Source organism: Candoia aspera, chromosome 1 (assembly GCF_035149785.1).
Source record: "Candoia aspera isolate rCanAsp1 chromosome 1, rCanAsp1.hap2, whole genome shotgun sequence".
Lineage (NCBI taxonomy): Eukaryota > Metazoa > Chordata > Lepidosauria > Squamata > Boidae > Candoia > Candoia aspera.
The window spans coordinates 309,465,707-309,537,795 of NC_086153.1; positions in this window are offsets into that span (position 1 = coordinate 309,465,707).

The window sequence follows — 72,089 nt, forward strand, 5'->3', positions numbered from 1 at the left end:
GATAGCCTAGCCCCATGCTCAGTAAGGTGCATCTTTGAAGCAACCACAACATCAGTGTGGTTGCCTCTGCTTAAATTCTTAGCACTGCCTTAAATGGTGAATTTAAGGAAAAATCAGCATTTGAAGGCCACTATCATATGCTTTAAAGAAGCATTAAGGAATTTCTAGTTCTACCCTTTGGAGCAAGACAGAACACATTAACATTTGTTTGGATCCATCATTGAGGTTAATTATTGCCTTCGTCCTCTAGTTGTAAGTTTTCTGATGTATTGGTGTACTTATAAATGGAGACTACATGTTGTTCTACATGTGGTCCAATAAGAGTATCCTGCAATTTAGTGCCTTCCAGATATATTGGATGACATTTATTATTAGTCCAAGCCATGCTGCTCTAGGAGTTATAACATATATGGTGTCTGTTGTGTTTTTATGGTTCTTAATTCTGTAAGCTGCCTAGAGTCACCATGTGTGAGTTGGGCAGCCTTATAAATCTGTTTAATAAGTAAATAAATAAATGGAGAGCACCCAGTTGCATAAGACTGTGTCAGTTCCAGCATGGGAGTTCTGTTGTTCTTAAAGCTGGTTCTCTTTGGCTTAATGAAACTAACAACAGATCTTCTAGTGGTTGATAATTGAACCAGTTGTTATGCTAAACCAGATGTGGTTGCCAACTGCAAAGAATGGATATAATAGGAAAGTTCTGAAACTGCTTTGATGGTGATAACTTTGCAATTATTAAAATTTATGACAGTTAATATAGCTTTGCCAACTTCATACTGGAAAAAATGTTGTTTAACAGCCAAATGAATCCTAATTCCAGGGTAGTATTCTTAATTTTCACCAGGGACTTTGGTAATAAACTGATCACCTTCCCCTGCACCCCCTTTCCTTTTAAACTAGTGAACTGTGACAGAATTATTTTGCAACTGAACAACTCTGCAAATTATTCTCATTTCCACTCTGGTGTCCCCCCTCCTTCCATTTAACTAGTGTTAAGTATAAGACACTTTAGCAAAGTAAGCTTTGTGTAGTCACAAAAACTAGATTAATGCACATGGGTAATTTCTGGCATTAGTTAAATGCCTGTAGTGCTGAAATTCATGAAAGTAGGATTGATGAGTTCAGCCATTAGGTGCTGAAGTGTAGAGCTGTGAGAGACGACTTGTTTCTTGTTTAAATTGAAATCATTTCAACTCATTTCCTTCTTCGTTGGACAGAAGCGTGTTTTTCAATAGGGAAGAAATCTTGAGGGAATCCATTGACCTAGCCAGTCATATAATGCACAAAGTTAATGGGCAAAAATGATATTCATCTGCAGTTTATAATAGCATTTTTCTCCCCCCCCACCCTCACCAACTCTCTGAACCTTATAAAAGCAAGCATATTATAAGAGCAGCCATGAGGCTGTTAGACACACGACCTTTTAACAATTATCAGCTCTGTGGCAAAATAAAATTAAATTAAAAAAACGGACAGAAATTTTGATGCTGAGATAATAAATTATAAATTATGGAAGTCAGAGGCACCAAGCAACTTGTAAGCAACTGTCCTGTCTCTTAGCAACAGCCAGGGAAAAGCTGCTTGTTGATACGACGAGAGCAGACAGGATTGTTTTGCAGTGATTACCACCAAGGAACCAGGAACAATATTTTAACATCTGCCGCAGGGCACTTCTGCACCTAGCCATGCATCTCTCCAGTGGCCCACAAAGCTTGGGCTAGATGCCAGAAGGCTTGTGAGGCCTACCTTTCCACCACAGCAGGCTGAAGGAAACAAAAAGGACTCCAGAGAAAAGATTAAAGAGACAAAGTTCAGGTGTGATATCCACTTTTGTTGAGGTTCTGTTCCTTCCATAAACTGGACATGCTCTCTGGTTGCATGGCTCCTATTTTCTTTAAGACAGCTATGATGCAGCCTCTTTTACAACAGAAAGGTCCTGATGCAGCTGATTCAAACATCTGCAGTGCCTGTGTTATCATATAATGAATGGCAAAGTGCACTATGTCCAGACAGAAATTGTGCTGACTTGGCTGCCTTGGTACTGTTTCTCCCTGTTATGCAATGTTATACTAACACCAGAGTCCTTGAAATTAATCATGGATTCATGATAGTAGACCTTCTGTTGAGTTCCAAATCAGGTCCCCAAGAGGATTGCAGGCCTTAAATCTGACTTGCTAACAAGCAGGTTAGTGATGAACTTATTTCTGCTAAGAACTAAAAAGCAAACAACATAAACAAAACACACAAAGAAGTGTCCCCCTGTAGTTAACAGAGTTTGAGTTGCCTAAGGATTATTGTCTTGGAGAGGGATAGTGATATAGAATTTAAAGTTCTTCTGCACTACTATCAGTTTATTATTACCATAACTTTGCATTGGTGTTAAGTGGAAGAATAGTTTATAATGCTAGTACAATGATGTTTTGGCCATCAAATAAGATTTTTTTCCTATCTATAGGTAAGTGGATAAGGAGGTAAATAAATGAGTAGATAAAGATAGTTGGAATGGATAAAAAAAATATTTCTTTCTTAGCTTCATATTCTTACTTTCATTCAGAAACACAAGATGGTGTGCATAGCTCTCCCTTCTCCCATTTTCCCCTACAAAAAGAACCCATTGAAGTAAGTGGATGTTGAGAGTAACTAACCCTAACCCAAAGCAAGCCAGTGGGTTTCCATGGCTGAGTATGGACTTGAAGCTGTGTTTTTCCAATATCAGTATAATACTTCAGCCAGTACATGGTGTTTTTATTCACTAGAAGCTAACAACAATTTACTTGTCTAGGTACATTCTCGCTGTGTTATTCCCCTATCTTTCTCTTCACTGAGATAGCAGCAATGGTTGTGAATCCAACAAATTAGGATATAGAACGGCATTTTTTATGGCAGCCCCATCATAAGCAAACTCCTTCCCTACAAATTTTGTGAAAGCAGATTTCAGAGTATGTTGGATAGCTAAGCATAGTTTTACTGTCATTTTCAAACTTTTAAAAATGGAGTCAATAAAGAGATTGTTCATTGAATGATTTCCTAACTCTGGCTGTAAATGGTTAAACTTAAATAAAATAAGTTTAATACATTTAATAGGATGCAAATTTTCACCATTCTTACACTTCCAACTAAAAGATGATACAAATAGTGAATTGCTTGAGCTTCATTGCAAAATAGAGTCCCTCTAAGCCCTCGCTGAAGTGAGGAAAGGGTCCCAGCTACAATTCACGTTGAATCTAAGAATGTATGCATGTGTTTATACAATTGAAAGGCATGATTTGCTCATCTCTGTCTACTACTAATTTTTAGCAAGTAAAGTTAGCCATCACAGAATGTTGCCTTGGAAAGAAAAGATACCACAACCATAACATAAATCTCCATTCTTCATGCCAATTTCTATGCACCTAAAACTGCTATGTGTAAAAGAGAGGCTCAAGTACCTCATCCCAATGTTTTTTAGGGAAGACAAAATACACAATAGGTTGATTAACTCCCCTCCCCCTCAAATGAGGACAAACATGCCCAATCATCACAGGTTACTGAATGAGGGGGGGATGAAAAATCGGATAGAAGGGCAGCTATTTTGAACGAAATGAAATATTTTGTAGGATTATGTTCCAAGTCACATTCATGAGATGGGTGGCTATATAAATTTGATAAATAGATAAAATAAATAAATCATGCTTATTTTATTCCAATAGCAAACTTAATATAATTGAGTGCTTCTGTTTATGCCACCAAAGTTGTATTATCCATATCTAGGATGGAAAGGTATCAGCAAGGTCCAAGGAAACCCAGGTTTTACAGTAATATGAACAATACTGAGATGAAGAAAAGTTTCTAAGAGGGCTGGAAAGTCAAAAGAGACCAGTAACAACCCATAATGTGCTTTCTCTGACTCAATATGGTATAGTACAGCAAAAAAAGGAAAAAGGAAGGGGAAATAATATGGAATATCTTGGAAGACTGCTACTTAGATTCCATATTGCCACATTTTATTACAGATCCCACTAGTATTCAAGAATATCGGAACACAGAGACATACACACACAGAGAGAAAGAGAGAGGGAGAGACAGAGACAGAGAAATCAGATAGGTGTATATAGCAAACAGTAGATAGAATCACCGGGAGCAAGGAGCAGGTTTAGCCCCATGCTTCATGATGCACTCCTCTGTTTTCTCCTCACTTATTACTATGGAAAAAGAAAAACAGTGTTGGTATGGGCAGAAAATTCTTTTTCTCTACCACAGACTAGGGATATACATGAAAGCACAGCAATCAAACTTTTTGTTCTAGGCTTAGAACAAAACAACCAACTGGAAACATTCCATTCGATATTTGTGTTCTGACAGAACCAGACCAAACCAAACTAAACCAGACCCATAAGAATCAATGGGAATTCAAAACAAGCCCCTTTCTCCCTTGCTTTTCATCCTAGATAAATCAATAATCTTTACTGAGTGCAATCTATGATCCAAACTACAGAAAAAATAGCCAAGTAGATGATTTTTTAAGCTTAGAATACCAGGATCCAGTGGTCAAGACTGTAACATGAACTAGAGATAGTCATGGGGTTCAGCAAGTCAGGTTCATCCATTATAATTCCACCTTGAGAAAAGAAGTTTGCTTTTTCAAGACTGCTGCATGTGGCCTTTCCTTAGCTCAGCTAGTGGTTGCTGAAGTACTGCAGTTATCTTTCCTAAATGCTGAACTCCAGGCTTTGTTCTTCTATTCTGCAGTAGAACTGTCTAGAGTTCATAAACCGGAGTTTAGGATTGGGAAACTGAGCTCTGCATCCTCCAACTTGAACTTGAAGTCTCCATAAGGCTTGTATTTTCACTTTGAAACATCTCCTCCTGCAAAAAGGAGGAGATATCTGTGTGATCCTGATGATGAAGCTTATCTGCACAGATGCAGAACTGAGCCTAGCAAAAAGCAACAGGAATGGATTTAACATAGCCCATAAACAACAATAAAAAACACCTACAATACACTTCTCTGACCTGAGATTTCTTCTTAATGCATATTTTTGCATTTGACAATCTGCCTGCAAAGCTCAACAAACCAAGCAAAATAGTTTTAATATGTTATAACCTGTAAGCTCAATATCGAAGCAACATCAACTGTAAAGCATGTGCCGTACAAACATTTAAACATCCCTAGATCAAAGAGTTTAAAGACAACAGTAAATTTCCCTATTAGGCAGGGAGCAGTATGTATTAAAGTGCCTCTCTCATACCATCATTCTTATTTTTCCTCCCCTTAACTAGCCCCAGCCAATGGCAGATGGAATCTAATCCATTCCCCAAGTTTCCCTTGGAAAGGAATTGGAAAAATTAAAAACAAACAACTTATCCTGGCAAGTTGGGACATTAAATGTGCTACAACTCTATACCATTCATCCAATGTAAAACTTGATAACATGGGTTGTTTAGTTCTGTGCTCAGAATATTTTACACCCCTCTGTTGTAAACTTCCCTTTCCCTTTCCTGGTTTATTATAGAAAAGCCTTCTCTATCTTGGGCTTTCCTCCATTTAAAAACTGGAAGCTACTGAGAAGTCTAGGATCCACTGGGGCAGCCCTGCCATGCAGCAAGAGAGATACCTTGCTTTAGGTGGTGCACAAAGTACAAGAATGTATTAAATGAAAAACTGTTAGGGTCATGATGTGGGAAATCTTTTGAAAAGTATTATTTCTCACCAGGAGGGGACTATTTGGATATCAGGCCAGGTTATAAAATATTAGGACCAGTACTGCCCTCCACATCACATTCATGCAATGAATCCTGTTTTCTCCAATTTCCTCTGGGTGTTATTGGTACCATTGGCCATGCTGGTTGTGAATTCTAGAAACTGTAGTCCTCATCCATCTGGCAAACAGAGCGCCTGGAAATTTATACATCTCCAAATAGCAATACTATGCCATTTTTTTCTCTTTCAAAGCAATTTAGTCCACTATTATCTTCTTTGAAACCAATGAACCAATAGGTTTACAAAGTGGAGAAGATCTGTGCCCCAATGATAGGTACGGTATTTTCCCCCCATCAGAACGATAGTTTAGTGCCCTGAGTGCAATCACTGGACTGCAGCTTGTGAAGGATCAGTGCTGAGCAAATAATTCTGGGGTTCTTCTTGCTCCTTGGAAAGGACTAAGAGTTCACCAGGCAAAAGAGGCTTTTCCCTGTGACTTTACTTGTGGGGGACTGAATCACAAGACCTGCATGCTGTACTTTCTCCTTCTGAGAGAGAGTTTTAATATAATACCTCCAGGCTTTGTTGTCCCAGAATGCAGTGCAACACCCTGGCAGTAGTTCAGCTGAAGACTAAACATTTGGCTCACTGACAGCAGAGCTGCCAAGAGTTGGCAACAGGAGACTCACAGGGAAGCAGCAGGCTGCTAAACCCTTTCACATTTTTAATTAGATCCACACACCCATGTCTTTGAGCTATCATAAATATACAGATGACACAGAGAGCATTATTTAGGGAGTAAAACACATGAGTGTGTGTATGCGTGCATGCACACACACATACACACACATGAATGAATGAAAACAGCATGTGGCGTCTCTTACCTCTTTAAAAATAATTTACCTACAGTAAGGTGGGGAAGAAGGGGTTGCCAATGACATTTTGCACTGATCAGCCTCTGTGACTCTGATACATTTATCCTGCATGCTCTGTATGTAGGTCTTTGAAATAATTGACACTTAGACTTAGTTGCAGTAGCATCACCAGGAGAGGGCATTATCAGCATCAAGACTTATATGTAATTTCCTAGCACAATGATAGATCCAAGGTTTAAGTATTCTTGACTGTATGTCTTGCAACAGTGATATTGCTGTTAATCCTTCTTATTTCCTTTCCCATTTTCTCCTGTCCTGACATAATATAATGAAGGGAATGTAAGGAATCATATTTTTTCTTTGCATTTAGAATTGGTACTTACGCACCTCCTTCCTTCCTTCCCTCCTTCCCTCCTTCCTTCCTTCCTTCCTTCCTTCCCTCCTTCCCTCCTTCCTTCTCCGTCTTTTATCCAGGGTTTACCTATTTTCTGCTTTAAAAATAAATGCGTACAATCTTTCAGGTTCCAAATATCCTGTGCAAGATATTAGTGCAAAACTAATGGAATACAGCATTATTCTATTTAACAGAAATTCCAATCAAAACATATCCTGAGAATGTTAAGTAGACAATTAATTTCATTCCTGTATTTTTAATCCATACGGATTTTATACAATTATAAAACTGCTACTGAAATTTCTCATCAAATTAAATTTGAATTTGTGTGTTGTTGTTTTTTTTCCTCCCAATTCTGCATGGTAATCCACTGTAAGTGCAGTGAGTTTTGTCTAAACTGAACTGTGAATACAGGGATTCTTGCTCAGGCTAAACATCTCAGTTATTCAAAAGAGCATCAAAAAGACTTGCAAAACTTTCTCATATTCCCAGATTTTGAAGCAAATTTGGGAATGCAAATCTTATAAATTTCAAAGATTGCCAAATATGTTTGATAAGACTCAGCAACAACAACAACCTTGCAAACCTACTGTGTATCTTCTTAGTGCTGACCTGAGAATAAACCCTACTGGGCTCAGTAGGACTTACTTCTGGATAAACATGCATGGAATTAATTGTAGGTGGATTTTATTGAGATAGCAAGGAAAGTTCACATACGCTGGGGTGAGCAATCAATTCACAAACCCTAGGGATCAGCAATCATACGCAGCCATCCTGTGTATATCAGTATACTGCAAATACCTCATAACCAGTGAAAAGTGAGTCAGAGTATATTGGTTTGCAAAATAGTTTCTAGAATAGAGATCCTAGCTTACATAGAATGCGTGAATTTGCTTGAGGAAAATTTGCACCTGTGGCACATTCATCAAAGGTGCCAAAACTGACCAGTGCTATCCTTATTATTTATTCTTGGCAATTGCTGCATGTGCCATGGATATGATTAAGGCTGGTAGCTTAGATTACATCTTACTAAAAATATTCTTTGAAAGCTTGATTATCTAAAACCATGATGGGCAGCAGAAATCAATGTCTGTGGGCAATCCTGATGACGACCATGCCATATAGAAGATTATGACTTGGTTATAACATGAAATGAATGGATTGGGAAGAACAGGATAGAAAGTATTGGAAAAGTGATTGGGCTATTTGAAGTCCCAAAAATAAAGGAAGATGGTGACCTATTGGTAAATATCAGCTTAGAAAAAGATTGCTTTGTTTCAGATATATTGTTTAAACATAAGTCTATTTATATATACACATAGAAAAGAAATTAATATAAATATAAAAATATAAGCATGGTTGACTTAATTCTTTATTATGAAAAACGGATAATTTGTGAAGGATTGAAGGGTGATAAGTGATTCTGAATGTGGGACAGACTTTAGGTCAAAATGGATCTTGTGGAAAAAATGGACATGGGAGAAAAAGAAAGAGGTGAAAGAAACAAGAAAGAAAGTAGAATGACAATAGGAGAAAAAGTACCACTCCTATATCAAAAAGTATTAGGACACAGATTAATTTCCTATTTCAGAATAAATGGAAAGTAAACATAAGGAAAGAAGTTGTGTAAGCTGCTGAGAAAAGAGTGATAACAATTATGTTACATAATGATTGCTGCAAAAATGAGATAAGTATATTATGTAATGTATATAGAGATGAAATTAGAACTGACAATGAAGATATAAAAGTGGATAGGATCAACCCTCAACAGTAAAGCAACAAGCAGTCAAGAAGTATGCTGCAGACTAGCACTTGGTAGAGCAGGTAGGTAGGCCTTGGAAAAAATATTCAAATGCCATGATGTGTCTATACCTACAAAGATCAGAACAAGGCATGCAATGATATCCCCTGTGACAATCTATGGAAGTGAAAGTTGGACTTTGGAGAACCAGGAAGAGTATTGACACATTTGAACTTTGGATGTTGGAGAAGACTCCTGAGATTACCGTGGACAGTCAAGAAAACAAACAAATGGATTATCGAACAAATCAACCTGGAGGCACAAATAACCAGGCTCAAATTATCCTACTTTGGACACATTATGCAAAGACCTAGCCTCTAGAGAATGCAGTAATGCTGGGAAAGGTGGAAGGAAAAAGAAGAAGAGGATGACTAGCAACAAGGTGCATAGACTCAGTAACAGTGGTGATGAGTGCACCTTTGGAAGACCTGAAAGACCAGATTAGGGATAGATCACATTGAAGAAAATCTATCTCTGCGGTTGTTAGGAATCGAAAATGACTTGATTGCACATAATCAATTAAATAGAGATAAAATAGATTTGCAGAGGATAGAGTCAAAGACAGCAAAGAACAAATAAGATTAAAAGAAAAAATGGAAAATATTTTGATGGAAATTAAAAACAAATACTTTTGGAAGTAGGTGAAGATGGCTACGCAAGAAGCCTCCAGCAGAACAAATGGAATGCTGGAAATGAATTGATGAAATTATTTGGGATGAACTTAAGTGAGAGAATGCTGAAAAGAGTACTTTAGGGATTTGTATGGGAATGGATAGTGGTGTTGAAGAGTGAAATTAAAATAAAAGCTATAGTTGTTAAAGTCCAAGAAAATATTGATGAAAGGAAGTCATACATGCTGTTGCAAAATGAGGCTGGTGGAATAGATGGTATGTATACCTGAAGAAATTTTAAAGTATTGATGAAATGTGCTTATAGAATGGCTTTCCACCTTCCATATGTGTAAAGACAACATGCGTGCCTGACCGTTTGGATAATGCTGTTATCCTTCTTCTTTACAAAGAGAAAGGTAGCAACAATGAATGCAAAAACTACTGGAAGATCATTTTCTTAACTGTGCCTGGGAAGATATTTGACAGAATTTTGATTGAAAGGATATAAGGGATGACAATGTACAAAATTTTAGATTGCAGTATGGTTTTATTCAGACTAGATTTTTGTTATTCACCAAGACATTGAGAAATGTATGAAAGTGAGAAAAAAAGTTTTAAAAAATTTTAAAGTGAATATGTTTGAATTATGTAATGTTTTGTGTGAATATGGAATCAAAGGTTGGTTGCTGAATGCAATAAGAGTGGTATAGGATGGAATATACCACGCATGAGAATAAATGGTCTGCTTTGTGAATGATATGTGTTGTTTAATGTACTTATAGATAAATGTATAAGGAAAGTTTATGGTGATAGTAAACATGTGTTCACTGAAGATACAAACATATGTGTAAGTTTATATGCAAATGAAGATGTGTTGTTAGTGGAGAACCCAAATTATTTGCAGTGGATGCTAGAGAGATTGTGTGATGCAATAAGTAGCATGGATCTGAAAATTAATATATCAAAGACCAAGGTAGTTGTATTTAACAGGGAAAATGAGATGAATGACTGCATGTTGTACATAATGGCAAAAAAACTAGAGCAAGTAGATGAATTTGTTTACTTCGGTAGAATGTTTACTATGGGTGGGAAAATGGATGGAGAAAATTTAAGATATGTAAATACTGTTAGAAAGTTAGTAGTAGTATGTAATCTGTTGTGAAGAATGAATGTTTGTCAAGAAAAAAGAGTCTTTGTTATATGAAAGTAAGAATTAGGCACATTAAGAGAAACATAAAAGTAAGTTGAATGCAATCTGAATGGGGCACTTAAGAAATGAGTGAGGTAAAATCAGAAAATATTGTACCAAGAATAAATATGTGCTGAATGAATACAAAATGAGTGACCATTACCCCCAAAAATACATTGAGGTATTTGGTCCTATAGAGAGAATGAATTATGGTTAAATTGGAATGAATGAATGAATGAATGAAGAATAAATGGGCTGAGATGAAGGGGAAGACTGAGAAAATCACAATTAGATGGAGTTGATGAGGTCACCAAAAAGAAAGAAGTGAGAAGCTTAAAGAAAAGGCAGCATTTCAAGTGGTATATTGATGTGGTGGAAGGAAGAATAATTTGCAATAATAGAAAGCTGTGGAGAGGTATGGATAATGCTGTTGGTGTCACCTAGATGTAATTATATTTCTTTTTCTTTTTATTGTTTAATGCCTTGCATTTTATTTTATTTTATTTTATTTTATTTTATTTTATTTTATTTTATTATTTGTCTTACTAGTTCTGTTTTTTTTTTCTATGCTTTCCCTAACATTGCTTACTTCAGAAGGGAACAGCCTGATGGGCTTATATGTATGAACAATCAATAAGCTTACTATGTCTATTTTAATGTAAGGAAAGAAATAAAAATAAAGACAAAAACAAAATTTCTAGTAATGTCCAGTGATGTCACCAAATCACCATCACACATCATGTCTGTAGGAATTAATGTAATAGTTTTTCATAGTAACTGCAAATAAGCTGTGATCTTTGTCAGAATCCTCGGCTTAGCAATTAGATGTGACTGAAATAAATTTGCTGAATTTTAATATTATTTATTTATTAGAATTATATCCTGCCATTAGCTTTTACAATCAGATTCATACAACACAAATAAACAATATAGGTAACCTTAAATAATACAGTACTGACTAATAATACTGTACAGCAAAACACATCTTTTAATACATTGTGCAGATGATATTTATGGTCTCCTGTTACAAATAGTCAGAATTAAAAGGCATACAGACAATGCACATTGAACAACTCCTGAGTCAGGCTCTTCAGACCAGGGAATATGAACCTTAACTAAAGGGTGCTTATATATCCAAAAATAGCCTTTCCCAGTCTCAAAATGCATGCCCATAGACCATATATCAATAACGTGCCCATAGAACATGTACCAAATTGCAACCCTCTCTCCTTTATCAGACACAATCAAGTTGTAGTAAAGTTTGTAATCTATTTAAAAATAATAATGGTGATGAAGAAAGAGGAAACATGAAAGCATAGATACATAGAATGTATAGATGCAAGTTAGTAGAAAGGATTGATAAATAATTAAAATAAATGGTGAAATTACTTTTAACTGGATAAAATACAAGATAACTTGCCTACTTTTGAAAAAAAAAACCATATAAAACTAAAAGTTCACATTCAGCAGAGAAGTGGAACTTGGAAAGAGATTAGAAGGAATTACGTGTTAAAGATGGATCCCAAACTTAATCAGGATATCTTCAGAGTATGACTCTTCACCACGAAAAGATGTGGGCATCGATCATGAGGACCTTAGCCATCAGGCCTTTGGGCTGCCAATGCAAGGGACAAAAAGTTTTACAGATCTTCAAATCAAACTACAGATAAGAGAAGCAGATAAAACTGAAACAAGTAAAACCACAAGGAATAAGGGGCCACAACATTTTTACAGGAAAGCGAAAAGCAGACAACTGCTGACTCTGCTGGAGAAAAGGAAGAGGCATAGAGGCACCTAAGAGAAATAGCAGGGCATTAAATCTGAAATAGGAGCCCGTGCAAAGCAGTCACAGAGCTGTATTGATCTGTGCTGCAACGGGCTCTGTGGGAGACTGGACACCTTTGCTATCATTTCCCACTTGCACCTACCCATGGCACAAACATATCTGGCAAGATACTCTTCTGTCTTCAGCTTGTTCCCAACCTATGAAAGCTGTGTGTGTGTGTGTGTGTGTGTGTGTGTGTGTGTGTGTATTTATGTGAATTCCCTGGAAAGGAAGGAAGGAAGGAAGGAAGGAAGGAAGGAAGGAAGGAAGGAAGGAGGGAGGGAGGGAGGGAGGGAGGGAAGGAAGGAAGGAAGGAAGGAAGGAAGGAAGGAAGGAAGGAAGGAAGGAAGGAAGGAAGGAAGGAAGGATTCTTTTTAGCTTAGTCTCACACTGTCCCAGGGCATCTCTCTACTATCTCTCATCTATTAGGCTTTGTCACCCATTACTTAGGGGGAAATTCAGGTGACTGGCAATGACTGGGGGCAAAAGCAGCCAAGGCACAGGAAGGCCTAACAATGGGGAGAGTGAATTTCATATCATTTCAGTTTTCTTCTGACTCAGGGATGAGAGAATAGCACTTCAGTGCAGTGGTGGGGAAAGGCCCATGGGAGAAGCCAAAGCCAAGGCAAGCAAAGAGAGATAAAATAGTATAGTGTAAAGGGAGCAAGTACTATTTAGTTAATTGTTTAGACATCAGCTGAATCTGAAAAGAGGCACAACAAAGACATGGAGGGTGAGAAAAGCAAAGGGAAGTGCCATTACATGAACAGGAGGATAGTCATATAAGAGCAGATGTAGCTCTTAGTTCTACAGCATTGTTGTTGTTGTTGTTGTTGTTGTTGTTATGAAGACATGGCTCTGTCACTGGGCTTGGGGGTCCAGAATTGGTTGGGAGCTCTTAGAATGGCTGTGTTGAGTTGATGTAGAATGAATTCTGCTGCTGATTGTGGTTTTCTGTTTTTTAAATTGATTATTGACAGTTTTTATATGACGGTATATTGGTTTTTAACTTGTTTTATTGGATTGTTTTTAACCTTTTGTGAGCTACCCAGAGTCACTTAGATGAGATGGGCAGCCATACAAATTGAATAAATAATAATAATAACAACAACAACAACAACAAACAAAAACAACCATCTATTAGCTGAAGGGTTGCTTGAGGAATGTAATCTTTGTGAATTCCAATATGAACTGTTGTAATCTGTGTCTCCTGAATTAATCTGTTAGTTGGAATTTACCCACAAGCTTTTATATGTCCTGAGAGTTGTAATGTAGCATTTAAAAATCATAAAATAACTTTTAAAATACGTAATTTTGAGAGAAAAGCTATCTAGAAAGAACATGTTTAAGAGAAGTAGATGTGCAGATTAAAAAACAATTCATTCCAGTAACTAAACAGAAAAGATAAATATTGGTGGTCCCTTTTCCATCTTTCCACTGTATGCCTTGGCTATTTCTAGGGAAGGGCAGAATGGAACTTTCTTTGTTTAACCTCCATGGAATTCTTCAGAATAATCTAGGAAAGGCTTGTTCAACAGGTGCCCTCCAGATGTCTTGAGTATACAACTTCCAGAATCTGGGGAATGAGGAAAGGAAGATGACTTGAAACAATCAGCATGTATCTCCCAGTGAGAAATTACATTTTGTTTGCCATAGAGGAATTAATACTATTAATATGTTGCAGGAGGCAGACAATCATCTTGGGGAAATTTTCTCAACCAGGAGTTCAATCGGTAGCCGTTGGGGAGCCATTGTTTCTCATCCATATTTCCCAGTCTATAAAATGAGGAAAAACCTACCTCACAAAGCCTTGTAAATCCTCCTCTCTATAATAAAACCACTAAATGTGTTAAGTACTATGAAGAATAGATCAATACTGTATATTTGTTGTCTTGTCAATATATTATTTGCAAATGTGTGTGTGATATACAGTGCATACTAAAAGGGTCCTGCAGCATTTGATAAGGCCATAGCAACATCAGTTTAGTCCCCAGAAATCCAAACATCCGCTGATTGTGAGCATACTACTTTGCAAACTCTTCCATAAAATCCAATTATTTTCAGATCTCATAACCTATGGTATTTATGACTTTCAGGTAGCATGGGTTTAGGCTGTAATTTGCAAACCCCATGACAAACAATTGAAAACAGAATTGACGTATTAAAACCGCTACTGTCATCATGACTGAGCAAAGGACACTTTCGATAGTGTTCAGACTGCTGGTTTAAAAACAAAGCCATTGTGAATCAACATGGCCTCCAGCCTTTATGATCAAGAACATGGATAATCTGGATCCTTTTTTCTCTCTCTCTCTCTCGAATGGAACTTATTACCAAACAAAAGCACCCTTTTTCTGGAATTCAACTTCTTCAGCAGTCTTTATTTAATACTCCTGAACTGCCTCCATTCATCAAGCATTGCAATTAGAGGAAGAGCAAAAAAGGCTAACTTATTACATCAATAGTATAACAGTCAGTATAAATGTAAAAGAAAAATACAGCTATCATGTGAACACAAAACACAGCTTACTATTACTACTATTACTACTAATAGTAGTAGTCATCATCAACATCATCACCATCATTTTTGTGTACAACACTTTTATAGAAGTTCTTGCATTTTGAAACGTGTTGTACCATTTGGTCTTTGGCATCAAAGTGCCATCCAGAAGGTTTTCAAGGTATCTCAGAAATAGGACCATCAGTTGCAGCTGTCATCAAGAAGATGAAGACACCCCTATGTTTTTAAGGAAATAAACTCTTACAGTATAAGTTCTAACTTTTCAGTTCGGCTTGTTGCTGTTCCCATCTGACCCTGTCAACAGTATCTTGCAGAAAATGTTTCCTATGAGATCAGTTCATTTGAAATCTCTTGTGTCAGCAACCAAATAGTGACCTACAGGACAGCCCAAGATATAGGGTCAGATATAAAATATAAATGTTCTTTGATATTGTTTGTTTGGAAACTAATACAGATAATAATTCATATCACCCTTATAATTAAGCCCTTGCAGTTCTTCCACCCCCAAAAAGCATCTGTAGCATTATCATGAACCTGCAGCAAAAAGAGAATAGCGCAAAGCAGGTTTGTACTAGGGGCCTCAGGCTGAGGTTTTCTTCTTGCATTTTTTTTCTAATTTTAAAGAAAATTCAACAAGGAAATGCAATACTTGAAAAGCTGGGGGAAAATAAAGGATCACATGCAATCCTGCCTGTGAACACAAATTTTATAAATAGGCACTCTGGCAAACATCAAAGAAATTGCTGCCGAGAGAAACTAACTGATCATGTATATTTTACATTGCCCATTTATTCTGAACAGAGCTAGCCACATATTGCCAGTTAACTCTGAAAGAGCAAGTAAATGCTGCCCATTTGGGATGCTAGACGATTCTTTTCTTTTATCCATATGGTTTTCTCTCTCAGTGCATTAATTAAACATGGACACATTTTAAATCATGAGTTTAGAGAATCTGAAGAAGAAGAAGAAGAAAAAAACCCACCACCCTTGGTCACCTAATCCAATGAAACTGGAGATGAAATAATCTTAAACCAACATCTGGAGGCACAGAAGTCATGGATGCTAATGAGGAAATATCAGATAATAACTGTTATTGGTCTCTGTTCTGCTTCCTCGGTATATGCTGACTTTCAACATTTATGGAGATATTTTCTTCCTGAAAAAAAAAAAAACCCTCTGGGAAGTTTGAAAGTTCATACCCTTTTGCCAAGAGAAGCCTATTCAATAAAATACCTTTATCTATGTAGTTCTTTTTAATCTCTAGAACCATTACAGCTACACACATTCTAAAATAGGGAGGACCGGTTTCTATACCCTGAGGAGTCATTCCTTCCTCAGACAGTGGCCTAGAAGTCAGAAGGGTATTTAGCCATATAATCTTACAGGATCTACTTTTATAATAAAGGTGGTGTCATCAAGCAAGAAAACTTTATAGTTCCGTAGCAAATACAGTCAGAAAGATGAGACATTACTGTGAGTAGGTCCATTGGTACGTCTTTTGGAAGTCTGAGAATCATATAGCTGCTAAAATTAGACGTATTGGGTTCTTAAAAGTTATATATATTTGTAAAGTTTTAAATTATAAATTATAATTTTTTCAGCAAAGGATCGTTACCTTGTCGTGGTGCTGGAGCTTGAGCATATCAATGACGCCATGAGCTACACTGTGAAGGGCCACCCAAGACAGGAAGGTCATGACAGAGATGTCAGACTAAATGCGATCCCTGGGGAAGGTAATGGCAACCCACCCCAGTATTCTTGTCATGAAAACTACATGAATCATTACAACCAGAGGTACGTTGGTATACCATCGGAAGTTGAGACTCCCAAGTCGGAAGATGGTCAAAATGCTCCTGGAGAGGAACAGAGGATGAGTTCAACTAGACCCAGATGTGATAACGCAGCTAGCTCAAAGCCGAAAGGATGGCTAGCGGCCGATGGTGCTGGTGGTGAACGTCAAATTCGATGTTCTAAGGATCAACATACCATTGGAACCCGGAATGTAAGATCTATGAGCCAGGGCAAATTGGAGGTGGTTATTGGTGAGATGTCAAGACTAAAGATAGACATTTTGGGTGTCAGTGAACTGAAATGGACTGGAATGCACTTCATATCAGATGACCACCAGATCTACTACTGTGGGCAAGAGGACCACAGAAGAAATGGAGTAGCCTTCATAATTAATAGTAAAGTGGCTCAAGCAGTGCTTGGATACAATCCAAAAAATGATAGAATTATCTCAATTCGAATTCAGGGCAAGCCATCTAACATCACAGTGATCCAAATATATGCCCCAACCACAAATACTGAAGAAGCTGAAGTAGAGCAGTTCTATGAGGATCTGCAGCACCTACTGGACAATACACCTAAAAGAGATGTTATTTTCATCACAGGAGACTGGAATGCTAAGGTGGGCTGACTGTAATTCAGATCATGAACTTCTTCTTGCACAATTTAGGATCAGACTAAAGAGATTAGGGAAGACCTACAGATCAGTTAGATATGAGCTCACTAATATTCCTAAGGAATATGCAGTGGAGGTAAAGAATAGATTTAAGGGACTGGATTTAGTAGATAGGGTCCCAGAAGAACTATGGACAGAAGTTTGCACCATTGTTCAGGAGGCAGCAACAAAATACATCCCAAAGAAAGAGAAAACCAAGAAGGCAAAATGGCTGTCTGCTGAGACACTAGAAGTAGCCCAAGAAAGAAGGAAAGCAAAAGGCAACAGTGATAGGGGGAGATATGCCCAATTAAATGCAAAATTCCAGAGGTTAGCCGGAAGAGATAAGGAATTATTTTTAAGCAAGCAATGCGTGGAAGTGGAAGAAGACATTAGAATAGGAAGGACAAGAGACCTCTTCCAGAAAATTAGAAACATTGGAGGTAAATTCCAGGCAAAAATGGATATGATCAAAAACAAAGATGGCAAGGACCTAACAGAAGAAGAAGAGATCAAGAAAAGGTGGCAAGAATATACGGAAGACCTGTATAGGAAGGATAACAATATTGGGGATAGCTTTGACGGTGTGGTCAGGGAGCTAGAGCCAGACATCCTGAAGAGTGAGGTTGAATGGGCCTTAAGAAGCGTTGCTAATAAAAAGGCAACAGGAGATGACGGCATCCCAGCTGAACTGTTCAAAATCTTGTGAGATGATGCTGTCAAGGTAATGCATGCTATATGCCAGCAAATTTGGAAAACACAAGAATGGCCATCAGATTGGAAAAAATCAACTTCTATCCCCATACCAAAAAAGGGAAACACTAAAGAATGTTCAAACTATCGAACAGTGGCACTTATTTCACATGCCAGTAAGGTAATGCTCAAGATCCTGCAAGGTAGACTTCGGCAATTCATGGAGCGAGAACTGCCAGATGTACAAGCTGGGTTTAGAAAAGGCAGGGGAACTAGGAACCAAATTGCCAATATCCGCTGGATAATGGAAAAAGCCAGGGAGTTTCAGAAAAACATCTATTTCTGTTTTATTGACTATTCTAAAGCCTTTGACTGTGTGGACCATAACAAATTGTGGCAAGTTCTTAGTGGTATGGGGATACCAAGTCATCTTGTATGCCTCCTGAGGAATCTGTATAACAACCAAGTAGCAACGGTAAGAACAAACCACAGAACAACAGACTGGTATAAGATTCGGAAAGGATTATAGCAGGGTTGTATACTCTCACCCTACCTATTCAACTTGTATGGAGAACACATCATGCGACGTGCTGGGCTTAAGGAATCCAAGGCTGGGGTTAAAATCACTGGAAGAAACATTAACTATCTCAGATATGCAGATGGTACCACTTTGATGGCTCAAAGCGAAGAGGAACTGAGGAGCCTTTTGATGAAGGTGAAAGAAGAAAGTGCAAAAGCTGGGTTGCAGCTACACCTCAAAAAAACCAAGATTATGGCAACCAACTTGATTGATAACTGGCAAATAGAGAGAGAAAATGTAGAGGAAGTGAAAGACTTTGTATTTCTAGGTGCGAAGATTACTGCAGATGCTGACTGCAGTCAGGAAATCAGAAGACGCTTAATTCTTGGGAGAAGAGCAATGACAAATCTCGATAAAATAGTTAAGAGCAGAGACATCACACTGACAACAAAGACCCGCATAGTTAAAGCAATGGTGCTCCCCGTAGTAACATATTGCTGCGAATGCTGGACCATAAGGAAGGCTGAGAGAAGGAAGATCGATGCTTTGGAACTGTGGTGTTGGAGGAAAATTCTGAGAGTGCCTTGGACTGCAGGAAGATCAAACCAGTCCATACTCCAGGAAATAAAGCCAGACTGCTCACTTGAGGGAATGATATTAAAGGCAAAACTGAAATACTTTGGCCACATCATGAGAAGACAGGACACCCTGGAGAAGATGCTGATGCTAAGGAGAGTGGAAGGCATAAGGAACAGGGGCTGACCAAGGGCAAGATAGATAGATGATATTCTAGAGGTGACAGACTTGTCCTTGGGGAAGCTGGAGTTGTTGACGACTGTCAGGAAGCTCTGGCCTGGGCTGGTCCATGAAGTCATGAAGAGTCAGAAGCGACTGAACGAATAAACAACAACAACAAATTATAAATTATTTGGGAGTGTTTTCTGGGCCAAAAAGCAACACTGTGTTTATCAAGAGATAAACATATCTTAAGTAGAGTCAGAAAAAAACAAGCTTTGCATGCAAAACAAGAGGAACCCTTGGTTTACATCTGGTCCCAGCCAGAGCAGTTCACAGGGTGACTTTGGGCAGCCACATTCTCTCAGTCTAACCTATTTCATGAGATTCTTATTTGGGTACACATGGAGGAAGGAGTGCTACAAAACCATCCAGAGGTCCTGAAGGAATGATAGCAAATTAATTTAAGAAAAAAAAAGTTATATTCAGTACCTACTACCTCCAGACAGACCCAGTGACAGCGAAAGCAGAGTACTATCTGCAAGCCAGCATAAACATATATATCAGGAGTGTACTTTGCATATATATGAGAAATGTCTGTGGCTGCCACATCAGCAAACCCCTGGTATAGATGTGGCAAGTCCATTCTAACTTAGTATAAATCTATTTTCAGTGTTTCCATGACCTAACAGGAGAGGTGGAAACAGATCTAGGGACAGTAGGACCACAATCAAGACTGGCTTGGAAAAATATTATCTTAAATTCATCCTTCATATCTCATGAGACTACCACTCCCATACAGAAATACTCCTGTACAGTACTGAAATACTGTAACAAGTATGTCAGATATTAAACAGCACAGTGATAAACTGAGGCAGTGAAAAAAAAAAAAAAAGGCCAAAGCCATAAAAAAATAAGAATGCTGACAGATTCTCTCAAAAATTGTCACAGCAGTTCTGAACAGCTAGTTCCCTCCTGTAAAACTCTTGCACAGAAAGCAGTAATTGTTTCAGGCAGAAATTTCTTCATTGAAACAAACAGGTAGCCATAAAAATCTGCTTCTAATTAGTACATGACTGTTTCTCATTATTTAATACACAGAAATAAGGAGCTAATTTCAACTGAGAGGAAAACAGTGTATTAATGTGGTTAATCTCTTCCTAGAAGGAAACACTCTCAGGTATAAATAAGCAAGTAACATCTCATGTCTTGGCCATCATTTGACACACAGAAAAACAGTAAGCATCTAATTATTGCTAAGGAAATATGGTTCACATATGTATGAGACCCACATTCTTAGAAAAAAATCATAGCATTTATAAAATCTTGATATAAATCATGAGAATTTTCCGCAGCCTAGGGCATACCATAAAAGGGTGAGAGCTCTACAAGATCTAGAAATCTGAGAATCTAAAGAAATTAGACCTAATTTTTCTTTTTCTTTTCCTTTTTAAATATATTGGACCACAATATTTTGTTACATTTATATGAAAAAAAAAAAGAATTGAATAGCATACATGCGATAACTGGAGAAATGGGACCTGATTTTTTTTTCTTCTTTTCTTTTTTTTTTTTAATAAATTACACCACAATATTTTATTAAATTTATCTGAAAAACATCATTTAAATAGCCTGCATGTGGTAACAGGCAGTTTGAAAACATTGGAATTTCAGACAGCTGAAGTGTATTTTAAGAACATTTGGTAGCAAATATAGCTGGATTCATAACATTGCACAATCAAAGATTTGGAACAGGTTATTTAGGCCACTGAGGGCAACTTCCTGCTCACAGAGGAATCCAGATTAAAGCATCTCCAGCAGAAGGCTGTCTAGCCTCAGCTTTAACACATCCCAGGGGGAGGATCCTATCACCTCTCTTGGTAATTGGTTGCATTGTCAGACTGGTCCTGCTGTTGGAACAGTCTCCTCCTCCTCCTCTCACTCCTCTTCCTCCATTGGACTCTGCTTTCCTGGGATTTAAATCCACTGGTCCATGTCATCTACTCAGCAACAATGAAGAACAGTCCATACCTTCTTTGTGACAACCTTTCTAGAATGCAGACAATGATATCCCACTCTTCTCAAGGCTATTACATCCAGCTTCTTCAATCTCTCTTCATGAGACATAGCTTCTAGTACCCTGATCATCCTTATTGTTCTTCTCTGAACCCATTCTACTTTGTCTGAATCCTTCTGAAAGTGTGATATTCCAGGATTGGAGGTGAGGTGCTTGAGGTGAAGCCCGACCTCAGGCTATATAAAATAAAGTGGGATAATTATTTTCTGTCATGTGGAAACTATATTTCAGCTAACGGAGACTAAAGTCGCATTTGTCTTTTTTGCCACCATATTCCACTGTTAATTCATATTCAGTTTGTCATCAGCTAGTATTCCAAGATATTTTTCAGAAATATTATTACAAAGTCATGTAATAATTACGCCAATGTAACTTGTGCATTTGACTTTTGCTTCCTATGTGAAGAAATTTGGATTTGTTAAACTGCATTTATCTTTCTTAAATTCCATTCTGTTATCTTCTGGCCAAAACAAAATTGTTTTGAATTTTATTTCTGACTTTTAGTATATTGACTATCAACCCATTTTTGTGTTATTTGCAAATTTGATAGCATTTCTCCACCTATTCACCAAGTCATGAATAAATATGTTAAACAGTACATGTTCCAAAGCTGAATTTTACAATATCCCACTTGATACCTCTTTCCAATTTGATGAGGAACAACTGATGAACACTGTTAAGAGATGCTGTTCAAAGACATTTTCTTAAGTAGCACTTAAGAGCTGAGGTTCATGAACTCTTCTGCCTGAGATCACTTATGGGGGTTCCTTTTCTTTTTGAATGTCTTTCATATTGTGAAAATGAGGTTAAAATATTTTTAAATTAAAAAAAAACTTACTTTAATTGTTATAACCAGATATCCCGTTCATTGTCCCCAAATATAATATCTAACATTTTCTTCCTATGAAACTGAGAATAAAATCTTATGACATTTCCTCTGGGAGAGGAAGTCTTTACCAATAAACGTAATTCTGTCTCCCTTTCCTTGTTGTTCTTTCCAAAGAAGTTAAAGGAATCTGCAATATATATTGCAACATAGAAGGCAGGGCTGGCAACTTCACCAAAGCAATTTGCGCAGATGCCCCAGGGCCCTGGCACTGCTATGGGGCCCACAGGCATCCATATGCTTGAGTTCTGCTACAGTTTCTTTTGTCAGGATGAATGTGGACTTCAATATAACTCACGAAGCCAAATGCAATAGCAAAATAAATTACCAGCATACTATGAGTCTCTGATGCCATTCCAGAATTTGAACCCTATTGGCAACAAAGATTGGCACTGTTGAAGGCTTATTACTCCTTGCCCACAAATTGCTGGATCTTGGCCTTAAAGGGAGGCGGGGGGGGGGAGGTGGATACATGGCAACACACATAGTAATGGAATAATAACAATAGATGCTGTTTTTTTTTTCCAACTGGTACTTTGCATCCAACATTTTAAGACTTTTCTTATGCTCTGAGCTGCAATTCCAAGCCAACTTATCATGACACAGTCATTCTGGATATAGCTGATGGACCATATTTTGCCTAAACTTCCTTGAAGTGGCCTAGGTGCTGAACAGAGGAATATGCACTGCAGTGGTAGGATAAACCAGTGAAATGTGTTCTCCATGAGTAAAGTAGCAGGACATCATAAAATACAATAATGTTTTATGGCTCAAATACATTTGAAAGACACTTTTGAATGTACTGGAATGGGGGAATAGCTTCAGGCTTAGTGTACAGTGGCTACGATGTGTGGGCTCCGTTTTTACATTTTTGTATGACCCTGAACTCTGTGTGTTTCTGAGCCATGCAAGAAAGAGCAGTAACAAAGGTAGTCTCAGGCCATGAAAGATAATTTCAAAAGGGATCTTAATATACTATTTTATCTTGATGTGGGCATATAGAACTTCAGAAATTAATTTAATTCTAATCTTTGCTTGGATAGCAATTTTTCCCCCTAAGGATCTATTAAAAAATAAATCAGTAGAAAAATTATCAGATTGGTGCAAATGAATAGGCTAAGGCTTTTAAAAGTCCAGCTGCTTACATTAGTGCATTATTTCTCTTCCTAAAGCTTTCTGAAAAGATAGATCTTGGGAGAAGAGCGAGTGATAAAATGTACATTCTGATGGGACAACACAAACTTCTTAGGTACATTGCAACACAAATATGAATGGGCAAAGCTTATCTTATAGCTTCACCATACATTTTTAGTTATTTTGGTGTCATTGTAGTTAGGGACAGATGTCTGTTCCTGGAAGAAACAAGCTATGTGAAGGGAAGGGGGAAGGGAGAAGGGGGAAGGGGAAAGGGAAGGGGAAGGGGAAGGGGAAGGGGAAGGGGAAGGGGAAGGGGAAGGGGAAGGGGAAGGGGAAGGGGAAGGGGAAAGGAAGATGGTTTTCTGCAAAGGGTTCCATACTGAAGTAGCCCTGTGAGTTCTCAATTAATGTTGTTTCAGTTAAGGAGGTGTTTTTTCCTCTGTAAAGCAGCCAATAAACTGTTGGGGTTAGTCTGTAAGGAAGTAAAGTGCTCTAACTGAAACAGACAAGGGTACTTGTGGCAACATGAGAGGAAAAGATTATTTTCAAAACACATCAGGAAAAAGGATCTGGAGGTTGAATTTGCAATGGAAGGGAAGTGCATAAAAGCTGACCTTGTGTTTCTGCCCTCAAAAGAATTGTTGCTGTCTTGTTCTAGACAGCTCGTATAAGTCTTAAGTCACCTTCCATGTGGCCACTTGGCTTTGCCTTCCAAGATACAAGTAGCATTTTCATGGGACATCACAACACCCAGCATCTGTCGTCACCTTCCCTCTTTAAGCCGCCCAGTGGTTTTGCCAGCTGACCAGCGGGAGAACATTAAAAATGGCAGCTAGCTGGTCCTCTTCCCCCTTCCTTGTTCTTTTCTTGTCATGATTTCTTTTCCTAGTAAGGGTAAAAAAGTAAAAGAAAAAGCAAACAGTATATGGGGAGGGGAGGGAGTGCCCCTTGTTACAGCTGAAGAAGACAAGGATGGAATAAGGCAAGATATTATAGTGCCTTGGTTGCAGAAATGGGCAAAATCCTTGCACCAGGAGTCCAGATGTGGTGGGAATTACAGAGCTATCTGCTCCACAGCTGTAGAGACATGTTGCAGAAATGCTTTGCTGCATTTCCTCTAGAGCAGGGGTTTTTCCAACTTTGCCAGTTTAAAAAAAACAAACAAACCCAAACCTCTGCTGCCTGCCTCACAGACACACACATCAAACTGGCCAGGCAAATAATTATGGGAGACATTTTAAAAATATCTATGTAATACTTTTCTTTAATATTTAGTCCAAACATTTTATTGGAACGAGGGTAAAACAGACTAAAATCTCTGTTTTTTTTTAAAAAAGAAAACTATTTAAAAATTGGTATATATTTAAAAAGGAAATAAATATTTCAAAAACGTCATGACAAAGTCTGAAAGGGTCTTAAAGGCTCATGACCAAAATGTTTAATTTGTTAACAGTTATATTTATAACAGTATTTAAAGAGCATAGTTAGACCACTATCTGTCAGAAATCATTAAGTGCCTTCTTGCATGGTCAGTCCTACCTTGAACAGAAAGTTATATGGCCCTCAATCTCTTCTAATGATAAAACAAGTCCCAATATTTAAGTCCTTATTAAAATGAGTAAGTTTGTTAATTGAGGAAGGTAGAGAACTTAAGCAGTATTCCAAATACTACTCATTCTCTCATAATAATAATAATAATAATAATAATAATAATAATAATAATAATCACCACCACCACCACCACCACCACCACCATCACCTAAGGATGGCCCTCCTCCCTCTGGTGGGAGGAGATGGGCAGTGACAAACCTGTTAAATAAATAAATAAATAAATAACCAATCATTTTTAGTCCTCTGAAAATGTTTTTCTGGTTTTTCAGAGACTCAATAGTATATCTAAGACTATTTACTAGCTATATGAAATGGCTGATAGAAATCATCTGGACCCTTGGTTCATCCACATATTAATGATTAGCTCATGTTTAAATTAAAAAAAAAAAAACCAGGAATAGGAGTCATAGAGGCTTGTTTCCTCAATATACACATTGATGTGATTTTCTCTAATATAATATTGGGTTTGTCCTCATTTCCCATAATATATGGTTTTTGTGTGTTACACCCTACAACAGAAAATCCAGCTCAAAAAGTATGAACTATTTAAGTTCACATTAAAATACAACCCAAATAACATTTTCTGCAGCTTTACTAAGTTCCTTTTTTCCTACTACTTTTTAATGCAGTATCATTTTTATTGTATTGTATCAAGCAGAAAACAACAGCCTAATCAAGGTACTATCAAGGAGAAAACCACACCCCCACAGACACTGGCAGGGCAAGCTACTGTATATAAACAGGGAGCAAACCCCACCCTCACTTGCACTGATGATGTTACCTGGTCGGGTAATGAAACGTTGGCAAGCAAGCAGCCAAGCTCAGAGAGCACCAAGGACTCCACAGTTCAACCCTGAGCTATTTATGTTCTCTTCTGTTGGAATTGTATTGTGTTGCCATATGAATTTGTCCTTTTCCATTCTTGTTTTTACAAGAGAAGCAAGGATGCATTTTAAATATATAAGTAGGAGGGAAGGAAATGAGGTTTGGGAGAAGCCAAACCCTTTACAAAGCAATCAAATCTGATTTACAATGGTAGGAATGTCTTGACATATTTTCTGCATTCTGGCCACAATAAGGTACCTTCAAGATCATCAGTACTTTTATTCTTCTTGAAAAGCACAGAAAAGTTCACATGTGAACAGACATTTCCTGTTTTCCAGGGTTTGTTTGTTTTTTTGAAGCCACAATGAAGGTGACAAAGAAGAGAGAGAAAGAGAAGGCAAATAAATACCATCAGAAGCTGCAGATTACATCCGTTTAAATAAAATAGATAATATGTGTGCCCTGAGAACTGACCTTTACCATACAAAAGAAGGTTATGTTTTAGACCTTATTTCCTTGCTGTGCTTATTTGTATTGAGAGTAATATAGTTAATGTGCAGTGGAGGGGGAAAAAAAACCATGAGTAGTTTTGGTATTTATTCTATTTCTCTTTCCAGAAAATGTTCTGAAATGCCACAGTGATAGTGAAGGTGGTTGAGGTTACTGTTCCCTTTGGAAAACAGGAGAGTTCTCTAAGTCAAAGCAAGCATTTTATCCCATAAAAAGTTGTTGGCTTTTCATACTGCCATTTATTTCACGTTGCAGCACAATTTGCAATGCTTTTTCAGCATAAATATGTGGCATGAATTGACAGGCAAGAATTATTTCAACTTTTTTTTAAAGCTTGTTTTATTCTTGCCTCATTTGCCCTAAGCCAAATTTAAATTAATTAGTATTTATATAGTGCTTCCCTTGAACATTAACAGACTACCCTACTTTGTCTCAGTATAACTTCCTTGTAAAGTACAGCTGTTTTATATTCCCATATTACAGATGGGAAAGTTGAGGCTGAAGCTGAAGCTGATCCCTCCCTCTCTCCCTCCTTCTTAATTGTTTGACATTCATGCCCTTAGCTATTATTTTATAAATAGTTCACTCTAGATTTCAAGGGGTGTTTGACAAGGTGCTCTGTTTTAGATTCCTGCTCATGGATTTATCTGACATCAACTGGCAGTTTCTAGCTGCCATTTTAACTGTTCAATATTGCTGCAGGCAGTGCAGGAAAATTAGAGTGACAGGCTGTGGACCCTACCACTTAGCGCGGAAGCTCCCGCCAAGTATTGGCATATGCAGGACCTGGCAAGATACTAAGGCCCTAGTACCTGCCTGGGGATATGCCAGAATTATCATGTTGAAAGCAATTAGCCATGTTTCTTCCATGTTTATAAGTTTCCTTCAGTATTAAGGAAAAGTGTAATGATTCCTTTCCCTTACAGCCCCATGCACATGCATATATTCAGTAGTGGAACTATTCAGTGTCCAAAGTGGCAGCAAAACAAAAAACAAAAAAAGGAGGGGAACCAAATTCAGGTTACATCTGAGGATTCATATGTGTAACTGAAAGTAAACACATGCAGACACACAAAGCATTTAAACAAATTAAATGTGAGACACACATTTAAACAAATTAAATGTGATTGAACTAGACATTCCCTGATAAAAAACTGAATGGAATTTCAGGAGACGATTTTTGGTGCTCCACAAATGGGTTAGGCAGCTTTTCTCAAACCAGCAACCTTCCAGTTTGAGTCTGCAGTTGCCAAAGTTGAACTACAAGATTTGCCAGGCTGGTTAAGGTTGGAGTAAAGAAATTGCTCCCATGACACTCTCTCCCCATTTGCCCTTGGACTCAGAATCACATATTTTAGGTTGAAAACACCATATGCCCTCTAATAGTCCTCCTGAGCAGAGAAAACCCTGTGGAGATAAAATCCAAGTTGCTCACTTAAGTCGTTAGGTCCGCTTCACGCTCATTAACTGGCTAAAGCTTGAAATGAGCAGCTCTTTTACCCAGCCCTTCGTTGCTGCACCCTCTGGACACTGTCTATTCCCAGGCTCTGGACATTGCATATTCCCTGATCTCCTCTGGTGGTTTCAGGCCTTATTTGAGAGTAGGCTAATCCCACCACAATCTATCTCAGACAAGGTATACCACAAAATGAGCTATTATAATGCCCTTTGAAGTCATTACTGACCCACAGGGGGCTGAGGAGGCCCTGCTGAGTTGTTTGTGCTTTTTCATAATGTATTATATGTTCCTGAGAGTCCTTCGTATGGACAAGGGCATAATGAAGCTTGGGGCTTGAATGGTCTGTTGAGTTCTCATTAAAGAAAGTACTTTCATAGGAAGAAGAAGACCAAAAGAAAATATCCAAAGTTATTAGAACCTTAGAAAATCATGTTTAAAACCTGATTTGTGAAGCTCAGTGGGCAAATTCCAGTCAACTCCCTTAAGTGGTCCTTTGAAATAAAATGTTCATCTGGACAATGACCATATTTTCAATACTGTGTACAGTTGTGTTTACTGCAACTCAGAAAGGATATTGTAGGGCCCCAAAAAGGTGTAGAAAATGGCACTGAAATGGCGTGTTTGAAGCAACTTCCTCATGATAAGAATAGAGACCATTCTAATGTCTGGGGGTGGGGCATGCTTAACATCAACTGGTGAAATAGTTGAAGGCAAAGGTTGCAGTAGATGGAACAGTGGTAAAAAGTGGGGGACAAGACTCTGGATTATTGAGTTCTGCATGTTCTGGTAAACACACACACACACACAGAGTGCCTGTCTCAATGGCTACTAGTCATGCACTTATCTCCTATCTTAAGGACAAGGAGTAACCTACCCTTTAAATATAGGGTACCAATACCCTATATTTAGGTATAGGTAACCCTTTAAATATCTAGTACCAATTACTAGAGTGCAAGGACAGGAGAGAGCTATTATTCTGATGCCATACTTGTAGACTTCCCAAAGACATGAGATGAGAAAGATGATGGAGTAGGTAGACTTTTGGCCTGATACAGCAGGCCACTCCACTGAGCACTTACTGACAGAATCAGATGGGAGAAGAAACTATAATACCACCTCAAGTTTCCTTGGAGAAAAAAAAAAATGGCTCTCAATATCATAAGGGCAAGGTTTAATTGAATGCACTGGAGATGAGCTTATGGGGCTGGTATATTCATGGAATAATTTATTGAGAATATCCTTCTCATTTACTCACCTGTGATTCTGGCGATTTCACAGGCATTGCCCATACTGGCCTCAAGGACTAGAAATTTGAGGTGGGTGGGGAGACAGATTGGTTTGTTGCAATGAAAGGGATTGTCAGAGTTTTGAATTCATCTCAAACGTAGGAAAGATTCCATTTCACAGAAAAGGGGAGGAAGTAAGTAGGCTGGTCTCTTTTACCATACATCTAGCTTTTTATGGGTGTGGGGATTGTGTTTTGTTGTAATATGGAGATATATAATCCTCTGCCTTGCAACCCTCATCTATACAATGAAATGGTGCGATCCAAACTAGTTATTCAATTATGGTACCTATTTGTCTAGTCCAATTCTCTAGTCTTCCTAGGGTTGATAAGGTAACAGACAGAACAGGATTCAGAGAAGGAGGCACCTGGACACATTATCAATGCTTTCCTTCTCTATAAGTCTGTGGCCATAAAACCATCCAAGCCAGCTATAGCGGTTGTCAGATTGTTTTAAAGATAAGAAGCGGCATCTGAAATTGGTCTGCAATGCAGAGTAACACATGTGGCAAAACTATGCCTGTATACATGGCCCTGCTTGACTGCATAGGGCCTAGTGTTGGAGAAAGGAAAAACCTAAGCTGTCTTTATAGATTGGAAGTATTTTTCTAGCCCTGCTTCCAAGTTCCTTGTCACTCATAATATTGGATGAAATGCTTCATGAACCAATCATACAGCTGCCCTGAAAATCTTCCAGAGGAGCCGTCAAACACCCTATTAACACACTTACTGACACTGGTCACAGATGACTGTCTTTCTAACATGCCAGATTCTGAAAATACAAATAGTTTTGTTGGAGGATTTCCTTCAATATGAAAGCACTAAACAAATAATGTTGTGCATTAATGTATAACTCTTATTTTTTATTTTTTTTAAATGGAACTACATGTATGTGGCCTTAGTTTGGGGAATGTACATTCATCATTCATTTATTAACCCAAAAGATTTAGCATTATTTAGAAATATAACTTAAAGAAATAGTTATGATTAATAGAATGATGTTTGCATGTACACAGGGATGGATGGATGGATGGATGGATGGAATCATATTATATATATATGATTTCTAGAAATTATATATATGATTTCTAGAATATTTCCCATATGTGAAATATTTTTAGATTCCCAAGCTCTTAGCGCTCCTGTTCTTTGTAGACATCATACTTTTCTGTAATATTCCAAGGTTACTCCTTCCCTCTCAGCATCAGGGATTATTATGAACAGTTTATGAATCACAGCATTCCCATCATCCACTATGAGTATGTTTGAATCATAAATACACATAGCTACTGTCTTATGATTGGCACATCTTTTGATTGGCTTCTTCTCATTTACCAAGTTACTGTATAATGCATTTCTGAAATCTACTCAGAAGACAATATTCTGAATTCTCAGTAGAATTAAAAGTTTGGGACTGATTTCATTTAAGTAAGATTTTGTAGAGATGCAAGCATAGAATTGCTTGCAGTGTTTTTTTTTTTTTTTTATGAATACCAGTTTTGGAAGATAGTGGCTGTAAATTGTATTTTAGAGAGTGTATCAAACAACTGTGTATCTCTGGCATGCTGATGGGGAAGAGAATGGCCGCTATTATCTACAGCTAGATCTGGTGAATAGGCAGCATACAAATTATTGAAATAAACAAATAAATCTCCTAATGTTTTATCCCCTTCCTCCTCCCCCCCCCTCCTCCAGAAATGGAGAGAAAATCATGTGGACCTTTTCAATAATTTACAAAAAACTGCCAATCCCCAATTCAGTATCAAAGCGATGTCCTATGGAGAACAAATTTTCTTCTAAACCCCAGATAAAGCAATGTATTTCTCAACACTGAGATCCTTAAGGTTTTTATAAAGGAGATAAAACTACTTTATTGTAACTGAAATGATTCCATGTAGCCAGTTGCAGAAAGAGGTAGGAACTCCAGCCAGGTGCCTCCACAGTTATATTTCTTGTCCTAAACTCTCCTGGTGTTTATTTTACTGGGGGGCAAATGAAGTACACAAGTGCTTAAACCCTGAGAAGGCATTAACTTTTCCCCTCCTCAGATCCAATTTATTCTATTACTAAATAGTGCCAAAGGTAATGTATTTAAAAGAGATGTTGAAGTGATCAGGTTTAAATTTATGTTCACTAAAGGAAAGAGGTGGCTTAATTGAATTGGCGCACTTAACTCATTAACCCTTTGCCTCTAGGACTAATAAGGATGAACTCTGTGTTGCTAATAATTGCAATGGCACAAAGTTGTGCTTTTCATTGCTGTTTAGAAAAAGGAGGAAAGAGGGAAGGGAGAATTAAAGAAAGAAGGAAAGGAGAAATTGCTTGAAATTCATTTTACTAGTTCACAGAACAGAATACAAATCATATGAATATCAGATTATTTTTTTCCTTCTTAAGGTGTAAATGAAGACAGGTGAGAAATTCATTTATTCATAAATTTGTTAACTTATTTCAATTAAAACTTCTCCAGTTCGTTCTTCTCCAGACACATGGGGAATTTGGAACATACTCATATGACAAAATCTGTACTTTTCCAGATTTTAGAATGTTTTTTGCTACTTAAAAAAAAATCTTCTGCTCCTCAGTGGTCCTGTTTGGGTTCAATTTCTGTCAGCAGTCATCTTCTGCATTTGTTACAAAACTGAGCGATACGTAGACTTTTAAAGTGTGATTCCCAAAATTAAATGGGGGATTTCCATGAGAGTCCCATATATTGAGGGGTTAAACGAACATGTGCTACTTATCTATACACATAACAGTGATTAAAATAGATTGCAAATTAAGGGGAGATAAAAAAAAATAGTTTTTTTTTTCTTTTTTCCCCCTTTAGGTTTTTTTTAAAAACCTCTATTGGACAATTTGATAAAATCTGCTAAATACTGAAGTCAAAATGCCCTCCCCCCGCACTTTTGTTACTCTGAAATGGGATAGAAATTATCTTCTGCTCTTTTGCAGAGCCTTCAGAAGGGAGGATCTTCAGCAGGAGATAGCAGAGAATATAGATTTAGCCTGCTTTACCTTGATTTTATTAGCTGTACTTTTTATACTTTGTATATTTTTATTATTGTAAACCACCTAGAATCTAGTGATTTTTGTAAATGAAGAAACAAACTTGGCCTTTTTGTTGCAGCCTGAAGTACTTTGCCAGAAGTCATGCCACAAGCAATTGGATACCCATCCTCCTCCTTTTCTAGTAACTTAGAATTCAACTGTGAAATGAAAAAAAAAAAAATGTGAATTAGGGAAGGGCACAGGACTTTTGCAAAATCTTGTCCTTATCCAATCTCACTAGCTGAGGTTCAGGTAATGCTTTGTACCCCATATCCTTTTCTTCATATCTTTCTTTCTTTTAGAAGATTCTCTAATCCTATTTTCATAAATCAATATTTAGCCTGTCCCAACACTCAGATGGCTAAGCTGCCGCAATTAATGCTTTTTTCAAAGGGCATCAAATTAAAAAAAATGTTCCTTCCTCTCAAAAAGAAAAATCTATAAGATGAAACTAAAATGTATTATATTAGAGAACTACAGAGCAACTGAACTCCAATTAAGTTGGATCTTGGGATCAAATGCACGTTTGATAGGTCAAGCTTCAAATCAGGTTACCTTTTTGTCATTCAGAACTGATTTATGAAAAGTCTGAGATTTAGATCTGTCTGAAATATTGCCCTTTTTATATAATGTAAGAATATATCATGCAGGATGCTAAATGTGTGGTTTGAATTTTCTTTTCTTTTCACAAATCTCTGACCCCATTTTCACATACTGATCATATTCAAGATCTTGTTTCTTACAACAAGAATCGTTTTTAAAAAGACTTTTTTCTGGCAATATAAGGTAACCGCATGACCTTTATTACAGATAGTGAAGGTATTTTCACTAAAACACCAACCATTTGAGGAGCTATACAGTCTAAATTCAGTTTATTTACATATGGATTTAGAATATTTGCATTTCTTGTACCAGGATTGGAATGCTCTGCATAGAACATGTGCAGCGTTAGTTGAAAGAGCAGTAGCAAGGATGGTGGGCCACTAAGAAATGTAGCAATAAGGAATAACAATTAAGTAGTTTATACCTTACCTCACCAAGCACAAAACTCAAGATGGCTTACAATTGGAAAATATATGTATATAACAATATCATTAGCACAGTAAAAGCATCATAGCAATCAGATAAGAGTAAAAAAGCCAGATATGAGCCATCAAATACAATTTGTTAAGATTAACATTACACACTAAAAGAGAGAGAGTTTAATTCAATAGGCCAGACACTTGTTTAAGGAAAAAAATGTTCTGCAAAACCTACTATTCCAGGATCAGAACATCCTAGAGAGCCCTAGAACATTTCATGCCTCCTCCAAACCACAGTGGGGTGGTGCAATGGTTCAGTTAGAAGGTAATCTTTGAAGGATTAACTTCTAACTGAAAGTAGGCAGAACAGGAGGTTTTCTGTACTTTGAGGGAGTCACTAAGGTGATCCTACCAAATGCAACCATGGTTGTAGGATATAGATGAAGTATGCAGGTTCTCCACATCAAAAAAACCAGAGTTAAGGGATAAGAGGTTGAACTATTGTGTTGCATTAGGTGTGATGGGGTCCCAGGTAAATTGCAAGGTGGGAATCCATGGCTTCCTTACTCTGGCTCCCAATTTAATATCTAGCTTGCCTGCTCTACTCTTTCTATCTGGCTAATAGTAAACACTTCTTCTTTTCTTCCGTGCTCCTATTGCCTGTGGATGGCATACTGGTCCGTCCTTCTGACTAGAGGATTGTGGACATGTTCCTTATGGTCTAGCCATAGCAAGATCATTGTTTAGATTTTGGGTGACTGTATCAATAGTATGGTCTTTTTGCTAACTGAACAAAAACAAGGCAGATAAAATTAGATGCAGAAGTGTCAGCTTGAAAATATACAGTAGATATGTCTTTCACCTAAGATAACGGTGATGCAATGAAAGATTTCAAATCTAAAATGTTGGAAATATTCTATGGAATTATACCGTATGTCATAAATTAACCTTAGATCTGCTGGCCAGCTCTCTTAATTTCATAAACATCTTCCTAGGACAACTGGAATGAATTAACAGTTGCAAAAGTAGCATTAATCAGAAACTGATGCATAACCATTTTTAGACATTTCAAAATAGAAAACTAGTATGTATTGTACAAAGGAATTATACTGTATAATCTGCGTATGAAAAATGTTGCTATATGGACTTAATGAGGTTGCCAGGAATGGTATAAGTCCAGACCCTTGGGTAGTCTTCTCTGTTTTGACATTCCAAATCTTGTGGGACTGCTGTTCCTAGATTCCAACCAGCATAGCCATTTTGGGGGATTCTCCAGCATCACTATGTCTGGAAGGTGTCAGCCTGGCAAAGCTTATCTAAGAAGAAGTAGCCAAGAAAGCCTGGAAAAATAGAATTAGAGAAGTTGGGCACAATACCCCAAAGGTGAGGACATTTCAAGGTGTTAGTGATATGCCCTCAAGGCTTGTAAAGAGGGGAACAGGCTATGTGAGCCTGCATTAAAACAAGCCACATATACAATATATGTGCAGTGCTCACCTCATTCTATTTAATTTTCTAAGGAGGCTTCTCATGGACTCCTTTGAAGTAGACATACTCCTAGTTCTCAAGGGCATCACATACAGTTCTCTTCTCCTGTCCCATAAAATATATGTTAGAAGAAAAAAGAATAGATTGAGTAGAATTGTATGTTTGAGAAGAAGCATATTTTGGGAAGGCTTCACTGTGAAAACTGCCTTGCCTTCAGATGAATGTTCTTGGACATTTATGGTTCTGGCACTCTACCGAGAGCCATAGAGATCAGGGATGTCAGCTATCTACTCAGCACATAGTTTTCATCAATTATATCGTCATCTATGTAAAAGTTAATTATAAAATTAGTTACATTGAACACGTTTTCTTCCTGCTGTCACATTACTCTACAGGGTACTAGGAGCCATAATGGTTCACTCTCACCCTGTTATCCTTCTTCCCTGCCTCAAGGGATAGAATACACCTGCCTCTTTTCATAATATAATTTATTAAGAGAAAAGATAATGAGGCCAAAGGGCTATGGTAGGAAAAGGCTAGATTACACTTGACTCCACTTGAGCCACTTTTTCTCCTATACATGGTCAACGAATAACTGTGCAACACCCAAAAAAAGCAGCTTCAGAGCTGAGACTAGAAATTCCCCATGGAGATCAGAGCAGGAAATCCATGCAGGTAAAAGCTACGTTGATACAGGTAGTCCTCGTTTAGCAACTGTTCACAGTTATGACAGTGATAAAAAAGTAACTTTGCAACCAATCCTTCCATGTATGACCTTTGCAGATCTATAAAGCATAGGCAAGCTGAAGTAAGATCATAAGCACAGTTGCAGTTTCACTTAGTGACTGCTTTGCTTAACAACTGAGTTGCTGGTCCCAGTTGTGGTCGCTAAACAAGGACTACCTGTATTGCCTAGGACATAGCAGGAATGGTAAAATTTTGATGATTACTGGTCACAATTAATGTTTTAGGAAGACCAGGGTTGCAATGGATGGTAGAGCTTTGCCACAAATGTGGCAGGACCAGGACTTTGTTTTTTCCTGGATTTGTGAAGGAATTGAGAGGTTTCTTTATTCCATTTCACTAAAACATTGTAAGTCTGTTTTAAGGTTTACAATATACTTTTTAGTATATTGCTTGGCTCAAAATGGCAGAGGTTCTACTGCCAATTTTCAGTCATTGTGACCAGTAATTCATTCAGGAAAAAGTCCAAAGGCTGGAGGTTGCCACCCTCTGAGACACAGATTTCTTGCTGACTAATTCAGCCAAATGTTGGAGTACATTTTATACAGCTTATTCTCCTATTCTGTTTCAATTTCATTGCATGGCCCTGGAATATCAGTGATATGCATAGGCAAATCTTCCTTAGTCTGAGCTACAGCTCCCATTACTTTTAGCCATGGATTATGAAAGTTGTAATTTCAACACATTTGAGAGGCACTGGGTTGAGGTAGGCTAGCCAAACAACATCCAGACACATCTTTTAAAGTAACATGCTTAAAAAGCTAGGTAACAATACAATGGAGTACATTCTTGCTGAGAAAATATGTTGTCTTTCTCTTGAATTCAAAAATATATTTTGCAAGGATGTAATCAGCCTGCCATAGGGACGCGGTGGCGCTGCGGGTTAAACTGCTGAGCTGTCGATCGGAAGGTCGGCGGTTCAAAACCGCGCGGCGGGGTGAGCTCCCGTTGTTAATCCCAGCTCCTGCTCACCTAGCAGTTCGAAAACATGCAAATGTGAGTAGATCAATAGGTACCGCTTTGGCGGGAAGGTAACGGCGTTCCGAGTCGTCATGCTGGCCACATGACCCGGAAGTGTCTATGACAACGCCGGCTCCAAGGCTTAGAAACGGAGATGAGCACCGCCCCCTAGAGTCGGACACGACTGGACTTTACGTCAAGGGAAACCTTTACCTTTACCTTAATCAGCCTGCCAAGCCTCAGCCTGTCCCATCAGATCTACTTTCCAATGCTGTTTGTAATAAGTACAGGGAACATTCTTTGGAATTATTGGTGCAGTCATCGTCATCATCATCATCATCATCATCATCATCATCATCCCAAGTGTTATTGTCACTTTGCCCCCAGTATTTTGAAGAACATTATGATATATTACCCTACTTCATTGAAGTTTATGTTGTTATATAAGTACTACAAATGATTAAGTTTAGGCATATTAAAATATCCCCATAAAGGAACATATAAAGTGTAATCATGTTAAGATGATTTGGACTCTTTAAAAGATTCAGAGGTTTGGAATGGCTCGAAAATATAATATTCCTTTTAGATCATTACAGGCCTCTATCTTCGTTCAGTGGTATAGAACATAAGAAACAACAAATGTCGTCAGCCTCCCTGGGAGTGTCAATCACACACTTTCTGAATTTTTATTTTCATTGTTATCGTTTTTAGGGAATTGGAATCCCAGTGAATAAATTTCAATCAATTCTGCATTGTCATCTCCAGGTTTGCCAGTGTTGGAGAAGGCTAATGTATAGCAATCTTCCAGTTCATGTGCAAAGCATGCACAGTTGTAGCAATAATATCTTGTGGAAGGCTCCATGTTCCCAAATGCAAAACCATCATCTAATGAAAAGCAAGAGAGGACTTGATGGTAAGAGCTGCTTCAATATTAAACATAATCAAAATACTTGACAATAAAAATTAATATCTTACAAAATAGGTGAATAGTAATGTCCCTGCAAAATTTTGCCTATACTGACAGACACGGTAACTTTGTAGTTGCTCTGATCCAGTGCAATATGAGAGAAACAGTGAAGTGAGCAGATTTTATATGTTTCTAGTTTGGAATGACACCATGAATTTCTTGCCTTCTATCTAAGATAGCCATTAAACATTTATTTATTTGATATATTTCTATTTCATTGCAAATGTGCTCAAGCAGTAAGCAATAATAAAATAGAAGATAAAATACAAGATGTATAATCCAAATGCATTGGTAACATTAAAAATAGATGGTAGATAGAGATAGATAGCTTTCACACATTCTTACCAATCTCCTTTCCTCTGATTATGAGAAAGAGATAGGGTCTTCTTCAATTCTGTAAAAAATCTTGAACCAGAAACATCATTTGAATGTCCCCACAACCACTACTACCACCACTTTCTTCTGGGTGCATTCTATGTTAATATTTTTTCTTTCTCTATTGATTTTGAAATTGATTTGAAAGAGGCACTTCAGAACATGTAGGAGCTCAAGCATAGCATCCCTTTCAAGCAGCTGCATATTATTTTTGGCTTCCATGTGAGCTTGAAAAAAGTGGCTGGTTTAATGGGCTGTATATCAGTCACACTTTCTTTAATAAGTTGACTCCTTAAAACAGCAATATCCATTTTGGGATCTGTGCCAAAGCCAGGAAAAAAAAAAAGTAATTGCTTTAAAGAATTCCTGTGAATTCTGAACATCTCTTTCCATTCATGTGCAAAGCACGCACAGTTGTAGAAATTATATATTGTGGAAGGCTCCATGTTCCCAAATGCCAAACCATCTTCTACTGAAAAGTCTAAGAAGTATAGCACACAACTCTATATGAGTTTTTACTACCAACTACTACTGACTTACCAACCAACAAGGAATAAGTGGCTGAAGAAATGAAGATGGAAGAAAGAAATGGACCATATTACCATATTCTTGAGTTCTTGATATTAAGGGGAATAGGAACAGAAACAGAGACAATTGTAAACTGGATTTCAGAAGAGTGGATTTCCATGAACTCAGATGGAAGTGAGATCAGATCCAATGGACTGAAATGTTGCAGGAGAAAAATGAAAAGATGAGAAATTTTACTAAACAAAAAACAACACATGATTACAAGCAACTCCTATTAAATAGGAAAATAGGAGACATATAAAGAGATCAGTGTAGATACACAGAGCATTCAAAAATCCTGAAATTAATGCTAATAAAAAATCAGACATGTATACAAAATGGAAGGATGTGTGTATAACCAAAGAAAAATACAGCTGAAAAATTGTAAGGATTGTACCAGAAATGCAACAGCTTAGAATGAACTGAGGCTTGTAAGAAATGCTCAAAACAATAACAGAAGTGTCTGAGTAGGTCAGAAACAAAAGGGAAGAAAAACAGTCTGTAAATATATTGTGAAGAGAAAGTGGTGAATTGGTAAGGGGTAATGAAGAGAAGGCAGAAATAACTCATATTTTCAACTGCTTTTTCTTGGAAGTAAAACATTCGCTAGCTGGGTACTGTTGTGCCAGTGGAAAGAGGGTGTTACAGCTCAGGATAGACCTGGAGAAGGTCAAAGAGCCCTTAGATATCTTGAATGAATTCAAGTGTCTAGGGCCAGATGAATTATACACTAGGGCATTGAAGATACTAGTGGAGGTGACTGCAGAACTGCTAACTTCAATCTTTGAAAACTCCTGGAGATCTGGCAAGGTTGTAGAAGACTGGAGGAGAGCAAATGTCTGTATCTTCAATAAAGGGAAGAAGGAGGATCCAGGAAAGTACAGATATATCTGCTTGATGACTATATGTGGCAAGGTCCTCAAGCAAATATTAAACAGCATATTTGTGAGCACTTGGGTAAGACTGCAGCAATTAACAAGAGGCAGCATGCATGGGTTTGTCATAAAGAAACCATGCTATACTAACTGTATCTCTTGTTTGACAGAGTTACTAGCTTAATAGCTTGGGGAAATGGCATAGACATAGTGTATCTTGTCTTCAGCATAGCATTTGACAAAGTCTGTTGTAATATTCTTATCCATAAAATGTTAAAATAGGAGCTTGATTAAACTACTGATAGATAGATAACATAATTGGTGGAATGACTGAACCCAGAGAGTACTCATAAATGGTGCCACATCAGCTTGTACTTCAGAAGCATTGACTGGAATGATTCAGGGCTCTGGACCTGAACGAAGGGGTTGAGGGGATGATTTATCAAATTTGCAGATGACATAAAACTAGGACAAGTGGCTAACATTTTAAAAGCAAAAGAGAAGACTAGATAAAAAATCCTAAACAGGTTTGAATAGTGGGCTAAAATTGAAATGGGATGAAATATAGCAGGGAGAAATGTAAAGACCTACATCTGGGGTAAGGGAGAGCGGAGGAAACAAAAGATAGAATTTTAGAATGGGGAATTGCCTAGCTTGGCAGCAGTGCTTGTGAAAAGGATATGGCTGGGCATCGTAGAAGATCAAAAGTTGAATAAACTGCACAAAAGACATGCTATTTTGGGATATATTAACAACAGCATAACTTTTGTATCACAAGTAATTGTCTCTCTCAACTCTATCTCTGTGAGACCCCCACTTGAAATACTTGTCCTGTTCTGGGCACTGCAGTCTGAAAAGGACATCAACAAACTGAAGTAAGTTCAGAAGAGGGCTACTAAGGAGGTGAGGGGACTGGAAACCATATCCTATGAAGAACAGACAAAGGAACTGGGCATGATCTGCCTGCTGAAGAAAAGACTAAGAGATATGATAGAAATCTTCACATATCTAAAGGACTTTCATAAAGAAGAAGGCATGGTCTTATCCTGTGTTCTCTGAGATCAGAATCAATAGATTAAAACTACAAGGAAGCAGGTTCAGGCTAGGCTGTGAGGTAATTTCTCAGTAGTAAGAGCTGTCAACCAGTTGCCTCATAAAGAAATGTTCCTCTTCACTGGAGGTCTTCAAATGACCTCTGTCCAAAGTGCTTTAGTGGGTCCTTAACTGAAGAGGGGTTTTATCACTGCCCATCTCCCCCCAAGGAGGGAGTTACTTCCAATTCTATGATTATATGATAAAAATGTGAAGTATCCAAGTATGTTCCTCTTTCAGAAAAAAAATGAGAAGAGAATAATGTACAGAAATGTTGACCTTTGGCTTAATGGGATGTGCAAATCTAGCCAGAGTGTAATTTCTACAGAAGGGACTGTCCTCTACCTCTACCTCCACTTCCACTTTTTCCTTCTTTCCTAAAATAAAGAAAGGCCTAGCCATCACTAATTTCATTTATTTATTTATTTATTTATTTGCTTGTTTGTTTGTTTTAATTTATTTATGCAGTTTGTGTAGCTGCCAATCTCACATACATGACTCTGGATGGCTCACACAGATACAAACCCCCCAAACAGGTACAAATAAATAATGAAGCAATAACAACAAAAAATCATTAGAACCATTACCATTAAAACCATTAAACCCTAAAAATATAACCTGTGGGAGAGTGGCATCTATCTTATGAACAGTGTAACCATGGCACAGGCTCCATTCCACTGCCAGATCTCCAAGCATGGTGGCAAAGCCATATCTTCAGGGCCTTCCAGAAAGCCAAGAGAGTCAGGGCCAATCTAACCTCTGGAGGGATGATATTCCAAAGGACAGATGCTGTGGCAGAAAAGGGTCTCCTTCTGGGTCCCCTCAGATGACATTCTTTAGTAGATGGGACCTGTAACATGCCCCTTCTGCCAGACCTGATGGGACAGGTAGATGTGATTGGGGAGAGGTGCTCCCTCAAGTAACCCTCAAATTATTTAGGATTCTGATCTTCAAATCAGATCAGTTTCTATGGCATTCTCCTGTTTTTTGCTCTCATTTTCTATATAACAGCCTGGTAAAGGCAACTTAGTCTTGCAGCATTTTGCACTGATACAAGAGAAAACCTATTTTCCATTGAAATGCTAATAAGAAAGTAAACTGTATCGTATGCATTTCCTTTGGGCCCACATATAATTTACACATAAAATGAAACTGCACATGGCCTTGTTTCTTCACATATTTGTTTAATTATCTTTCTTTAAAAGCTTTTTTCAATTAAGTTTCAATTAAAAAAAAGAAATTTAAAAAGTCAGTTTATCCACATACCTGATAATTAAATAATGTTTGGGGAATAATTAGATGATCTAATAAAGGAAATCTGTCCAGCTGTAACATAAGTAACACTCTGCAATGATTTTGCTAATAATTCCTCACTATGTACAGTGTTAAGTACGATGACCAAATGCAAAACCAAGCATGATTTTAGGACTTGTGCCAAAGATATTTCAGCAGCTGCAGCTTTTAATGCAAAAACTAAAGAACTGGATTTTTTTTTTAAATATTATGATAGCCAGACTGTAAAGATGACAGAGTTCCTTTACAAATAACAGTTGTGTCTACTGAAATGCTTGGTTCTGCACAAACTTTTAAGATTTAGAAACCCTGCCCTCCACTCCTGTTTGTTTGTTTGTTTGTTTGTCTAATGCAGTGTTTCTCAACCTTGGCGACTTTAAGATGGGTGGACTTGGGTGGATGCTGGCTGGGGAATTCTGGGAGTTGAGGTCCACCCATCTTAAAGTTGCCAAGGTTGAGAAACACTGGTCTAATGATCTGATTTCCCCCTCCCCCAAGTTCTCCAGAAATCAGTGATAGATTTACAAATGAAAATATAAATAGAACACAACAAAAATAATAACATGCATATGTTAATAAGCATAAAATAAAACTACCAATAAAACTGACATTAAAGGGGCTAAAAGAGTAAAAAAAAATCTCCTTGACATCTAAATAATTATAACATTGCTCTTAAGAGGGTAGAGAAGTATACAAAATGGGGATGTGTTTTGTCCTAAGCTGCATTTAAAAAGTTCCAATAAAATGTTTCGTGTTGGCTATGTTTTGACACAAGAAACAATAAACAAGCCATAGAATCCAGAGCTGGAAGGGGTAATTTAGGCGACTGAATCCAATTCCCTGCTTATTGCAAGAATCCATCTGAAAGAATCCCAGAGAGCCCAGCTTCCTCTTGATCACATCCAGTGAAGGGGAGCCCACTACTCCTTTGGGCAGTTGGTTCTACTGTAAATCTGGTCTTACTCTTATCTAGCTCCCTATCATTCAGATACATCATTCTGTGTCCTGCACTGTGGAACAAGAGAGGGCAAATTTTAACCTTCTATGTGACATCCTTTCGGGTTATTTGAAGAAAGCTATTGTATCCACCAACTCTTACCATTTTGGAAGGCAAAGATATCCAGCTCCTCCAATCTGTCCTAACAGTACTTAGTTACTAGACCTCTGATCATCTTTGTTTTCCTTCCCTGAATCTGTTTCAGTTTGTCTGAATCCTTCTCAAAGTATAGTGTCTAGGGTATTATTTGACCAATATAGAATAAAACAAAATGTTTTCTTCCTATGATTTGGAAACTACTTTCATTGATACAGCTCAAAAGAAAATGAGCTAAACCACACTGCTGGCTCATATTCAATTTGTAATCAATTACTATTCCAATATCTTTTTCACAAATAGTATTAACAACCCATGTATTCTCCATGCTATACCTGTGCATTTGTCCTGTGTTTTTAAAGTGAAAAACTTTGCATTCCATGCTGAATTTCATTTTTACTCACAGCACATTTCTTCAACTTATCAAGATTGTTTTGAATTTTATTTTTTATCAGAATACCAGGTATGCCACCCAAGTTTGAATTAGCTGCAAGTCTGATAACCTTGCCTTCCTATTAGATGTGTAAAAAGGCCAGAACGTTTTGGATTCAAATACATACACTAATTCAGAAGATTTTAAAGATTAATATAAAATTGAAACCAGAGGCTTTTCTTTTGGGACCGATTGATAAACAATTGGAAAAAAGTCATGGAACTTTGTTTTTATATACTGTATGATAACTGCAGCAAGATTATTATATGCAGAAGTGGAAAGATTCAACATTACCCACAATGGAGGAATGGATGGTGAAGATGATGGAACTTGCTGAGATGGCCAAACTGACATCTTTGACTAGAGAAAAGTCATTATCTAAATTTATAGTTGACTGAAAACCTTTTATAGACTTTTTGCAGAAAAGAAAATGAACTTACAACTAATGGTTTTGATGAAAAGATTATAGAAAAAAATGAAAATCATGATGTAACCATAGAGTAAGAGGTAAATTTATATTTATATTTATAACTGCTTTAAAGGAAATCAGAAGCTACTTCTTTATGCTTCCTTTTTTTCCTGCCCTTTTGGCTTTTTCCCTCTTTTTCCTTCTCTTCTCTTCTCTTCTCTTCTCTTCTCTTCTCTTCTCTTCTCTTCTCTTCTCTTCTCTTCTCTTCTCTCTATATTAGTTTCTATTAGTTTTTATCTTTATAAAAAAATTAATGAAGTTACTGTATATGGTAACCCTGCTTTCCAGCTCATCTTCTAAGTCATTAATAAAAATATTGAAGAGCAGAGAACCTGTGAGTGATGCTTTTAGTATTCTACTTGGACCACCTTTCTCCAAGCTGAAGGGGAACCAGTGATAAGCACACTTTCTTTTTCCAATCAGCTATGTATTTGTCATGCCAATTAATGTCATGCCATCAAACCCACACTAAACTAACTTGCTAATTGGCTTGTCAGTGGGTACTTTGTCAAATGCCTTGCTGAACCTTGGGTATATTATCTCTACTGCATGCTCACAATTCATAGAGGAAGTTATCCGATTTTTTAAAAAGGAGATAAAATTAGTGTGGCAAGATTTGTCCTTGTCAAACCCATGCTGACTTCTAGTAATTAGTATATTATTTTCAAGGTGCTTACATATCATTCTCTTTATAATCAGCTTCAGAATCTTCCCAGCTATCAGTGTCAGGCAGACTGGTCTGTAGTTCCCCAAACCTACTTTTCCCCCTTTTTTTTTTTTTTTTGAAGGTAGGGACAGCATTTGTTTTCTTCCAGTCACTGGTATTTCTGCAGTTCCCCAGGATTTCTCAAAAATAATACATGTATTCAGCAAGACCACCAGCTAGTTCCTTCAGTGCTGTTGTATGTACTTCATCTAATTCTAGAGATTTAAATTCATTCACAGTAATGAGATGTTTCCTGATCATGCTTCTATCATGGTAGAAATGGTGAAATATTAGTTGGACTATTTTGTTGGAGAAGACTGAATCAAAAGATAAGTTGTATAGCTCTGCTTTTTCTTTTTTATCTGTTAGTATTTTCCATCTTCAATGAGCAGCTGAAATACTCATTCTTTTATTTTGAGTATAGCTTTTATTGTTCTTAGAATCCTGAAGTTGCTCAAGATACTACAGCTCTGGGCTAAATGGTTGCCACCATGCTTTTAATATTTCCTTTTTTAGGAAATCCATCCATCATGAGCTGCTTATCCTATTAATTTTTCTTGCATGGCATCCTAGTGATCACTGCTCTGTGTTTATTAAAATCCACTTTTTTGACATTCACTGGGAACCCAGAACCAGCATATTGCCCTCCACTTTTCACAATGCACAGTAGGTGTAATTTCACTCCATATTGACTGCTAATTGCTATCTTATTTAAGAAAAATTGGGCAAGAGAATTATTTTTGGTTTTTTAAATTAATAATTATGAAAATCCATTGCTTTTTGTTAATATTCTCCTTAAACATTTGTTCCTTTCTTTGATTTTTCTGTAGATTGGGTGGCAAGTAGCAATCAATATGGATACTATCTCAGTTACCAAGCCATGCAACGAGTTTTAAAGCAGATCATGTGAAACTCAACATCAGCAGGGCAAAAGAACTCATTCTAACACATTACTTGTAGTGTTTATGTTTGAAATTTACAATCTCAGCATTAACTATTGGTCAGCCCAATACAACAACCCTGTTACTTTTCATCCAGCATCAAAGACATCCACTATGACTCTTCACCCCTGAGCTATTTGCTCAGTTAACCACACCTTTGGCCAAGCACCCCACCTTCCACATTGTAACGTTCAGTCTCATCCAAACATCCAGAGATTAAACTTGCAAGTATATTGGCTTGGCTGGCAAAAATCCAACCCAGAACAGCCTGGAATACTAAAAACAGTACATCTCAAGACAGCCAAGGTTTGTTCAAAGTACAGGACAGAGTGTTGCTCCAAACATCAAGCAAAACTCTTCAAACATGACAATTTTAGAACATTTTGCATAGACCTGCCTTTCAAAATCAGACCATTTACTTCATGCTAAAGGATCAATTATCCGTAAAAGCAGCCAGGCATATGGGGTTGTAGAAGGTTTTAGGTTTCCTCAAATTACAGGCTAAAGCCCATATGGGGTCAATGCAGGAGTCAGCAATGTGAGACCTATAGAAACCAGAACACAACCAATAAGTAGCTCCAAAACCTCCCCCTCCCCCAATACAACATACAGTACATTCTCAACATTCTTATATAAAATTTCATGTTACTTCAGTTATGTCATATGGTATCACATGTGCAAATGGCAGCTGGTTTTGGTGCCTAGATCATTGATGAAAATTGCATGGTGGTGCCCGGGGGCTGAATAAGTTCTTGATCTTTGGGCACATGAATTGACTTTCTGCCAGATTTAACATGCATGTTATCTTAAGAAGCTCATCCCAGTGAGTAGAGCAACACAATGTATAGGAAAAAGCAAGTCTACAGTGCTATTCACTTAGCATGGTTGGGAAAGCCACTTGCAAATGAATGCAGACAAGCAATATCTGTAGCAACCTAAAAGAGTGTGAGGGATTCTGACAAAGGGTAAACATCAACCATATCTCTGAAATAGAAGTAGTTGATACGCTTGTACAGGACACTTCATTTAATTGTTAAGAAATCAGATATTCACAGCTGTGCATAAAAATAAAACTGAATAATTAGTGGACAAACTTCAAAAGCATATTTATTTTATTTTATTTATTTATTTAAAACATTTATATAGCTACCTATCTTATATCAAACTCTGGGCAGCTCCCAACCAACAGTTAAAACAAGATCAGTGTACAATTAATACATTCATACATCTATTAAAACCACAAACATTAAAACCTGACACCAAAGTTAAACTTTCACATGCAGCCCATCTCTAAGTCCTCTCATCAGTCTCAACCTATCTCTGCACTTGGGGGAAAAGCCAGGTCTTAAGTACTTCTTGGAAGGCTAGGAGGGTGGGGGCTTGCCGAACCTCATGGGGAAGGGTGTTGCATAGGATAGGGCTGCCATAGAAAAGGCACACTTCCTAGATCTCATAATGTTTACGGGAAGCAACTAGGAGCATGCCCACTCTATTTGATCTGGTAAGATGGGTAGATGTCCTTAGGGACAGGCAGTCCCACAGATAACCTGGCCCCTCTATTGTGTTCTAGAGTTCAGGTCCTGAAAGAAGGCAATAGCAAACCACTTCTGTATTGTGGCTAAGAAAGCTACATTGATTTGTTCATGTCATCACCAGAAGATGAGCTCAGCTTGAGGGAATCTTTACTCTCCGATGCCAGATATATTCACATAAAGCTTAGGTTAATAAAACATATAACATGTTATACCCAAACAATTAAAACTATATTATGGCTTATTATTATGGCCTGCTTATTATGATATTAACTGGATTTCCCACAACACACTGAAGCAGAAACTTTCCATCCCCATTTTAGCCTAGTCTAGTATATTCTGGGAATCCAGCCAGTAAGCGTGTTTCTGCTAAGTGTAGCAATTAGATGTCTTGCTTTTTACTAGGTTGTAAAGGAATGTAAAGGAAGCAAAAGTGTCTATGATTTAATGGACTTAGTTCAGCCCTGAACCACTTGGCAACCCATTAAGCAATAATATATGTTCCATCACTGCTTAATAATCCTAATCTTTGATTGGTTGCTCTTAGATTCCATTTCTGTTTTAGTTATCCTGGGCAGGCAGCTATACCAAAACAGGTTTGGAGATCTCATAGGCCACAATAAGTACAGAACATTCTTGCCATATCAGAACAAAAGCATAGCTAGCTCACAATTAGACAAGGAAGCACACAAGCAAGATATGAAAAGGATATCATCTCAGCTAAGACTAGATATATGAATTTATGTTGCCTTTGTTCTAAAGTCTTTAGAACTTATGTGGCTATATTTATTTATTTTTATTTATCAAATTTGTCATATTCAGCTTGTTGAGGCAAAAGTCATATAGCTATGACTTGGGGGCTGTTGTCCTCTCTCTTTCTCCAAATGATGAGACATTTTGTGCTTCTCTTGGCCCATTGTGGTCCCATATTACTCAGAATCTACACGCAAAACCCTCAAACAATCATCAGGTTCCTGGACATTAGGCTGTAATCCTAAATTAAGTAATATAGCTGAATCCCTAAGGATAATATTCCAGGATTCAAATATGAATCAGACATATGATTCATTCGCTCCAGTATCTGATCTCCTACCTGCAGTGGGATCACAGGGGCACTCCATATGGAATGGAAGAGAATTTTTTTAAAACAAAAAAGCCAAAATAATATAAAATGATGTGAATGGTTATCTATCTTCATTGCTGTCCAGCCAATCTGAGATCCAAAAACAACAACTCATCCCAGGTCTTGGGGAAAAAGCCAGGTCTTCAAGGCTCACTTAAAGGACAGTAGGGTTGGGGCACTATGAACCTCTGGAGGAATGCTATTCCAGAAGCAGGTACCATGATAGAGAAGGCATGATTCCTGGAATTCATCAGGTGACATTATTTCAAGGATGGGACCTGGAGCATATCCACCCTGTCGTATCTTACAGGGTGAGCAAAAACAATGGGAGAAATTAGTCCCTCATCTAACCAGGCCCTATGCCAGGAAGGGCTTTATAGGCCACAACCAGCACCTTGAATTGCACTTGGAAGCACACTGGAAATGTGTCATATAAACATAACAAGGCACACCCATAACTGTCTGCATAGCTGCATTCCAGATCATTCTGTAGCTTCTAAGTGGTCTTCAAGGTTAGCCCCATATACAGTGCATTGCAATAGTACAAACATGAGTTGCTTAAGCCATGACTGACTGTGAAGAGGGAGTCTCAGTCCAGGAAAGGTCTTAACTGGCATACCAGATTACTCTAAGCAAAGACTCTCATGGTGACAGCTGCTACCTGATGTTGTTATGCACTTTTCAGCTATTTTCATGAAATGATGCATTTTTCTATATACAGTACTTTCCCTTAATTTGAGAATTATTTATTTATTTTTTAATTGGAGAAGTGTATCACAAGATCAGAATAGTGACAGTTTGAGAGGATAACAAAATTTCAACTTAGGTGTGGAGACAGAGGTGCAAACAAATATATGTCATAGCCCTGATCTGACATTCTGTTAGCCACAAGTTCCTCAATACTTCAGTTGATGGTTGCCGTTACACATTATATATAGAAAGAGAGAGAGAGAGAGAAAGAAAGAGAGAGAGAAAGAGGTATTTTGAACTTTCTGCTTCATCTGGTTGTTCTACTTTTTATATTTGAATATTGGGGGCTTAAGAAATGAAAAGAAATCACATGTGTAAAATTAACTTTTAAGAGTCCCCCTGTTTTGAGTTCTATGGCATGATGACTGGAGTTCCACAACTGGATTAAGGGGTGGAAGGACAAGGAGTAAGAAGTAAAAAAGTGATGATGGTGATGATGATGATGATGATGATGATGATGATGACGACGACAAATAATAAGCAACTCTGATTTAGTTATGCATCTGAGGACAGTTACGAGCTGAAATACTCTGATGTAAATGTCAGGAAAACACAGACTAGAAACACGAGGGATACCAATGTAATTGCTTTCTGCTGTGATCTCTTAGTTTTTCTTGTTGAAGAGATCATGTTGAGGGGTCCATACCACTTTTTCTTTTCTCATAAGCTTTCAGCACTTAGAAGCATTTTCTACCATTCTTAATTTGCCTGGAGCAAGGCTTTCATCTAGACTTTTAGCCAAGAGGCACCTACTGAAATATTCATTGGCAGAAATTGTGCCATGGGTGTTTTTCCCCATTTGTCCAGTTGTGTGTCATTATAATGAGCCAGCTCAGGAAGGAAATAGTATTTGACCCAAAAGAATTGTGTCCTCACAAGATTTTATTAAATAGGCAACACTTTTTTGTTAGGAAATTAGAGAAATCAATAGCAGCGAACAGTAGTTCTCCAAAAGTGCTCACATGTTAAAACAAAACAAACAAACAAAAATCAAGGCAAAACATTAAATATTTTATATTTTATTTTTAAGTTGCAATGGCACTTACTACATTGGTTCAGCACAACTTCTTTTTATACTCTCTGCCAGACAGGTTGGAAATCTCTGTGCAATCTTTTCCTCATCTTTTTTCCACTGGCATGATTCTGAGGTGCTTGACTTGCATGTTACCAAAGAAGGTCCACTGACTTCCTCTGGTGGAGTGATGTGGTTGTGCTGCCTTGTGGGGTGTCAGGACAATTGGAATAACTGGTTGGCAAGTTCTGAAAAGGGGTCCCTCAACACTAGTTTTCCTAGGTGTTAGATTTGGCTAGGCACATGGCAAAACGTGACCTCCTCTGGGCAGAAAAAAACCAAGATTATGGCAACCAGCTTGATTGATAACTGGCAAATAGAGGGAGAAAACGTAGAAGCAGTGAAAGACTTTGTATTTCTAGGTGCAAAGATTACTGCAGATGCTGACTGCAGTCAGGAAATCAGAAGACACTTAATTCTTGGGAGAAGAGCAATGACAAATCTCGATAAAATAGTTAAGAGCAGAGAGATCACACTGACAACAAAGGTCCACATAGTTAAAGCAATGGTGTTCCCCGTAGTAACATATGGCTGCGAGAGCTGGACCATAAGGAGGGCTGAGAGAAGGAAGATCGATGCTTTTGAACTGTGGTGTTGGAGGAAAATTCTGAGAGTGCCTTGGACTGCAAGAAGATCAAACCAGTCCATCCTCCAGGAAATCAAGCCAGACTGCTCACTTGAGGGGATGATATGAAAGGCAAAACTGAAATACTTTGGCCACATAATGAGAAGACAGGACACCATGGAGAAGGTGCTGATGCTGGGGAGAGTGGAGGGCAAAAGGAAGAGGGGCCGACCAAGGGCGAGGTGGATGGATGATATTCTAGAGGTGATGGACTCGTCCCTGGGGGAGCTGGGGGTGTTGATGACTGACAGGAAGCTCTGGCGTGGGCTAGTCCATGAAATCACGAAGAGTCGGAAGCGACTAAACAAATAAACAACAACCTCTGGGCAGAATCAGTTAGGCCAGAACTGTAGTTTCCTGGCAGGTTGTGTTCAGTTAGCAGAGGCAGCAGAAGTATGCTGGCACTGGGAGATGTAACCCCTCAGAAGCTGACACAAAGAAAGAGGCTTGTAACATTTCTACCACCCTTCTTAAAAACAATAAACAGGAAGCCTGGTACCTACCTACTTCTTATTGAGAGATTTACAACTGCCCTGCTTGTGAGGACTCAGGTGGGGACCAGTGATTCCCAGGCCAGAGATGACCATTATATAAACATAAAACCACCAAGGGATGCACCAGTTGATTCAGAAAGGCAAGGAGGAGGAGGAGGAGGAGGAGGAGTCGTCATGATTCCAAGGTTATAAAAGTAATTTACATCTTCTCACCACCAATGTGCAGCCAATTGTTGTGCATGGCTTCATTCTTAACTTCCAGCCTGTGAGTCTTAGCCAAGTCTAGCCAAGGAGTCCAGCTAAGGTATGAAGTGTTAGGAGATTTGTGATTTACTGTCATGTCCTGATTAGGGGGTCATGCCATCAATCCTGCAGATTTTAAAAGGAATAGTTGATCTAAAGTGTATCCTGGCAAGGCTATCCACAGGGGGGTTTAATAGTGTCAATGGCGGGTATGACTAGATTATCAAAGCCTCACCCCTTTTAAACATATGTGCTATGTGTGCAATACACATGAAAAAGGGGCAGGATTTTGATCACCAAATCATGCCTGCCATGTTGACTTCATATTCAGAGTGCTGAGAGTTGAGCTGAACTCCCACCTGTGATTATAGGTCCAGCACAGACTTATAATGGCCCTTAGCACAAGGGAGAATCAAAGTCAAGGTTGGTGGCTCACCATGGTAAAGAAATCGAAAGTTGAGGAAATGAATGAAGCCAAAACAATATCAGCAATTGTACCTCCCAAGAGCTCTGATAGATTGAGAGTTGCATGATAAGACAATATTCATTGGCCGGTTACTTGTACTATCATCATCAGAGAGCCCGTTAGATTATTCAACCACCCTCCACATTCTCCATATATGAAAGAGAAATTACAGCACTGTATACTGTCCATAGCTATCTCAGAACCAACAGAAAAGTCATTGAAAAGCACTTTCGTTTGATTCAATTCACTGCAATGAAGTAAATCTGATTCACGAAGTGGGGTGATTTAAATAATGTTTCATATACATATACATATTTATATGTGTAAATATAGTGTTACTTTTTTTTAAATAATGTTACTTGGCATTATTTATTTATTTATTAAACTTGTATGCTATTTATTTTACTATTTTACTGTTTCCTGGGAAATGTATATATAATACTATACATTTACTTCTGAAATAATAAATACATTTTTCAGTAATCTCCCTCCCTCCCTCCCTCCCTCCCTCCCTCCCTTTCTTTCTTCTTTCTTTCTTTCTTTCTTTCTTTCTTTCTTTCTTTCTTTCTTTCTTTCTTTCTTTCTTCTTTCTCATACTTATTTCTACTTGCATTTCTTGCAGTGAAACATCTGCCAAAATACCACTGGCTAATCATATACACATGTGATTCGGGGGGGGGGTACTTTCATACTGATGTTTGTTTTTAATCTCTACTAATACAGCAATATTTATTCTGCTTCCTAATATCCTTAAATAAATAAATGTACAGAGCAAAACAAAAGGGTTTATTGTCATTAAAAGTTTTGGTGTGTTTTTTTAAAAAATAAAAACATTTTATGCATTTCCATTTTACATAAGGAAATATTTCTTGAGTTTTTCATTTAATGATTCAAGTACATCACTTCAAGACTGATGGTTTTGCAAACACATATGTAAATATATTTTCATCTTTCTATCTGACATTGTTGGCCAAAGAAATGCTAGTGGGTGTCAAAGCAAAATATTAACATGTCAAAGCAGAATATTGCATCCATAACACATCCATGATTGTGATTCCTTTCAGTGTGTATGTGCACGTTTGTGTGTGTGTGTGTGTTCATGTGTAATGTCAGTAATATTTCACAACAGCTCTAATTGTTGATTGCACTCATTATTATGATCAATATATAAATAGATGAGTAGAAATTGCATTTCTTCTCTGAGCCTATAAATATTGCTAATTTAGAGAAATGCTTCAAAACAATAAGTTTTGAATACTACTGAAATGACAGTAATAAAATTTGATTCCCTCAGATTTACTGCACATTTTTAATATTCACCCAAAACTGATAACCATGACCAGTAAGGAAGAAGAAATCTCAAAATCTGATATGAACTCCAGTAGAATCAGGATAAGGAAAATATTTTTGAAAATGTAAAAAGATATTTATTTATTTATTTATTTATTTATTCCTTCATTCCTTCATTCAGTTTATATAGCTGCCCAAACCAGTGACTCTGGGTGGCCAACAATAATAAAAACAATAAAACAATAAAAACAATGCCAAAAAATTAAGTATAAATATAAATATGGCTGAGAGATCTTAAAAGCCATTGGTGTTAGCACAACTATGAAACAGGGCCCTTCACACACTTGGGGCCCCAGGCCCAGGCACAAAGCCAGGTCTTCAAAGCCTTCTGAAAAGCCAAAAGGGTTGGGGCCAGCTTAATCTCAGGAGGAAGGATGTTCTAGAGGGCAGGCACCACAGCAGAAAAGGCACATCTCCTGGTCTCTGCCAGTAGACGTTCCTTGACTGACAGGACCTGGAGCATGTCCATCCTGATGGACCAGATTGGATGGGTAAAAACAACTTGGAAAAGATGGTCCCTAAAGTAACCTAAGGTTACCCTAAGATAATATTCCCAGTATTTCACCTTTTTTGTGAAAACCTTTCTCTCAACTTCATTTTTCTTCAGTGGTATCATTGCTTATCCAAATCATATGCATGTAGTATTATGAAAACAACTCATTCCATTTTGTGATATGGTACAGCCAGAATTTGTTTTAGATTCTGAGCCAAAAATATTGACTATTACAGAATCCCTGTCTCCCAGGAATTTTTATCAAAATCCATCAACACCAGCTAATCTTTGAATAAGATCCACAATTATGTTTAATTATCATAATTTAATTCACTATAGGGAAGGGAAGGGAAGGGAAGGGAAGGGAAGGGAAGGGAAGGGAAGGGAAGGGAAGGGAAGGCGGGGTGCCAACGATCTTGAACATTTAATTTTCAGAGGCCAAATCTAAAAATGTTAGCATATTGACACTCCTATTTCTTTTTTTTAATATTTTTTAATTCAAGATATTGATACTCCTATTTCCAAGCTTCATGGACACTTTAGAAAGTAGTTTCCATATATCCTAAGAAGAAATGGAAGGAAATATTGTTTCTATTGCCAAATCAACATCTCCATCCCCCTTGGCTCCACCCCAAATCTTCATGGATTTGTGAATAGTTGGAACATATATTGATTTTATTTGTTTACTAGATTTATATTCCACCTTTATTTTGTGCAGCTCAAGGCAGCCTACATAATGTTCCCTCCTGTTTTCCCCATAACAACCTATGATCTGGGTTGGGCTGAGAGAGAGTGACTTGTCCAAAGTCACCCCACCTGCTTCTGTGCCTAAGGGAGGACCAGAACACAAAATCTCCCCATTTCTAGTCCAGCACCTCAAACACTACACCAAACTGGCTCTCAAAATATGTGCATTTGATGGAGGCTAACAATCCCATAGAGCAGTCTATGCTAAATATGTCTAGAATCTCCATCAAAACTTTTACTCAAAGCTCAACAGTTTTGGAATGAAGCCATTAGGGACAGGGATGCTGTGTGAAGCTACTGTTTCATCCCCTTTGCTTGGTTAAAGTATTATTTTAATTAGAAGGTGGAAGCCTTTCTAAGTCTTGTTCAGTAATAATACCAGGTTGTACCGGACATATTCCAGGTGCCAAGCTTTCTGGGGACAGCTCTCATCTATGTCTGTGATGAAATTTCAGGTAGCAGCTGTCTTTTCATTAGGTAGTTATTAGCATTTTCTGTTTTGAGTTTGGTAGAGCTAAATGGTTATCAAATTTTCTTTTGCTATGGAAAATAAACTCTTGTGATGCTTTCCCATTAAATTTATGTTTGCCATTTACTGCCATTTCTCATCCTTCATAGGTCTATTTTTCATCTTTAAACACAGTCAAGGTTGGCATTACGTTAGTCTTAAAGAACGTTTCTGAAAGTACCAATGCTATTTCCATCAGTGTCTTTCAGATCCCACAGCTGCATTAACTCAATGAAGCAGTCAGTCTTGTCTTAGGCAATTTTGATGTAATCAAAAAGTGCTCTAACACCCTTGGCTGCACTCATGTTTCTAAGAGGGTAGTATTATGATTTTATTTTCTTGAAAAACACTGTTTATGCTTTATGGAGAAGCAAAAAAATTATAAATGGGGAAAAAAGTGATATTTGGAGGAGGTTAATGCCAGCAATGGCAAAAGGACTATTTGGTAAGAAAATAAGGGTATGCATGTCTGTGTGTGTGCACATGTGCTTTATTAGATCAAAGTAAGGCTCCGTTGATTATCCTTCTCATAGATGAATCCAAAAAGCCTAGGAAACCAACCATTCTCTCCAATTGTAAGCCTTGCTTCAAGCCACCTTAAGAGTATACTGACTATGTATATGGAGGTTCTATACAGCCAACATAGTTAGTTACCACTGACAAATCTCAAGTTATAAACCTTGAGCTATGGTTTCAGTTAGCAGTTAGACCAGACTACAGAATTTCTGATATCAGTGATATAATAGACTAGCCTTCTCTAACCTGGTATTCTCCAGCACTTGAAATCCAACCCTTCTGGAAGGAACCTGATTGGGGAAATCTGCAGTAGATATTGTTGCTGTTTATTTAAATACTTCTTCTTGGCCTCTGTGCCAAGAGTGGTTACCAACCAAAGCTAATGATCCATCAGGACTGTCATAGCCCTTTACCAGATCTAAAGTATTGTTGCTTGTGTGCATTAGACCAGCTATCACATGGGACAAGCCCCTGGTTGCCATGGTGGCCATGAACATCTGAACTCTCCCAGAACCTTCACCCAAAATATGGAGGTTGAATATAGGCCACCTATACACTAAATTGAGGTAGAAGAGGAAATAGTTACCAATTAGCCGTCTCCTTTTCTCTGTATCTCCTCTGACCCATCACTACTTCAGTATGTTCACCTTCCATATTGTGTCCTCTTGGCCCTTCCTTAGCCCTCCTATCCCCATCCCACCCATCCCCCATATAATCCACATTAGTCACTATTATATTCACACTCCCTTCCAATGGGCAGTATTTGGCACAGCCATTTTGACACTGGTGTCCATTCATCCATTCCCACAGCCAACCCCTCCATCATTCTCACAATCCTCTTCTTCTTAACTCCTGTAACTCTGCCTCCCATACCTTTTTCTCACTGATTCTCCAACACCTCATTCTCACTGAGACACAGGGATTCCCAGACCACCCTACTGTTCTCCCGGTCCAGGGGCAAGCCAACCTCTATGATCCTCAGTTCCCAAAAGACATTCTCTTTTGGAGCTCCCAGGCTGATAATATACACAGAAGGTACAGTACCTGTACTGTGGCTCTCTCCAGTCCCTTGACCTGCCCACCTAACTAATGGCAGTTGTCCAAGGCTTAAAAACTGTACTGTGTGACCTGAACTCACTGACTATCTGTGATCTCAGTCCTATACTTTAGACTGGACTGTGGCCCTCCTGCTGTGTCTTGATCTCCAAAATGGCAGCCCTACCTTGCAGAGTGCTGATCTAAGCAAGAAACTGGCAGGTCAATTTCCCATTTCCCCTTTCCACTGTCCACTCCCCTTAAGATCTCTCAACAGCCAGACTGGGTACTCAGTTGTTTTTGTCCCAACTCTCCCATTAGTCCATAGGATGCTACAGAATTGTTTTCCATGTTCAGCTTCATTCTTAAACATTTCTATCTTAGTTTCATTCACAGCTCTCTTCCTGTCCTCATACCACTCCATCTGCCATCATTATCACCCATGTCCTCCTTCCACTGTGCCTCCTTCACCCCTACCATTTCCATACCAAAGCAAAACAGTCTCAAACTCTATCTGTACCTCACTCTCCACCACTGTCCCTTCATCTCATTTTTCAGTTCCAATCTCATCGTGACCTCTACTGTCTTAGCCTCTTCCATTGTCTGGCCTTCCTTTTTGGCAATCAGCTGTTTACTTTCATAGGTCAATGGCTCCCCACACTGCCTCCTACTGCCTGGACCATCATTGTAATCTTCCTGGCCACTGCAAACCTCCCAGCTGGTCCCTGCCAACCAGACAGTCGACCCAATCTAGTGTCCTATTCAGACTAAGAGACGGCCAGGCAGAATTACAAAAGGAAGTTCTTTATTAACACCCAACTATTTACAACAAAAGAGAGTCCTTATTAGATTAGACAGTACAGTTCAATCAAGTCCACCCAGGCAGTGGAGGAAAACAAGGCAAGGCTGCAAGATCAGGAGTAGAAGGAGCTTGTGGCAACTCAGCAAGGCAGAACTCGGCTAACCCGCTCAATGAAGCAGCAAGACTGGGTGTGGCTAGAGCGTGCAGCAAGGAGGAAGCTTGAGGTTTGACTGTAGAATGTGACACAGAGGAGAGGCTAGGCTTGGCAACGGAGGCTAGGCAAGAATCTTCTGGAGCGACAGGACAAGGCTTGGAACTAGAAGTGACGCTGGACTCGGCTGGAATGGCAAGACTAGGCTTGGAACTGGAGGCAAGGGTGGACTCGGCTGTAGTGGCAAGATGAGGCTTGGATCTGGAGGCAAGGCTAGGCTTGGCTGGGTTGGCAAGATGAGACTTGGATCTGGAGGCAAGGCTGGGCTCAGCTGGAGCAGCAAGATGAGACTTGGATCTGGATGCAAGGCTGGGCTCAGCTGGAGCGGCAAGACAAGGCTTGGAAGTGGAGGCAAGGCTGGACTCGGATGGATGAGGGTGCAAAGGAGGTAGGTCCACATCAGTAGAAGGAGCTGGCACTGATTCTGTGTTGACTACAGGCAAGGCTCTGGGTTCCGGCAAGGACTCTCCTGCAGAAGCTGTTAGCTCAATGGATAGATTGTCTCTGGCAGCTTGCTCTTTGCGCTGGTGCCTTTTTATCTGATACTTTCTGCTCCATATCTCCTCTGGAGCCAATTGGACTGCCTTTTGCCTGGCACGCTTCTCAGCTCTCCTCTCTTGAGCATTGATTGCAGGATTCAAACCTCCTTCCGGATTCTGCCCAATCAGCATCTCCAAATTTTCCTGCTTTGCTGTGTCACTCCTGGTTTCTATTTCCCCAGTCCTTTCCAGATAAGTTTTGTTTTCCCCTTCTGGCTCAGCATAAGTTTCACTTTCAGAGTCAGAGTCAGACTCAAACCTCACATCTAGTCATTTGTCTGTTCTCAACAGCCATCCCAATTGCCTCCTTACCCACCCTCCAGCTGTCATTTCCATCTTCCAATAATATAGAGCCCTGTCACGTAACTTGTTTTCATATCCTTCTTTCCTTCTTGAAATATCCAGCCTCTTCATAAGTCTCACTTCTACTTTAAAAAGTTTAGATCTCATGTCAAAAGCGAAGCTCTAACTTACCGACACCATTACAAATCAAAACAAACTACAACTTTTTCTGAACTTTAAGAAGCCAGCCATCATGTAAAAACACTTTTTTTCCCTGTCCTGTATTGATAGGATTTTAACAGAAATAGTTGTGTAGTGACTTAAGCTTTGATCCAATGATGTGCAAACCTTTCCCAGAAAATGCTATAGAGATTTACATCCAAACTTAATTTAAAGGTAGATCAGAACACAGCATCAGAGAAGGCCAGAGGCAAGGGTGATTCTGGATGTCATTCTTATAATTGTCTGATTAGGAGATAGCTCTGCATAAATAATTTCATTGGTATCAGTGATAATTTTCTCTGCCAAACTCCTTGGGTCAAATCCTGCACATGATCTAACACGATAAACCTAAGACCCTGGTTTATATATTGATCTAAAGCTGCCAAAATAATGGAAACATATTAATGATATCATGCTTTCAAAGCACTTCAAATGTAATTTATAATAAGACGACAGTAGTAGATAGGTCTGATTGTTCACTGTGTCATCTGCTGCAATGAGTTTCCTTTTGAAGAATTCCAGAAAGGAGTTCTTGCTCAAATCAAGGTAGGTGTACTGCTTCTCAGTTGTTAATTTCATAACTGGCTAGTCTGCCCTCATCAGGTCCATGGGATAAGTATTCTACAGCTCTAATTTTTAGATCCTATCCAGGCTGGAAGCAAACTTAGGTAGATATATTCATTTATTCTAAATAAACACTAAGCCATTTGCCCTTAACTTTGCATTTTGTCTCATTTTTTTATTTGAGTTGAAAAAGACTGCACTTTTCTAAAGTAGCAAAGATTTATCAATTTGTATTTAAATCTAAAGCTCAGAGCTCTAATCGTAATTTAATATGACTAAATACATACATACTTTATGGTCAATCATCCAGATCTTTTACAAGGTCTCTTAGCTTTGGAATTGCTAAATCTTAAATGGTACTATATATGAGGCTTGTCTGACATGATATATATTGAAACAGACTGCAGAACGATCACTTAGTGATGAGAACCTTGCTACAGTTTTAGTGAACCAAAGCTAAGAGGCAAATTATTCAATTATAGTAAATTTACAGTAGCTTAATATTTGATAGAAGTGGTTCTTCTATCATCAGAGTGTTGCACTGAAAACCCTTGAGCAGCAAAATAGCTCCGGAAATTCCAATGATGTTTTAGCCACTTATTAAGAAAATTCATCTGTCTTGATCTTTTATGAACACTTTGTGCCTCTTATAGCTTGTCTGTAGTAATTATTACAACATATTTTCCATACATATTTTCGACTCTTCAGATTAGTCGTAAACTATGGGGAAAAAAATCCAGTAGAGGGAGCAAGAAGGTGGGTGGTCAACTACAAAATGGGCACAGAGAAGTCATGCTCCCCAAGCACCTAAAATATGATAAGGCCACATCAACAGCAATCAATTCCAGATGTTTCTGATAGCAGAAGCTGGGGGTAAATAGAGACCTCCAAAGGGCTGTTGTTACCTCACTTTGATGGGCAATTCAGGATTATAGAATTGGAGGCACAATGCACAATACCCTTGCTTTGGACAAACTAGGCAGATTTATTTCAGGTCAGATTATCCATCCCATCTAGCCTACCATCCCATTCTTGAATGGCCACAGCTCTCTTGTCTCTTAGGAAGAGAACAGCTTTCCACATAACCTGACACTTGATCTTTTTAACTGGAGATAACTGGGATTAAAGCTGGGATTTTCTGCATGCAAGAAATGTGTGCCAGCTCTCAAATGCAGTCCAATTCCTCCTTTCAAATCTGCACAACATCTAAATTTCTTTTGCCAAATCCCCATCTTATTTCTTGTATATCAGTGGGCAACTGCATCAGCAGGGAGAATGAAAACAGGCAAGATGGCAGTCACGGCAGTGTGATTAAAGCTGCACCCCTTTTGTACATATGCCAGCCTCATGTGCACATACATACAAAAGGGGTGTGGCTTTGATCGAGCTGCCACAATTGCCATCCTGCCTGTCTTTCCCCCATCACTGAAGACACCTCTGCAGGTGAGGTCTACTTCATATATTTTGGTAGTAATGTGCCCCTTCACAACTGGAGGAAATATATCACCAAACAAATCCATAAAAGGAGCTTCAGGTCAGTTTGCATTGCATATTCCACATTAAATGTACAGATGCACATATAGAAATGCTTATTCTCATTCAAACAAAAAATATATTGTCATAGAGGAGAAGACAGTGACCAGGTGACCTGAAGTGGCTGCTCAGGATGATGGTGATCTTCCTTTAATTTTAAGCGAGACTTAATCTTAACAGACATTCAAATACAAGGCAGTGTATGGTCCACATCCCATCTGAAATATTGACCTCCCTTATACGAGCTTTTTTAACAAACACTAAGATAGTATGTATGAAATGCTATGCATATTTTCACCTTCATTTTCTCTGTTGGCTTCTCTACTATCCACCTGGGGAATGACTTATCTCTTTGGGTTAATATAGTATGTAAATATCATATATGTTGTTGTTGTTGCTGCTGCTGATGCTGTGAGCAGCATAGTGTTACTACATGATTCTTCCACTTTGTAAATTCTATTCCACTGATTCAAATAATTCCTGAGTGAGTCATTCATTTTCCCAATCTCTCGATTTAAAGTTATCAAAGCCTGTGAGATTGTTTGAATAAACAACCTTTCTTTCTTCCTGTAACATGCATTTCACCAGACATTTGCCCTGTGTAAGATCCAGGTCTGTTTTGAAGCCACTAATCCTCATTTTAGCCTGAATAAAGAAAAAGGCTTCCGAGCAAAGTGCGTGTCATTAATATAAAAAAGATCTGCCTGGGTTTTCTAATTTCTTTTATTAACTCATACACCTTAGGCTAGTCCGAATGAAAAGACAACAGCATTGTGGAAAAGAAAGGGGAGAGATCATCTTTTACCTTTTAACCCAGAGATTGTCAATTTCTATCAGTAGAAGCAAGGCCTGACACACTCCGGGTAGCTTCAGCCTGATTTGCATACTGTGAATTCTTTCATCAGCAGCAGGAATTCTGACAGGGGCTAATTAGCATTTCCACCCCTCTATTCCATTCTTTTATTTTTTGACGACAAGTGCCAGAAGCAGCAGAGGAAGTTTAACTAAACCCAGATTTGTATTTTTATTTTAAAAATATAGGCTCTGATTTTGGAGGTTAAAAAAATCATAATGATTGAACTACGGTTTTAGCAGAGTGTGTGGGGGGAGAGGGGCTCAGTATAGGAAAAGAAGAGTGAAGTCAATGGGAAAATAAAGTAAATGGATGAATCTTGCATGGCTCTGAAAGATAAAGTCACTCTTTGAGTGAGATGGGTGGTGATTAAATTTGATATATAAATAAATAAATAGGAATAAATGCAAGGATGCCTGTTTGAAAAGAAGCTGATTTAATCATTCTTCCTATCCAACCCAGCATGTTTAAGCTGATGCTTGGGCCTCTCTGTCACTGAGGTCCAAGTATGTGGATGTGCCAGGGACAGCCTATAACAGGATGTTCCTCCTCCCTATTTTCCTTTTGGAAAACTAGATATCAGAAGAAATACTAGCCTAGAGTTGGGTCTTCCCCTTTCTCTTGGATTAAGTGTCTAGCCCTCCAAGCCCATTCCTATGAGCTCAGTCTAGAGTCATGTTTAGCCCAGCTGCCATTCACAGGCATGTGGCCTTTTCTTTGAGTTGACTCTGCAATGCTGCCCAATGATATAGTGTCATCCTAGACTGCAGTTCCAATATAATTCTTCACATGCTGTCCCTTAGGAAGCTTAAAACAGTAACAGCCACACACTGACAGCAGACTACAGTATCCCCTAAGGTACACATCTGATATGGATTACACATTCTTAGTGAGCAGGAAAGTTGAGCAGAGTAAAGTATAGAAATCAGACAGCAAAAGGAAGGACATGGAAGAGCAGGAAAGGGAAATGGGAGCAGCCTGTTACTACTTTACCAGTTAGCACCAGTCAGTTCCTTTTCTCTCATGGCATTCCTTCCTCTCAGGTGCCATCAGTGCTATTTTCTCAAGAAGGGTCATGTGAGGATCACTCTCCAAACATATATGCCAAAGGCTCTTCTCTGCTTGCTGCAGCCTGTCCTCATTTGGCCTTCACTCTACACCAGTGTTTCTCAACCCTGACACCTTTAAGATGTGTGGACTTCAACTCCCAGAATTCCCCAGCCAGCCATGCTGAAACACTGTTCTAAACTGACAGTGAACTCCTTCCCTAAGTATTAATTGTTATATTTTAAAAAATGCCATCCACATATGATTAGGTGGTACCAGCACTTAGCAAAAATTCTAGCTTGCCAACAGAGAAATAACTCAAGAGGAAAGGAACCTAAAGGGGATTTTCTCACCCCACCAAATAAAACAACACCACAATGTGAAAAGAGAAGGTTGAGCATATTGAGCAGAGAATGGTAACTCTTTGGGGAAAGTAGCACACTGTGAGGGGGTGTCTCAGAAAAGGACACAGCTGGCTGGAACTTTAACCAGGATTGTAATGTTTTGAAGCAGCTCTTATATGCTGCCTTCCAAAGCATGAAGTGTTTGTAAGTGAACTTTAACATGTTGTTATAAACCAGTTAAGAATACGTAATAGTAAGAGGCAGGATGGTGTAGTATTAAGACATTGGACTACAATCAGAAAGATCCAGGTTCAAGTCCATCCTTACCCATGAAAACTCACCCAATGACTTTGGACAAGTCATTTTTTTTTAACCTAGTCTACCTTACAGGGTTGCAGGTGCAGAGAAAAAAATGAAGGGTGATTCCTGCAAAAGCTGCCTTGAGCTTTTGGAGGAATGTACTAGTTATAAATCATCATCACCTAATATGGTTATGCTTAGCCATGAATAGTTGCAACAGAAACTCAACAGAGGCATTTGCTCCTGGAATAGGCAGTTTACAAGTGGAGTAAAAGGGAACTTGGTGTACTAAAATAACTTCCCCATCCCCTTAAAAACAAGCAAACAAACAAACAAATGCACCTTCCAAAGAAAACAAATAGAAGATATGATTTACCAAAGATAGGCCTCAAATATAAAAGTCCCATCTGATAAAGGCTGCCTTTGGAATGAGTGGCTCACTACTTTCATGCAGATTAAGAGAAAAGGCATAAATGGAAGTGGCTGCTCGGGACTGCAGGTACAGAACAAGCATAAAGCTAACAACCTTGCACATTACCAAGAAAGTCCAATCTAAGTTTGGGAGAGAAGTACTAAAAGTAGTAGCCTGTGATGACATCCATCACTAAACCAACTTGTGAGGGAGTCATCAAAAGAAGACAATTGCCATTTAATGGATTTTATATCAATCTATCAGGGCAATGAAGACTCCCTTTGGAATAGTTCTTAGGATTAGGGTGTCCTGGGAAGAGGGATGATATGGAGGTGATTTTCATTGCAGAATCTTTGGGGAGGAGTTTGTGGGTGTTTGGAGGGTCACTTAAGGATTTGCAAACCTCTTTCCTTTTACAGCTCACTTTTCCATGCCTAATTTATGGCCTTGGTCAGGCTGATGCTAACTAGGAATGAGGGAGGCATTTGACTCAGGTTGTTGGAGGGAAATCCAAGCATCACTGCAAGTCTGAAAAGCAAACACCCAGATGCCTTTTAAATCATTGCAAGATAATGTGAGGTGTCACCATTTGCTTGAACTTAAAAGATTGTGTGCGTGTGTATGTGTGCGTTTATCGCCTTAGCATTGGGAAGAGTTTAAACTTAGCTTCTCTTCCTAATCAGTAGAGTAGTTTCTTAGAAAAGCTAAGCTATAAATCAAGAAGTTCAAACTCTTTTTCAGTCAAGAAAGAAGAACTGCATGAAAGCTGGCTGGGTAACTTTGGGCCAGGAGGCAGGGGCGTTAGGTATGTACACTTCATTGAGTTGTCCAAAAATAACAGTGGGATAAAAATGAAATGACTAAATGTCCTTTCTAGGGGCAGTCCTACATGTTATAAGAAATACACGGCTACAAGCCCCAAAGTTTCATGTGACTAGTTGTATGAAAACAGCCAGTGTGGCTTGTAAATAATAGTCTATGGATCAGGGTGCCATGTGAGCCTTTTGTAACATATGCAAACAACCCCACGGTAATTCAAACCACGGTTCTATAAGATGCACAAACCTGTCCACTGTGATCTATAATGAGTTCCAAGCCAGCTGCAGAGATCATTCCAAAGATCATAATGCTGACCTATCATACAGAGCCATAAAATCTGCCCTTTTCACATTTCACCTCTGCTATGCTAGGTACTTATTCAGAAGCTCCTAGTTTCTCAATTCCACACCCAGCTCTAGCTCTAACCTTGTTATTATATGAAAATAATAATATAGACCTTTCTTACTGAGCCACTATACTTATTAGAAGTAGTTTGAACATTTGAAATGTTCTCTATAAATGCTAAGTATTATTAGTCTGATTCATTTTTCTCTTTGTTTCTTTTCACTTGAAGTTTCATACCTTATGATGAGAGAAGCCAAGGCAAATTCCTTTGATTTCTACTGAGCAACACTACACAAATACAGCTTAGGTTTCTACCTGGTTTGTACCTTAATTACAGAAAATTAAATAGAAGAGCTCTCCTCATAGTCCCATGCGCCTAACTGTGTTTGTGAAAATGTTCTGCCCTTTGAAAAGCGTAGAACTTCAGTGCCTTAAGGATATAACAGTGCTTTATTTGGATTCAAATGATTAAAGAGCTAATTTTCTTAGTGGGAGGTTGGTACATTTATACTAGATAGCTGCATTATAGGGATACGGGTACTTTTCAGTTCCAGGACAGCCTAGGGAATTTCAAGTCACCCAATATTGTGTGCTGCAGTACAGACTATGCAGTACTAGGAAAACAAGAAAGGAGCCCCACCACAGGAACAAACAGGCCCTGTTTATATATAGCAAGGAGTCTTTTTCTCTTGGGGGTTGACTTATGCAAATCTGTTCTATTTGATCAAGATTTGCTCTTTTTAAATGAGTACATTCATTCACATCACAGAATGAATTTAGTCTGTTATTCCACCAGCGCTTTGCATGGATTTTAACCGTTACTGTAATTGTTCATTTTAATATGAATTAATACACACACACACACACACATCCCACACAGACGAATTTAAATAATGCATACATAGAAGTGTTGCCCTTGTGTTCTTCTTCTCTGTCTTTCTACTCTTGGGTCTCATGGCACAGTCTCTTTGCAAATGTCCAGCTGAACCACAAGTGAAGCATCGCTGGCTTGCTAGTGCTGTGGCCTCAGGTTCCTTTCCCTTCTTTTCCCTCATTTTCTGGTCTTGCAGCTTTCCAGAAGAGATGGGGGGGGGGATCTTTCCTCTCTCTTCTCCCATTCAGCGAGTAAGCGCTGTGTAACATACGATGGGGTGAGGTCTGCTTCAGGCATAGCCTCCAGGGTACAAATCAGCATGTCCCACATTGCTTTTAGTGAGGACAGGAGGATATATGATTTTGTGAGAGGTGTAAATTCCATTCCTCTCTCCTATAAACTTTATAAACTATTTATAAACTATTTATAGTTTATGAGTAGTTTATAAATAAGGGAGACGTGGGGGTTTCTGTCAGACCCACTCTAACTTATGCTTCATGATTATTGAGGAGGAAATACCATTTATGCATGTATAGACATACTGTTTTCTTTTATCATTATTTTACCACTTCCAGAGGGGTATCTTGACATTCAGTATATCTGCGTCTGTTGGTGCTGTTGAGTGAAAGAGCATCTGGAGAATTATTGAAGGCCACCTTATGCTGTATCTGGAAAAAATTCACTTGAGAGATAAAGATGGAATACCAGGAGACATACTACAGCTCCAGTGGCAAAGACAAAAGGGGATCAGCAGTACCATTCCTCCCTCCTCTTTCTAAAATGAATAAGTCCAATATTTTCTTCTTTCTAGGATCAAAAGGAATTAAACCAAATTTCTTGACATACCAAGTGAAAAATGTGAATGTCTTCATTGCGCTCTTACTTGCAAGTGTCCAGAACTAAACAAAGTTATTAATACTTGGAAATCAGTTCACCCATTGTTTCCATTAGTTTACTGATATATTTTCTTACTGCGTGCAAATATTTAACAATCAAAAAGGGAGTTTCACTAAACAGATACAACTTTTCAGGCAAACCAATAATTTCAATCTCAGCTTCAGCTTCACTTAATTATTGTTGAAATTAATGCATGGATTAGCCTCTTCTTTGAAAGTAAACTTTTATTATGGATATTTTATAAAGTTTCTTGAAAGCTGACGGAGATTGATGTTGTGTCTTTTTCTTTTTTTAGTAATTATACATAGTACAGTAATCTGGGTTCAGACAAGTTGGCTTATTCAATAAAACCCCCTTTTTTGTCTCTGCATTCCAGAATTCAAAAGGAAAAAAAAAAGGGGCTGGGATTAGAGCCAGACTGAAGAGTACCGATGCAAGTCTGTCAGCAAGCCCTCAGGTAACAATATCATAATTTATAAATTCTACCAACAATAGAGTAGCAATTAAAGATGTAAGATTCCCTTTCTGTGTCCCTATTTTCAGCCAGGAAAGCTTAGGCAAAGGCATTTATGTCACACACAAAGAAAGAAAGAGGAAGAAAAGATAAAATTTTTAAAAAGAGAGAGTCAAGAAAATAATAAAAGGGGGAGGACAGGATAGGACAGGACAGGACTTCATTCTTGTTTCTGTTGTAACTTGCAGCTTTTGCATTCAGAAGGCTGACAGCTAGCCAGACACACTTACAAACCTCTTCAAATGACCTATAGTTACTTTCATGCCTGTTCAGTTTTGAACTTTAACAGGATTCATTCTGACAGTGCATCAGGACCAGTTACTTGGGATAAACCAGCAGATATTTCAGAACTGAACTCTTCTGCCAGAGGAGAAGAGAAAGAGAAGAAAATGTGAGCCAGAGAAAAAGAGGAGACATAGTTCACTCTTTCCTTCATGTTCCTTCAAAATACAGCCTCTGCCAAGTAGGCCAAGTAAAGCCTTTCCAAACTCTCCAGATGTGACGGACTGCGGTTTCTCTCATGTCTACCCAAGACACCCATGCTGTCTGAGAATGATGGAAATGTTAATACAGAACATTTGGATATCATCAGGTTGAGGAAGATGGATGCATACTTTACTGTGATACCTTTGGTTCAAAGTCCTAGTGATCTCTGAATACAAATTTTATAGGAAGTTGCTATATATGTATGTGTGTGTGTGTGTGTGTGTGTATAAATAAAGCTATTTGTTTATATAAACCTGCATGAAAGATCCTGGAAAGGTTTATACTGTCAAGCCATTTGTTCACCTAACCCAGAATGGTGATTCTAAGAATTGCACTGCCAATAGATTTTGGGATGTAATGGGAAATTAATTCTTCTCTCCTGCTTCCTACAATCATCTTAAGAAGTTCTCCAGCAAGTTCTTCTGCAGTTATGTGGGTTACAAATGGATGTAGGCTCTTTAGATTTTGGTGTCTTGCATCCTCTAAGGGAAGCTCAAGGGAAGCTTGATCTCTTAACAGGTGAAGTTTTCCCCACCACACACATACACACAGAGTGCCTTTTTATCATGTCACTGAGCTAATTGTAAACAGTCCAAAATACCTTGCTTCCTGTAGCACCCATTTTTTCCTCCCTACACCTCATAACTAGAACCTTGTCTCAGAATATTTCTGAGTGAATACCTCTGTTATTTCCTTTACTTTTCTCCACATGTTTCCATGAAAGTCTTTGGATCACTGCTGTAACCCTACAGCTTATTAAAACTATAACAAAGTAGATGTATTTGCATAATCTCATCTTTTTCCCCTGCCATTAATTTTAGATCAGGGAAGAATAATCGGGCTCCTGTAAGACCCAATGTGCTTATGTAAAAAATCAGGATGGTGTCTTCAACCACATGCAACTTCACACTCATAAAAAAAAGTACAGAGCTTCAACTGTGCAGTCATGGGCACCATTTTGACTTTTGTTCTGCCCTCTTCTGTGGACATCCCTGGATATGAGGTTAGTTCATTCCTTTCCCTGCTCTCCACTTATGCTAAATTTCTTCACAAAACTCTGCTGTTTGTCCTCCTGTCCCAGTTGGCTCTTCCCTTTCTAAAATGATGGCTGGGGCTGGTTGTCCTACAGACACATACATTCATATGTTGCTATGAGATTCTAATGGTATTGTATTAGGTATTAAACTTTGGACCCCAATTCCTTTCTCTCGGGTAGATATAACTATTTGATTTTTATAGTTGAAAGTAACTTGCCAACATATCACTACTTGTTCAACAAATCTGATAACAAATACAGACAGGCAGGAAGCTGAATCCAAGGCAAGAGTAGTATTTATGACTTCAAAATTGAAATAATAACTTCTAGAGTTTGGATGCCACCTCCAAGAATCCATAGATTTGCCACACTTCGATTTTTCCGTAGGTAAGATACTCATCCAAATTGGGTGAATGAACTGGGCCTTGGAATCTGTCATGGTCATCTGAGGAAAACAAGTTTTTTGAATAGGTTCCAGCACTGCCTAGTTCATTCCAGTTACACACCCTTTCCTAGAAATGTTCCTTCATATTATGAGTGCCAGCAGGGGTGTACATACGCTGAGGTTATGAAAGGAGCTGCTTCAGGCATTGTTGTTTTGATTGAGGCAAGGGCTCTGGAGAAGCAGGATGGGAAATAAGAAAGTTTCTGAGCATATCTGATTGTGTACATGAGGGAAAGAGGAAACAGATGAGAAGGATGAAGAAAAAATATTTCAGAAGGATTATGTTAAAAATCCACATATCTCTTAAACTGGTTGTACTTTCTATGATCATTACATTGTGGTTCAATCTACAGTTTATTCCTACTTGAAGAGAATTCACAAGCAACTGTGCTTGTGAGTGCACTTTAAGAAGAGAACTAAATGTAACAAAGAAACCTAAGGTTGCTTTTCAAACTTACATTTCTTTTGTAATCTTAATGTGGAATCTGCAGGCCATTTGTCCAGAGAATTAGCAGCAAGAGAGTCTTAACTCTTAACCTCCTAACCCATATTAATAATTGTGCTCCACCCTCTAAACTGTCCTCTGCAACTGGAAAGAGCCAGGTGAATGGGGAAGGCAGTTAATTTAATTTAATTTAATTTAAGTTATTCAGGAATGCACTGTCACACAGCTGTACCGAGTGGTTCTTAAGAAGAAAAGGGGGGTGCAAATATTTGACATAAAGAAATGTGCTACATCACAACACAATGTATGTTTAGTGAGAAGTTCACTGAGCTAAGTGGGACTTAATCTCTAGCAAATTTATATAGGTTTACTGCAGTAGCCAAGGACTTCCCTCACCACCTCCATTTTGACAGCTGAAAAACTTGTTAGTTTATTGTCTGAAGAACACCAATAAAGCACTTCATTCTTAAAGCCAAAAGATTTTCTTCTAAAGATTTTAACTGTAAGAATTACTTGTTCTAGAAGGGGGCACCTAGACATTCAGAAAAATAGCACACATCAGCTAATTTCCCTGCATCCTCCAAGGGGATGAATGACATCTAGTGCAGAAATCCAGAGGATAATTTGGCCTATGAAGTAGAGATGAATGCAGGATCAAATCATCTGGGATCTGTGTATATGCACATCTGTGCATGGGGGTATACAACTTGCCAAATAAGCCCAGTTTCTTGTGTATAACATAATCCCAACCCATATATAAAATTCTAAGATTTCTATTTATAGCTGGATCTAGTGTATGACAATATGGTGGGAGAGATAGAACAAGGGAAAAAGAAACAAAGAGAAATAACTAGATATTTTTTCACATATATTGTGGATCTACAAATCCTGTCAGGACAACTGGCTCCCTCTATTCCTGGGATCAATGTTCCTAATTATTATGGTACTTTGTCTGTCCTCCCTGCTGATCCTTCTTCCTACCTAAGCAAAAGGAACTCTGGAATCAGTTATTCCTGAGAGAGCTAGATTTTTTTTCCTGGAACTGCTTGGGCCAGCTATTTACCTACCAAAATGTTGTTTATTCTGTTCTGGACTGTTTCTAAGTAGCTCTGAATAATCTTGCAGCTGATATATAGCGCTGCAGCGGGGTAAGGTGGGGAGAAACCTGTGGTCCCCGAGATGTTGCTGAACTGCATTGGCATTCAGCTCTAGCCAGTATGTCGCAGGATGCTGGAAGTTTTAGAGGTAGATTCCCTACTTCTATAGTACAAACAAATAAATTCCTATAAATATTCTAATGCATGATCCCAATTTAGCATCTGTTTTCTAAAAACCTGGCAAGGATGAGGTGGAGGGATGTTGCATAGTTTCCATAATTTTTTTATCCATGGTGCTATGCATTTGCATCTGTGAAGTAGGAGATATAGGGATGGAACACATAGAATAATAAGACTATATGGAGTCACAAACAAAATGATGAGGCTATAGGGAGAAAAATTGAAATCAAACCCCAATTCTGCCGTGAAGGCTAATTAGAAGAAAATAGATGAAGAACAACAAATTATGCAGGGATACAGTGAGTGCTGTCCCAAAGCATAAGAACAGCTACTGATTTTAACCAATGATCTAGCTAGCTCTGATGCAACCTTCTCCAACTTGCACATGTGTTGAACCAATGTTTAGAGGCTAGTATAAAATTTAGTTGGCCTCCTCACTGGTGTCCTTCCTTTCTAGCAACTCTCACTCAGCAGCAAAGTGTTCCTGAGCCTGAAAGTAGAATAGAACAACTGGGATTGGTAGCCACTGTCAGATATCCATCCCTTAAGTTCTCAGGAACCTTTAATTATTTCATTCACTTATTTCTCATAGCTTCTTAGTGTATTAGTGCAACACCCTAGGAACAAATAATTAACCTTTTGGGGGAAGATGGGTGGTGATAGAAATGTGAATAATAAATAAACAAACAAACAAACTTAAATGCTGCTTGTGCAAGGGAAAAAAATAGTTCTCAGTGACATATGCCCTAGAATAGCAGATGTTAATAATCTGCTCCTAAATAAGTAAAAAAAAGAAACAATGGAAGAGAAAAAAAACTCATATCATGTCAGCCAAATAATATAATTCTGGGTTTCACACATGTTCATGGGGAGGATCATACAGGCTCAGTACATTTTTCTTGCACTTTTATTTCAGCTAAACAAATGTCCCATTGTGTATTCAAATGTGTATGTGTTTGTGTGGATGAAAATAAATAAAAATCCCCTAAATTTCAATTTGGGGCAACTAGGATATGTAAAGATGCACTCCCTCAAATAAGAAATTAAAACACCAAATTGCTCTCAGAAGCTTGACCTCAAATCCTGAGGTAGAATGAGATCATCTTCTGGCCAGCAGTGCCAATCTATAGTTATTGTATCTCTTTGTCTCTTTCCATTTCACTTAATAGAAACATTGTTGTAGCTTCTGGAAAGAAAATTAGCCACATGAACTCTCTGTGTCTGTCTGTCTCACTCTCCTCGGATTAGTAGGAGAATTTAGCAGGGCCTCATTCACTCACTTGCTTTTTCCTTTGCAGACTTGTACCACAGAGCAGAAGAGAACTACAAACAGATTTATTTAATTCTGTTTCTGAAATACACTTCCTCATATTGTTATAAAAAATATATGTGCCATTATATTTTGTCAAAAGCAAAAGTGTTTTTTTAAATGTCTTGTTAGAAAGAAGAGGTTTTTTTTCCTGCATTCTGTTTTTTACACAGGCAACCAGAAGTAAATTGTAGCACGCTATTTACATGTTTGTTTGTTTGTTTGTTTTAAGAATTATTTATTATTCATTTTTCCTCAATTTCCTTCTCCCTGTATTCATGCTGGGTAAGTATTAACACCTTTCTTCCTGATCAAGAATCTCTGTTCCAAAAGGTCACTGTCATCATCATTGTCTTCCCCTGCTTCCACTCAGAAAAATATTTTGGTTCAAATGATATCCCCATTTTTGAGATGGAAAGGTTACCA